This window comes from Epinephelus lanceolatus, chromosome 21, assembly GCF_041903045.1.
Source record: "Epinephelus lanceolatus isolate andai-2023 chromosome 21, ASM4190304v1, whole genome shotgun sequence".
Lineage (NCBI taxonomy): Eukaryota > Metazoa > Chordata > Actinopteri > Perciformes > Serranidae > Epinephelus > Epinephelus lanceolatus.
In genome coordinates, this window is record NC_135754.1 from 14,677,704 (window position 1) to 14,730,283 (window position 52,580).

Below are 52,580 nucleotides of genomic sequence, written 5' to 3' on the forward strand. Positions count from 1 at the left end.
TACTTTGCAAATCAGAAAAACTACAACTATGTTGCTGATATGTATCAAACTGCAATGGCGCGGTCCCAGGGAATTGTAGTTTTTTAAAAATCTAAGTGTTTTCCCAGATTTGGAAGTTGTAAATATTGAATTGAGAGTACACTGTGGACTTTAAGGGGATGGTAAACACATTTGTGAAATCAGATTTTAAATATCTAATTTCTAAATGGGTGAAAATTAATTTTATCCATATTTTATCCATATCTGACAGCACCCACAGTTGTTGACTACACTCACATGATAGCTGAGGTCAAGAGCTCTCTATAACAGTTGTCCATGTCTGTACCCCCTTTAGTTGCTGAGTTATAAGCCCTCAAACATGCACTGAGGTCAAGGTTCAAAGGTCAATGGCTGAAAGCAGGAGCCATGTAGAATCTTCATACTGACATACAGTACAGGCCAAAAGTTTGGACACACCTTCTCATTCAATGCGTTTTCTTTATTTTCATGACTATTTACATTGTAGATTCTCACTGAAGGCATCAAAACTATGAATGAACACATGTGGAGTTATGTACTTAACAAAAAAAGGTGAAATAACTGAAAACATGTTTTATATTCTAGTTTCTTCAAAATAGCCACCCTTTGCTCTGATTACTGCTTTGCACACTCTTGGCATTCTCTCCATGAGCTTCAAGAGGTAGTCACCTGAAATGGTTTTCCAACAGTCTTGAAGGAGTTCCCAGAGGTGTTTAGCACTTGTTGGCCCCTTTGCCTTCACTCTGCGGTCCAGCTCACCCCAAACCATCTGGATTGGGTTCAGGTCCGGTGACTGTGGAGGCCAGGTCATCTGCCGCAGCACTCCATCACTCTCCTTCTTGGTCAAATAGCCCTTACACAGCCTGGAGGTGTGTTTGGGGTCATTGTCCTGTTGAAAAATAAATGATCGTCCAACTAAACGCAAACCGGATGGGATGGCATGTCGCTGCAGGATGCTGTGGTAGCCATGCTGGTTCAGTGTGCCTTCAATTTTGAATAAATCCTCAACAGTGTCACCAGCAAAACACCCCCACACCATCACACCTCCTCCTCCATGCTTCACAGTGGGAACCAGGCATGTGGAATCCATCCGTTCACCTTTTCTGCGTCTCACAAAGACACGGCGGTTGGAACCAAAGATCTCAAATTTGGACTCATCAGACCAAAGCACAGATTTCCACTGGTCTAATGTCCATTCCTTGTGTTTCTTGGCCCAAACAAATCTCTTCTGCTTGTTGCCTCTCCTTAGCAGTGGTTTCCTAGCAGCTATTTGACCATGAAGGCCTGATTCACGCAGTCTCCTCTTAACAGTTGTTCTAGAGATGGGTCTGCTGCTAGAAATCTGTGTGCCATTCATCTGGTCTCTGATCTGAGCTGCTGTTAACTTGCGATTTCTGAGGCTGGTGACTCGGATGAACTTATCCTCAGAAGCAGAGGTGACTCTTGGTCTTCCTTTTCTGGGTCGGTCCTCATGTGTGCCAGTTTCGTTGTAGCGCTTGATGGTTTTTGCGACTCCACTTGGGGACACATCTAAAGTTTTTGCAATTTTCCGGACTGACTGACCTTCATTTCTTAAAGTAATGATGGCCACTGGTTTTTCTTTAGTTAGCTGATTGGTTCTTGCCATAATATGAATTTTAACAGTTGTCCAATAGGGCTGTCGGCTGTGTATTAACCTGACTTCTGCACAACACAACTGATGGTCCCAACCCCATTGATAAAGCAAGAAATTCCACTAATTAACCCTGATAAGGCACACCTGTGAAGTGGAAACCATTTCAGGTGACTACCTCTTGAAGCTCATGGAGAGAATGCCAAGAGTGTGCAAAGCAGTAATCAGAGCAAAGGGTGGCTATTTTGAAGAAACTAGAATATAAAACATGTTTTCAGTTATTTCACCTTTTTTTGTTAAGTACATAACTCCACATGTGTTCATTCATAGTTTTGATGCCTTCAGTGAGAATCTACAATGTAAATAGTCATGAAAATAAAGAAAACGCATTGAATGAGAAGGTGTGTCCAAACTTTTGGCCTGTACTGTATGTTACTCTCCAGGTTGAGACCTTTCCAACGATGTATTTGGTTTAGCTCTACGACAAAGTTTAGATTTTTTCATTTTTTGGACACAAGCCATGCCAGGTGTAGTTTCAGAGAGCACTTTGAAGGCCCAGTGTATAAAATGAGTTTTGTTTGTTTCTTTGCTTGTTTTTATCTTTTTTACTGTAGATAGTTACTAACATGAGTCATCCTCAGACAATACAATACTACTAAAAAGTAAAGCCAATAATAACAATAATGAAATAAGCAAAAATAATATTAAAATCATATTGAAATGTTAAAATCTATTTACAGAGTGGAACGGTAGCCTAATAGATAACTTAGATAATATTTATTATTGTTTAGACACTTTATTATTGCTTAGATACTATTTAGCCTATTATTGTATTTACTTTTAGTATGTTCTACTTTTGAGTAATTTCCGAGAAGTTATGATAAAAAAAATAAAAAATTACAGACTATAGGAGACAACCTCTTCAGTGTCTCACGTCAATTAATTAACACTATTTGTCGGCTTTTTATAATGCCTTTTTTTTTTTGCTGCTGTCTCCAGTTGAGAGTGGTGATTTGCTAAATACATTCTACAATAATAATTAGATTAACATTTGGTCTATAATATTGTTGGCTATATTACGCATTTTAATTAAAAAAAAACGGAAGAATAAAAGAAATAAACACCGAAATAATGACTTTGTTTTATTGATACTCCTCTCTGACACACACACACACTCACACACACACATTGAACACGCGATTGAATGAATGAATGAATGAATGAATGAACATTGGAAGTGGTTCAGCCGCAGTCCCGCTGGCTGGCTCACATTGAGATTACATTTGTTTTTTATTACTAACATAATGTTTTATATTGACCGTATGAATGGTTTCGTTTTCAAATAAATATTTGGAAACGAAAATATGCTTTGGTGTACTTTTACAGAGTTTTGCAATATGTATATAGCCTACCTGTATCAAAATGTATAATTTTCAGCAGCGGTTTGTGTGACAGCTGCCACGGTCAGACGTATAACCAGCGGGGCAGCCGTTCTGTGGCGGTGGCTTGGGGTCCACTCTCCCCTGGTGGAGTGGAGGGTGGCCGGGTTGCCAGGGGCAGACGGCTCCATGTGATGGTGTTTCCTCTCTGGTTCTTCCGTGCTCAGCCTTATTTTTATCTTCTTATTTATTTATTTATTACTGGCGTTTGGATTCAGTTACGGCAGACGGATGGCAATCTGAAATGGAATGAAGCCCACAGACGGCGGACAGCAGCTACAAAACAGTAGTGGAACGCGCCCCATCCGCCCACAGCACAATGCTCTTAAAGCCCCACGCTATCAAAAGCTGGCAAAATACATTTATTTTATTTTATGGCCTTGACATTAACCTGTCATATTGTTGAGTTATCAAGGACACTTCCACGTTTTTGTGTGTATACAGGAATGTTAAAGATATCATTGAGGAAAACGAGGTTGACGTGACGTGATTGAATCAGGGAATCCGTGTGTCCACCACGGGAGAGGACCCTAATTGACTTTACATTGGCATTGTTTTCGTGGTGGCAGCACGTAATTTCAACCCATTACGTGCTGCCACCACGGAATGCGGTGTTAATAGGTCGTGGTCATTTCACGTATTTCTGTGAGATCAGGTTGTTTTTATGTGTACTATTGCCACTGCAATCATTGTAGTGAGCTGACTTCTGTAAATGTCCATATTTACTTCTAACTCTGTGAATTAGGGGATTATTTCGACCAAACCAGAGCTGGTGAACCTTAGAACAGTCGAGTGAGTAATGTTAATGATGAGTTTTGCTTCTGTTGAGTCTGAGTGTGTTTTATGGAGAGTGAACAAGGTAATTAAGCTAATGTTAGTCTAGTGCTGTGTCTCAAATCACATGCTTCCGTTAGTACACTTCCATGTCATATACTATGTGCACTACTTGGCGTAGTGCACGAATTTCAACAGGATAGTGTTGTCTCAAACTAAACACGGCCGTTGTGCACTTACCGGAAATGATGGCCGCATATTAGCTAGTTAGCAAACTAGCATTTGCGTTATTGTTCACAGTACCAAATCATTACAGACTGCTAAATTAACCCAATAAACATACTGCTGGCTTATATCCGACAACAGTGGTGCTTAGTGCAAAAAACACATGCGCAGTGACGTTCATGGTCGCACAGTTCTTGGCCGCCATTTTCAGTTTGAAAAGTGGTCCCTCCCCTTCCGCTACGTAGCCAAGATGGTGACCGTTGAGGGCAAGAAGTGATAGTTCCACACTCAACTTCTTGACTGTTTTGGTGTACAGCTTTATTTTTCTGTATCATAACAAAACTGGTTTAAGAATAGGCCAAATCTGAGTTCTCAAACTATTAAGCGTGATGCTTTATGGCTCCACTCTGTTGTCACCCTAAAGCCCAGTTCAAACCAAAGCTTCACGACAAGAAAAAACTGCTTTGGAATGTTGCAGAGAAAAGTTGCAGCGGTGTGAACTGGCTGGTCTGAGCTTGACTCAAGTTGGCAGATGGTGTCACCTGCAAGTCAGCTGGTTAAATTGCCAGCAGCTGGTTTTAGAAAATCAAGTTTCAACAGCCAATTGGCTTGTAGTAAAGTCAAGTCAAAATCACTGCAGACGGCATGTTTGCTTATTGTGGCAGGTGTTCCATCCCCACCGAGCCCTCTGTTTCCACCCTAACAGTGTGCTGGTGTCAGACAGTGGGTCGCTATTTATTTATATTATTGTGGCGTATTGATTATGAATACAGGCCATCTGATGCATGTTTTGTTAGTTTTTTGCCTTTTCATCACTTCACCAAATGCAACTGTAGCCAGTATCTCACTATTGTCATTCGTATTTTAAGAAGCTACAAATTATATTCAGTCACAAAATGAGCCTGAAAAGCTGGAAATCTGAACAGAAGTACAGATTGCATAGAGATGATACACCATCTCATCTAGTTGCATTGGTGTGAACTGGCAGGTTTTTAGAACGTTGCAGAATGGTGCTTTGCAAGTAGTTGCCTGTTTCAACTTGTCTCATCAAGTGAAAACCTACAGTCGCCATTTTCTTTGGACTACTCAAATTACAATGTCAAACAGTTCAATGTCCTTTCTGTTCTGTGTCTGTGGTTTGAACACCTTAATAACGTTGGTCATCCCTTACTTTTCATCTATCACCACTAGTTTAATTTGTACAATACTTTTGTTCATTTATGACCAATCGTATGTGTACTGCTCATTAGACAATGTTAGCATTCATGCTAGATAGTTACAAAATTTGACATGTTTTTAGTTCAAAGCAAGCACAGCCTCACAGAGCTGCCAGCATGGTTTAAGTCTTTTTCAACAAGTATTCTCCTTCTAAGCCGCTGAGGAAAAACTCAAAATAAGAAGAAAAAATGAAACTGAAGAATAGGACACAAGGGAAAGCTAATGTGGGAGGCAAAGCTGAAGTAACCTAACATAAATGACAGGCTAAAGTATTGTGAGTAGCTACATCAAAAAGGTAAATTACAGCTGGAATGCACCAAACCTCAGACTGATGGAATAACAACAGGAGATGATCCAAGGGTTGTTTTTCAGCTTTAATTAGAGTTCACCTCACTTATCTGACACTGCAATCACATTCTCATCTCTGTGTATTCTGCTTTATGCTTATCTGGCATAGCCACTCCTGTACAGTTAGACGGGCAGAGCGTAACACAACCACTGCCAAGGCTGTGGGTTTGATTACTAGCGGGACCACCTATGCTAAAAATGCACGCACTCACAGCACAGTGAAGGCAGCTTGGGTAAAAAACATCCACCATATGGACTACGCTGTGTAAAAAGAATAAACTGCTGAGCATTTGCCTGCCAAGACAACACAAGAGGAAATTTACTCAGCCATAACAACCTCAATGCAAGGTCAGGCTTCTCCACCACACTGAGGGCTGAAATTCATTTGAATACCTTTGGCAGTGTGCAGAAGTGCAGTTGGATGGATGTGGAGTGGTGCTCCAGAATATTCAAATTGTTGATGCTGAGAGTTCAATGACATCTCCCAATGTTATGATGACCTCCCGTAATTGCACACTACAAGAAGTGATGTTATGAAAGAAAATATGCTTCAAACTTAACTTGTCTGTGGTGAGACCAATAAAAGTGGAGTACAGTGTGTGTGTCTTTGTGTGTGTGAACGCTGTATGTAAAGGTGGTGTGTAAGACATTAATGCATGCAATAACATGAGGTGAAAAAAGACATGAGTCCAAGAGGAGCATGGCAGCGTGATGATTGGCACACATGTTTTTCTGGGATAGTGTGTGTGCATGTGTGTATACTTCCTTTGTAATGATAGCTCTCAGTCTCTCACCAGGCGGCCAGGCTACTCCTCTAAACCTCATGGTCTTTGCCAACCCCCAGAGCCCAGAGAATATGGCCTGCAGCTGGGCCACAGAGAGAGCCTGAGCCCCCTGTTACTTACTGAAACAACCAACAGTCATAATTAATCCAAGAAAGCAAACACATGCAGTTTCTTTTCATGTAAATCAAGCTTCCACTGGTTCAGATAGTGCACCACAATAACAGATAGTATCACATTGTTTACATCAGACTGTACGAGGAGGAGTGAATGTGATTGAGCAGGATGATGGCTCCCTCTAGAGGTCAATTTGGGGAGCAAATCCTCTACTTGCCTAAAACTTCAAGACTTCATAAATAAACAGTATTATAAGTACAAGTCCTGCATTGAAAATTCTTTTTAAATAAGAGTATGTCTTACCCGCAGTGGTGGGACGAAGTCATTGTTTTGCAAGTCTCAAGTTTTTGCACTCAAGTACCAAGTTCTTAACTTTGAGTTTCCGGTCTCAAACTATGGACATATATTTGTGTCTTTATTACATGTGAGAAAATAAATGATATGAGAGGGGGAAAAAATGTTTGAGAGGAAAAAAAATATTTGAGAGAAAAAGTTTTCACACTGATAGCAAAAAGTAATAATATTTGAGACTAAAAAAAGTTTTGAGGGAAAGTATTTTGTCATAGAAAATAAAATAAAAAAAAATAATTTGAGATTTAAAAAATGATTTCCAAGAAAAAAACTTTTTTTTACTTTCAAATATTATTTTTTTGCTATCAGTGTGAAAACATTTTCTCTCTCTCTCAAAAAAAAAATTGTTTCTCTCAAAACATTTTTCTTCTCTCTCTCAAAACCTAAGTCTTTGCTCTCATGTCAGGATTTTGCTCTCACTGTGAAAATAATGTCATGGGCGGGGCCACGTTCCTATTGGCCAGTCTCAATTGACAGCTAGGTGAGGATCGTCTTGGGAGTTGAATTCAACTGAATCATTCATCCACCATGGTGGATTCACAGGCATAGATGTGCTGCGTTATTTGGGAGCGGAGACTCCAATATTTGGATAAGATGGTGACACACACAATTGATGGGTAGCTAGCTGAGCAAGTTGGTTATCAAAATCGTTCCTATAATTAATCCCTTTTCTCACCTAACGTTATTTTACTGAGGTTGTGTTATTAAAGGGCCAGTGTGTAATATTTGGCATAGTTTATTGTCAATCTGAATCTGAATCTGAATATTCTACCCATTAATATGTTTATACAAGTGTATGATTGCTATAAAATAAAATTCGTTTGGTTTTCGTAGCCTTATAATTTTGCTTTTACATATATATATATACAGTACAGGCCAAAAGTTTGGACACACGTTCTCATTCAATGTGTTTTCTTTATTTTCATGACTATTTACATTGTAGATTCTCACTGAAGGCATCAAAACTATGAATGAACACATGTGGAGTTATGTACTTAACAAAAAAAGGTGAAATAACTGAAAACATGTTTTATATTCTAGTTTCTTCAAAATAGCCACCCTTTGCTCTGATTACTGCTTTGCACACTCTTGGCATTCTCTCCATGAGCTTCAAGAGGTAGTCACCTGAAATGGTTTTCCAACAGTCTTGAAGGAGTTCCCAGAGGTGTTTAGCACTTGTTGGCCCCTTTGCCTTCACTCTGCGGTCCAGCTCACCCCAAACCATCTCGACTGGGTTCAGGTCCGGTGACTGTGGAGGCCAGGTCATCTGCCGCAGCACTCCATCACTCTCCTTCTTGGTCAAATAGCCCTTACACAGCCTGGAGGTGTGTTTGGGGTCATTGTCCTGTTGAAAAATAAATGATCGTCCAACTAAACGCAAACCGGATGGGATGGCATGTCGCTGCAGGATGCTGTGGTAGCCATGCTGGTTCAGTGTGCTGGTTTGAATAAATCCCCAACAGTGTCACCAGCAAAACACCCCCACACCATCACACCTCCTCCTCCATGCTTCACAGTGGGAACCAGGCATGTGGAATCCATCCGTTCACCTTTTCTGCGTCTCACAAAGACACGGCGGTTGGAACCAAAGATCTCAAATTTGGACTCATCAGACCAAAGCACAGATTTCCACTGGTCTAATGTCCATTCCTTGTGTTTCTTGGCCCAAACAAATCTCTTCTGCTTGTTGCCTCTCCTTAGCAGTGGTTTCCTAGCAGCTATTTGACCATGAAGGCCTGATTCGCGCAGTCTCCTCTTAACAGTTGTTCTAGAGATGGGTGTGCTGCTAGAACTCTGTGTGGCATTCATCTGGTCTCTGATCTGAGCTGCTGTTAACTTGCCATTTCTGAGGCTGGTGACTCGGATGAAGCAGAGGTGACTCTTGGTCTTCCTTTCCTGGGTCGGTCCTCATGTGTGCCAGTTTCGTTGTAGCGCTTGATGGTTTTTGCGACTCCACTTGGGGACACATTTAAAGTTTTTGCAATTTTCCGGACTGACTGACCTTCATTTCTTAAAGTAATGATGGCCACTGGTTTTTCTTTAGTTAGCTGATTGGTTCTTGCCATAATATGAATTTTAACAGTTGTCCAATAGGGCTGTCGGCTGTGTATTAACCTGACTTCTGCACAACACAACTGATGGTCCCAACCCCATTGATAAAGCAAGAAATTCCACTAATTAACCCTGATAAGGCACACCTGTGAAGTGGAAACCATTTCAGGTGACTACCTCTTGAAGCTCATGGAGAGAATGCCAAGAGTGTGCAAAGCAGTAATCAGAGCAAAGGGTGGCTATTTTGAAGAAACTAGAATATAAAACATGTTTTCAGTTATTTCACCTTTTTTTGTTAAGTACATAACTCCACATGTGTTCATTCATAGTTTTGATGCCTTCAGTGAGAATCTACAATGTAAATAGTCATGAAAATAAAGAAAACACATTGAATGAGAAGGTGTGTCCAAACTTTTGGCCTGTACTGTATATCAAGGGCCTTGCTTTAGAGAGGTCGCCATCTTGCACCGCCATGTATGTAAGGCAGCCTGAGCGGACAATCCAGCCAGCCAGAGAACGCGTTTCGCGTGTATAAATAAACCAACGAAGACAGCGGAAGGAAGGAAGAAGGAGGAGGAAACAGCAGAGAGTGTTAGTAGTTTGTCGATAGAGAGTAGTGAAAAGTTTTTTTAGTTATAAAGTTTGCGAATGGACCACACTTACCATGCAACAGGAGAGAATGAACCCGAACCGTCATCTGCGAGGAAAAGAAGACGCAACTTCACTCCTTGTGATGCACTCTCTGCGGCGCTTTTCCTCCTGGTGATATATCTCCCAACGATGGCAGCAGTAGCACCGAATCCCATTCTGTGCATTCAGCCTCTCTTCTCACCCGCTCAGCATCAATCACATGGAGTTCCTCATCTGTGTGCTCCGGCTCAAAGAGGTATGGCTCTGGATCTGTGTCCACTACAAGAAACTCTTCAAAATCACGTTCAAAGTTGTCCATTGCAGCTACTATATTCCGGAGATATTGCTAGGCTAAATAAACAGCTGAGCTCTGTTACCGGCTACGCTGTCAGTCAGTGTGCGGGCTGGAGATTGGCGGAGCAGAGTGGGGAGGGGGGTCCCCACTCAGCATGGTAAACAAGTATGTGTGTAAAGTTATGACGTGTGTGTGTTACGCTAGAAGAGTCAGAGTTTGGGACGGAGTGGAGTGTTACCTGAGTTTCTGGAGTGCTCAAATAAACGGGCCTTTTTCCCGAACGCTCCTCTGGTCTCCTGCTCGTGAGGGATTCATTACAATATCGTAACATGGTTTAGATTTCTAAATAAACATTCACCTTGTCGCTAGATAGACCTACTCCTGAAAAAGTCGTGCGCAAGGCTTTTTGTCCCTACGAGGCCACCGTCATTTACCCGACGGGAGGGGTGAGCGAGTGAGCCCTGCAAACTAGAATTTGACCACTGATGTCACTGTTTTCAACCCATTTTACACACTGGCCCTTTAACTGCACTAGCCAGCTAGTGTTCACTTTACATCTAGCTAGGTTATCCCATTAACGTTACTTTACTACGGTGCTTTTCTTTTCCAACATTCCATGTGTGGCAGGGTGAGCGCTGCTACACCTCCGCCCTTAATTGGCATCAGCTGGGTCTAATTTCCAGTTGTCGGAGCCTAATTGCGCAGTGGTGGCACCTGCGTTATTTGGTCTTCCCCTCACGGGCGCGCTCACTTCTACCTGGCGAGGGTTGTGTGTGACGTGCTCCGGTTTCTGTACCCAAACTTGGAACTCATAAGGTAGGCATAGGTGCTGCAATGTTTGTGTACTGTTAAAGCGTATTATGGTGTCACAGCTGCCGTGACTCTTCACTTTACAGCGGTGTTGGCCGTTCCTGTTGTGTGCAGCTTCGGAGAGGACTTTGAAAAGCGCGGTGTCTGCTCTTCCTCACTGCGAGACGGTGACTGGGTTTGAGCTGTGCGCTGTGCTTAAGCTCCCTTCGCTCCGGTAAGCTCGCTTTGTTTTTTTATTTCTACTTCTGCCAGTTCTATTAACTTTATGTTAACAGGTTGTCCTGCTCTCTGTCCTGCTGTAGCTGAGGCCACAGCTTGTGGCTTCTTCTCCTCCTCTGCGCACTGTGTGGGGCTGCACGGTGATGTGGGCCGTCAGCTGGGCATCCTGAAGGACGGCTATCCATGGCCTGCAGCCCCGGTGCGGCCGCTCCGTTTTCCACTACGGATTAAAGCACACTGTAACGCGGCTGTGCATTCATGCAGCTTTGGACCTCTGTGTTATATTTGGAAGTCCATCTCCTGTCCCCATATTTACCAGTGTACCAATCTGTGTGACCTTCTGTTGAGAGTAGTCTACAGGTTTGAGTGTATTCCCTGGGGTGCAGTTCCACAGGTGGTGTTGTGGGTTCATTTCCCTCTCCTCTCCATTTGGTCACACATGCATAACATATATACATATCCGCTCCCAAATAACGCAGCACATCTATGCCGGTGAATCCACCATGGTGGATGAATGATTCAGTTGAATTCGACTCCCAAGATGATTCTCACCCAGCTGTCAATTCGATTGAGACTGGCCAATAGGAACGTGGCCCCGCCCATGACATTATTTTCACAGTGAGAGCAAAATCCTGACACGAGAGCAAAGACTTAGGTTTTGAGAGAGAGAAGAAAAATGTTTTGAGAGAAACATTTTTTTTTGTTTGTTTGTTTTTTGAGAGAAAATGTTTTCACACTGATGGCAAAAAAAATAATATTTGAGAGTAAAAAAACAAGGTTTGAGAGTTTTTTTTTTTCTTGGAAATCATTTTTTAAATCTCAATTTTTTTTTTTTTTAGATTCTATGACAAAATACTTTCTCTCAAAACTTTTTTTAGTCTCAAATATTATTTTTTGCTATCAGTGTGAAAACTTTTTCTCTCAAACATTTTTTTCCCTCTCATTTATTTTCTCGCATGTAATAAAGACACAAATATATCTCCATAAACACCCCGCATCCCGGGGTAGGACACAGACCAGGTTGGAGGCACACAAGCAAACTTTTTATGCTGTTGGCTGGACATAACCTGCACATCCCAAGGAATGTCTTACAACACCTCCAGAGACCACATGGCCAGACAGGCCGGACCACACTGGAGGCCGGAGCATCACAGCAGCAGCAGCTGGACTCAGGTGGGACGCTCACACACGGGTGGTACAATGGTGGGGGTTGACAGACACCAGTATGGGCGAGGCCAAGGAGAGTGGAGTAGGCCCACAGCTGAACACCATAGGCCTCCTCATAATCCTCCTAGACGAGGCAGAAGCAGGGACAGAATTATACACAGGCCTACCAGAACTGATAAAACACACATACACTACAAGAACACTACACAGCCACCATCACCACACTCACCAACATGCAGGGTAACCAACTCGCTCTTAGCGAAGTGGCTAACTGGGCCCAAAAACAATAATGAGCCAGATTGGACCCTGAAACCATAAACAGAACCCGCTCACTTCTCTTCCACACTTTCAGTCAATCATCATCTTCCACTTCATCACCACAATGTTCTCGCTCTTCCTCTCCCTCCTCTGAACATTCCATGTACTCACCTTCACGTTCCTTTTCACAGCCAGTGGACCCTGAAGTACTCAGCAACAGACTTCAGGGCCACACAGGGGGAGAGAAATTGAACCTGGGGGACCATGCACAGTTTCCTGCCCTGCCCAACAGGGGGCATCCCCAACTGGCCCCTGAGTGCAACAGACCTACAACAGAACAAAGTGGGATGCTCACAGGGACAAGGCAGGAAATGGAAGCTCTCCCACCCCGGGACAGAGATCGGAGAAGCAGAGTACGGAGACTCTCTTCCTCTGTCCCCCCTCCCCTGGCTCCTCTCTATGGGCATAAATAAAAGAGACCAGGACCCACATAACACATCCATTAAACAATTAAGAGCAGTCTATAGGAAAGCCACATTCACCTTTCCTAATGCTGAAATCAAATTTCCCATCATCAATTTTTCAACACACCTTCCTCCCAGAACAACGTCAGAATTTAACAACCATTAATGATTACATCCTTTCACACTTACCTCATCAACCACTTCCACAGCATCTTTTCAGGACCACCCAGGACAATATCCACTGGACCCCGGAAACTGCTGGCGAGGTCTTAAATTTATAATCCCTGTACAGCATCAGGAAGGGTGAATCTGAGACCCCTTTGGTTCAGCATTTCCAAATACATCCGATTCCACATCTAATCATCTTTGGTGTGGAAAGCAACCCCAACTGGACTCCTGGTCAAAGGAGGAGAGCGGAGGGAACCTGGATCAGGTAACTCAATAGCAGACAACCTTATGGTCTTAACGAACGCCTCCTCACACATAACTAACAGTTCTTTCTCTTTCACAGCCAAGTTCCTGATACAATATACAGTACATTCAATACACAATTGTCAACAAAGATTAAATACATGAAAAGCTCATCTCCATCTCCTTTTTTCTCGGTTGTATACAAAGTTCAATACATACTGGATCATATTGCTGGTCTGATTCATCATGGCATCCTGTATATACATCCTGAGCTGCACCTCTGTTCATTTGGTTTATAATTGAAAGACAGCACTCCAAAATACCAAATAACAACTTAAATCAATTCGATTAAATACAAATTTCTTTCTTTTTTTGGTGTGTGTGTGTTTTTTTAATGTATTTTGACTTCGGTTTGCATCTTTTTGTCTAACTTTTTTTTAATAAGTGGTATAGGGCCCCATTTTATTTGTCTGTTTGAAGTTCTGGCTGCACTAGTTACCTGTCAGGGGCTGGTGACATCAGATGGTGAGGTGAATAATCTAATAACCTACTTTTATGATAACATAACATTCTTTGGTACATATAAATGCAATTTTGGGGTGATTGGCTTATTTACATTAATCATGGCAAACACATATATACATGCCTTTTGGATTTTTCATTCCTTATTCCATGTCCGCCTATAATTCATGTGTGTTTAGGTGTATACATTTTTTAAAAGGAGCAAGGTGCTGATGAAATCTTTGCTGCATTGTGTGCAGCAACTGTCTGTGAACATTCAGTCCAAATTTAGTGACATTCTGATAATTATTTCCAGAGATTCATGTGATAAGGCAGACACCGTCCCTTTTGGAGAAGTCTCAGTTTTGACTATTTTCAATTTTGGGGAGGACCCAAAGACCATCCAATTTTTTTTTATTAAGCTACTAGATAGGCAGGTCTATCATACCAAAATGTAAACTAGAGACATAGAGGAAGTCAAAAATACCAAAATTGTTTGGTCCCTTTAAACGATACCAATTTGTGAAAATTAGCCCCTTGGCCCCTGGACTATTTTTTAAACAAGATTATTACATGACTTTTTTTGCCTTTATTAGATGGGACAGGATGAGTGTGAAAGGGGAAGAGAGTGGTGACCACATGCAGCAAAGGGCCACAGGTTGAACTTGAACCTACGGCCACTGCAGCAAGGACACAGCCTTTGTACATGGGGCACCTGCTCTACCAGGTGATGCTGGGTGGCCCATTCACCAGCTAACTTTAATGTTAAAATACACAAGTATCATAACAACAACAGTACTCATTATGCCACATGATCTCTTTCATAGCAATTTATACTGCAGTATATTAAAGGATTATTATCATCATCACCACAAACTGGATGGCTGCATCGGCAAAATGAAAAAAGTATTTTTCAGTTTTTAAAAAAATGCAAAATATAATTTAAAAAAATATTTTTTTTTTCTTCATTAGGAGATGTGTTTTACTTTTTATATATAATGAAGCTGAAGGACTAAATTCTAAACCCAAATGACTTGATTTGAGGGACTATCACTAAACTGACATCTCATAAGCAGATCGCTTTATTTTTCTTTTCTTTTTTTTTTTTATAGTTAAATAACCTCAATAATAAGAATAATTAGCAGAATATTTATAAGTAAGTTACATAAAATGTAAATAAATGTATTAAGATAGGTCCCACCACTGCATTTTGGGTGAATGTAAACTCACAGAGTGCCAAATGTGTGATAATCAAAAGCAGTGCACACTTTACAGAGACATCTTCCCACTGTCTAATTAAAGTGATCCCTGAAAATGACAAAAAATAAAAAGTAAAATCACAATACAGAACACATAAGTTCAGACTACCAAATAAAAAACACAATTTCTCCAGTGGTGCTGGTTTTCAAAGTGGTGTCTGTGGTAAAGAAGGAGCGGCGCCCTCTGCTGGTGAGTGTTGATAATGAAAAGCTTACAGCACCGGGTATTCCCAGGCGGTCTCCCATCCAAGTACTGACCCGGCCCGACCCTGCTTAGCTTCCGAGATCGGACGAGATCGGGCGTATTCAGGGTGGTATGGCCGTAAGCGAGAAAAACTGATGCACACAAACTATTTAAAGATGGTAAAGCAACACTTATGGTTCGAAAAGCTGTTAAATATGGCTAACAATAATCTAATTTAATAAAGTCAACAAATCTCATGAAAACACCAAAACCACCCATGAATTAAAACACACGAACACACACACTGTAGTTCATTTGAAGTAAATGTAATCTTACTAGAGGGCGTGTTTTTCACTGAATGTGTTCTGTATTGTGATTTTACTTTTTATATTTTCGTCATTTTCAGTAATCACTTTAATTAGACAGTGGGAAGATGTCTTTGACATAAATATGTTAGTTAAGCACATATTTCACACATCTAGAATAAAATGCAGTGGTGGGACCTATCTTAATACATTTATTTATAAACACGCCCTCTAGTAAGATTACATTTACTTCAAATGAACTACAGTGTGTGTGTTCGTGTGTTTTAATTCATGGGTGGTTTTGGTGTTTTCATGAGATTTGTTGACTTAATTAAATTAGATTATTGTTAGCCATATTTAACAGCTTTTCAAACCATAAGTGTTGCTTTACCATCTTTAAATAGTTTGTGTGCATCAGTTTTTCTCGCTTACGGCCATACCACCCTGAATACGCCCGATCTCGTCCGATCTCGGAAGCTAAGCAGGGTCGGGCCGGGTCAGTACTTGGATGGGAGACCGCCTGGGAATACCCGGTGCTGTAAGCTTTTCATTATCAACACTCACCAGCAGAGGCCGCTGCTCCTTCTTTACCACAGACACCACTTTGAAAACCAGCACCACTGGAGAAATTCTACATGTCTTTTACTTGGCCGTCTGAACTTTATGTGTTCTGTATTGTGATTTTACTTTTTATTTTTTGTCATTTTCAGGGATCACTTTAATTAGACAGTGGGAAGATGTCTCTGTAAAGTGTGCACTGCTTTTGATTATCACACATTTGGCACTCTGTGAGTTTACATTCACCCAAAATGCAGTGGTGGGACCTATCTTAATACATTTATTTACATTTTATGTAACTTACTTATAAATATTCTGCTAATTATTCTTATTATTGAGGTTATTTAACTATAAAAAAAAGAAAAGAAAAATAAAGCGATCTGCTTATGAGATGTCAGTTTAGTGATAGTCCCTCAAATCAAGCCATTTGGGTTTAGAATTTAGTCCTTCAGCTTTATTATATATAAAAAGTAAAACACATCTCCTAATGAAGAAAAAAATATATTTTTTAAATTATATTTTGCATTTTTTTAAAAACTGAAAAATACTTTTTTCATTTTGCCGATGCAGCCATCCAGTTTGTGGTGATGATGATAATAATCCTTTAATATACTGCAGTATAAATTGCTATGAAAGAGATCATGTGGCATAATGAGTACTGTTGTTGTTATGATACTTATGTTGTTCCACACACTCCCAGTCATATTTAGCCATGCACATACTGGAGTTTTGTTTTTAAGGCCTCTGCCACTTTGTTGCTCTAACTACAGAGGAATGGAGAGGAATGGAATTTCATTTGTGCTTTGTGCACCAATGATTGTAACACCCCCCCTCTTATTTTACGTGAAAGAACCCCAATAATAAGAATAATCAGCAGAATATTTATAGCAAGTTACATGAAACTTAAATAAAGGTATTAAGATAGGTCCCACCACTGCAGTTTATTCTGTATGTGTGAAATATGTGCTTAACTAACATATTTATGTCAAAGACATCTTCCCACTGTCTAATTAAAGTGATTACTGAAAATGACGAAAATATAAAAAGTAAAATCACAATACAGAACACATAAAGTTCAGACGGCCAAGTAAAAGACATGTAGAATTTCTCCAGTGGTGCTGCTTTTCAAGGTCGTGTCTGTAGTAAAGGAGGAAGAGCGGCCTCTGCTGGTGAGTGTTGATAATGAAAAGCTTACAGCACCGGGTATTCCCAGGCGGTCTCCCATCCAAGTACTGACCCGGCCCGACCCTGCTTAGCTTCCGAGATCGGACGAGATCGGGCGTATTCAGGGTGGTATGGCCGTAAGCGAGAAAAACAGATGCACACAAACTATTTAAAGATGGTAAAGCAACACTTATGGTTCGAAAAGCTGTTAAATATGGCTAACAATAATCTAATTTAATTAAGTCAACAAATCTCATGAAAACACTAAAACCACCCATGAATTAAAACACACGAACACACACACTGTAGTTCATTTGAGGTAAATGTAAACTTACTAGAGGGCATGTTTTTCACTTAGTTCACCATTTATTAACACACTGATGGTAACAAAGAGGGTAGTTAAATCTGCTCATCATATGTTTTAAATGTAAAATCCCAATTGGTAAACTGACTTTAGCTGTCAGAGAAATGTAATAAAGCAAAACAGCATCATATTTCCCTCTGAATTGTTTTGAATTGGAAGTATAAAGTAGCCTAACATAAAGTAGAAACAGTCAAGCAATGTACAAAATTGTACTTCAGTAGCCTGCTGTACTCAAGGTGCCACCACTGCAAAGAAATCATGAAAGGCAAAAGTCTATTAAACTATAATTTATTGTTTGTATCTGTTCAAGTAAACCTGCTTACAGTACATGAAAAATATGAAAAAAATGTAGCTGATAAATGCAGTTAGTTTCATTGCTGTTGAATAATCTTGAAATAAACATACAAAGAGCCACAGAGAGTGCAGACTGACGAGGAAGGTGGACTTCTTCGGTGCATAGATATTATGGTTCTATTTACCTTAAGGAGGTGAATGGGAGTAAATGATACCAGCAGTAATGTGAAATTTAAGTGACAGTGAAAAAGATGATGTTGTTGCATCTTTCTGTGTCCGAAAAAACTGAATTGTTGCTAAAGTGCCATCTGCTGACACACTGTATTAGAAGTGACATAATAATAAGTTAATGTGTGTTTAAATATGAGGTATTGAAGGAATGTAAGATATTGCAGAGGTGTGGTCTTGTCACTGTGTCACAGGCTGGTCAAAGATTCTTCAGTGGACAGGACGTCCTTCTCAGGCCTTTCTCCCGTTCACGTCACCCACTGACCCGACCTGATCACAGTTCCTGGACCGAGCAGCAGATACAGCAGCTGGAGTGGAAAGTCATAGCTCGCTCTTTACTGCTTGTCCTTACCTGGGATGGAGACAAAAGAGAAATACATATATGAAGTCAGAAAAATGTAGATTCACAATTACACAAAAACTAACAGCTTTTCGAACCATAAGTGTTGCTTTACCATCCTTAAATAGTTTGTGTGCATCTGTTTTTCTCGCTTACGGCCATACCACCCTGAATACGCCCGATCTCGTCCGATCTCGGAAGCTAAGCAGGGTCGGGCCGGGTCAGTACTTGGATGGGAGACCGCCTGGGAATACCCGGTGCTGTAAGCTTTTCATTATCAACACTCACCAGCAGAGGCCGCTGCTCCTTCTTTACCAGAGACACCAAAGAAAAGCAGCACAAGTGGAGAAATTCTGTGTTTTATATTTGGTCGTCTGAACTTATGTGTTCTGTATTGTGATTTTACTTTTTATTTTTTGGTCATTTTCAGTCATCACTTCAATTAGACAGTGGGAAGATGTCTCTGTAAAGTGTGCACTGCTTTTGATTATCACACATTTGGCACTCTGTGAGTTTACATTAGCTTGAAATGAACTACAGTGTGACTCACTTTGGAGGGTTCTCCTTATTTTCTACTTTTGTCTAAAAATACTACCCTGGGTATTAAAGGAATATTTCCCGAATGACCATTTGTATATCAATTACTCATCTCATGTTATGTTGAATTCACAGAGGACAGGCAACCCTTTCTGACAGGTAACTGAATTTGAAGTAAAACTTGTCGATGCTCTCTTCAGAGACAGTAGTGCTTAAACACCTCTGGCCTGCACACCTGCCGATGCCTCACCCATGCCTGTGTTCCTCTTACCTTTGTTGGGGACAAACTTGAGCGAGTGACTGAATATTCAAAACCGTGACACTCCTTCCTCTGGGCCGTCATTTACAAACTCGTGGCCTAGCCCGTTGCCACACTTGCCACACAGAACCTGCGTACATGAAGCACAGTCACATCAACTTCCTGGGTCACATCCTGATGGAACAGGTGCCAATTAAAACCATGTGACCGATGCAGCAGCAGTGAAACAATCAGGGTTCAGAAGACCCTGACCTTGTAGGCAGTGAGAGTCTCCATCATCTTGGTGACACTGTCCTCTCTGATGGTCTCTGTGAAAGCCGGCCAGGGAGACGAGTGGGCGAACTTGGACCGACTGGCGAACAGTGGATGGTTACAGTTGGAGCACACATATATACCTGCAGGAACAGTTAGTTTTAACAGTTGTTGCATTTTTTTCATATCATACCTGAGACACAGAGGGGAGACTGGGGCATGCTTTTCACTCTCCATATTCCTCTGGCATAAATTGTGATAGAATATTTTAACCAGCAGCAAATGGAAGGTAAAGGTCTAGGCTATATAAATGTATATATATATATATATATATATATATATATATATATACATATATATATATGTATATATATATAATGTGTGTTTAATGTACAGAAAAGCTTTATAAAATTAGATGATTCGTCATTAAAGTCACATTGTGCCAACCAGCCAAATCACAGGGTTGCTTGACACTGTTAAAAATTAATCGAACAAGATCCAGAAAACATGAACATTTAATAGAATATCTCCTCATTTAAAAAAACAGCAACAAATATTTTCAAGCAATTCATGGGTAGGAATATTTAAATAATAATTATAGATTTTATTTAATAATAATTAATATAATATATACATATAACAATATAATAAAAATATATTTATATCGTTTTTTATTTTTATTATTATTCAAAATAATAATAAAAAATAAAAAACAATATAAACAATCTAAAATATAAAAAAACAATATAAATGTATTTTTTAAAATCTTTTAATGTAGTCTTAATATCTTAAAATACAGTTACAGTTGCAGCTGTTACTGTTAAAATTTGATAGCACATGTGCCAACCATAGAAATAAAAATAAAATAAAATTCTCATTCTATTTCTTTGGTGCCAACCAACAGTGCACACATCTCATCCAACTTAATGATAAAATTATGTTAGCCAGCTCCCCTCACTGATCACACACTTATAAACTTAGATCAAACTGTAGCTGATTCCTATGACTATTAACTGAGAGTAACACATTTTCAATATCTCTATGTGACACAGTTTTACAATACAAAAGGTTTACAGTCTACCCTCACCAAAAAAGTTTATTTTATGCTACAGTCTCTGTGACCTTTGAAGGACCAGAAAATAGCTGTGTCCCACATTTACTAATAAAAATTTAATAGGCCAATTAGGTCCAATTTTTCTTAAATATGCTTTTCTTTCTTTGTAATACTCAATACATTTATCTCTACTGAATGATTGCTGACTGAATAAGTGAATAATAACAATACTAAATTACTGAATTTCCCCTTTAGGATTAATAAAGTATATAAAAATAAAATAAAATTAAAATTAAACTTCAATTCCCCCCTGAGGAGGGGAAAATCAGTCTTTGGTTGAAGAGCTGAAAACTTGTCAACACAAAGGCCATAACATGTGATGATGGGGTCCAAAATGGTTTATCATAAGAGGTCACAGGCCAAAAAATAAAATAAAAAAGGTTAGAAACACTGTAATAGGGTCATTTTACTTAAATATACCACAAGACTATGGCTAGTTGGTTTTAAATATGAAACAAAATTATATTACTGTTGTATTTTTACAGTAATCATGACTAACAGCTTTATTATTATTATTATTACTACTATTTCTGTTTTACAGCTCACTTAAATCTTACAAACCTTAATTATTATGATGTAAAAAAGAGAAATATTCTCACATACTGTATTGTCACACCACGTGCCCCTCCTCTCTACTCATCACCATGATATTGCACAATAATTGAACAACAATTCTTCATTAAAGAATCTCATGTGAAGCCAACATAATAAACGAAATGTAGCTAAATGTTGTCCTATATAATCCAGACTAAAGGCAGGTTACATCACTTCACTGCTGACCGAACAGCAGCCACAGCCCGCCCACCTGGTTTGAAATGATCCTTGTAGACCTCACCGCCAAAGAATTTACAGAAAGACATGTTGTGGTGTGTGCACGGAGCAGCTGAAGGTAAAATAAACCGTTATCTGTTTCAGTCTGTCTTCAAACGGCCGGACGCTCTCCTGTTTTTCCTCCTCTCGTGTGAAGTGATCCTGGCTGGAGATTTACCGGGAGCTCCGCCCACTGCTGTTACCTGTATTTACCACCAGATGTCAGTGTCTGACCACAGGAGCTGCAGGTGGATGGATGGTACTCCAAGGAGGTATTTACTAGCCCTGTATTCACTGAAAGGAAAGTTCAGCCTAAAACAGACAAATTATTAGCTCCATGATTTGTTTCTGAACAAACATTCACGAGTCTGTCTAATCTAGATTTAAGAGAAAATTGGTTCAAATTGAGACATTAAATAAATCTAAAGATCACAAAAACAAGGGCGCAGGTTTCACTTAAACACGGATGGACACATGAAATGATGGGTTGGGGGTCCTCTCCCAGAAAATTTTTGACAATCAAACACTTAATTTTCCTTTTCTGGTGAATTTTTATGGACCAATTTGTGACTTTTTTCACTATTTTATGGTGTAAATTTCTTTAATTTTGTCAGAATGAAAGTCCTCCACTATTTTTATGTTTTCATTCAGGGAGACAAATCCAGTGTTCTCAAAACCTACACCTATGCGCAAAGAAATACAACACTGACAGTCAGGTCCGCCTGTTTTTACTCTTAGCCATGTTTTCATATCATATTCTGATAACCAGGACTTAAGTTATTTACTAGTTAAATGGCACTGATCATTTGAAATCACAAAAAGATACAATAGACAAGACATGCTTCACTTTTTGTGAACTAGGGTTGATTATATTAAAATCAATGTAACTTTTCACAATCATGTAACTTGTTAGTAATGTGACTCTGTTCTTGTGGGAGAGGAAGTAGTGATGAGTCATAGTGCAGTTATTCCTGACGCTGACACTGTGAGGAGAAATTAGATGCAGAATGACACAGAGAGCCAAACTAACAAATACCGTGAATTTATTTTAGATAGCAGTTGTCATTACAGACAAATGATGTCAGCGCTATCAGTGTCTGGCAGGTTAAAAACTGGAAGAGAGTTCAGATATTGTGTTTCTGTCCATGGCAGGGCTGTATCCTTTATTCATACTTGCAGTAGTGCTTAAGTGCCTCTGGCAGCTCCAGCCAATCGATCGCCATCCTGTGGACAATGTGCTTCTGGATGGCCTTCCTACATAACGTCTGCAACGACGAGACTGAAGGCACATGGAAAGAGAACAAGAAACAAAAAGACAGTGGATGAGCAGAATAAAAGTAGAGAAAAGAAATTATGAAGAAATCATGAAGAAATATCTATTAAAAGCATGAATAGATTACTGAATGGGTTCTTGAGCCTGAGCCTATTAATGTATATAGTGACAGTTTTAGTTCTTGCGGGAAAGTTGATGAAATGACCACAAAAAGACACAAGACGACCACAAAGAGTCATACAACCACTGGAGAGACATAAAGCAACCACAAAAAGATACAAAAGGACTGAAGAAAGACTCAAAATGACCTCAAAGAGACCCAAAATAACTACAAAGACATTCAATACAACTTCAAAAAGACAAAAAACAACGTCAAAAGACACAAAATGACATCAAATAGACGCAAAGTGATCAAAAGAGGACTGTAAACAACTGCAAAGAGATGTAAAACAACCACATAAACACTCAAAACAAGTTCAAAGAAAGGCAGAACAACTTCAAAGAGACACAAAATGACATCAAAGAGATGCAAAATGACCACAAGATGACGTGAAACAACTACAAAAAGATGCAAAAAAACACAGAGATACAAAACAACTTCAAAGAGACATAAAGTGACATCAACGAGAAGCAAAATGACCACAAAGAAATGCAAAACGACAATAGAAAGATGAAAGGCGACAACAAAAAACAACTACAAAGAGATGCAAAACAACAACGAAGACACACAAATCAACTTCAAAAGACACAAAGTAACGTCAGAGAGATGCAACATGACGACAAAGAATTGCAAAATGACTACAAAGGATGAAAAGTGACAACAAAGAGACTCGAAATGACCACAAACAGACAAAAACAACCACAAAGACACGCAAAGCAACTTCAGAGAGAAAGAAAGCAACATCAAACAGATGCAAGATGACCACAGAAGTGCACAAATGATACATATAACATCTCTGAGTCATTTTCGTGTCTCTGAGAGTCTGCGAGTTCTGGATTATCTGCCCAGGGGCCCTTTGTTTTACAATCCATCCATGATTAAATACATCACTGTGACACTCACATCCATACTCCACCTGGACAATCTGGACACACTTAGTAGCAGCAAAGACGTCCACCACAGCGTGCAGAGGCTGGATGGAGGGGATCCCCTTTGCAGACGCTCCCATGTCCTCACCATTGATGATAATGTGCATGTCAGCCAGGCCTCGCCCTTTAGGCACATACAGTACTCCGATGCGGCTGCGTCTGGCTGTGGGAGGCAGAGCGTTGGTCTTATACAAGTCGTCCAATATGTGGCTGTAGCGTCCGGGCCTGCTCCGACCGACCAGCTTGTCTCTGGGGATGCGAACATCCCCAATGTGCAAGTGAGAGTCAGTGAAAAAAGTCTTTGGTTTGCTTATGTTGCCTCCTCCTTCATCTCTCTCACCACCTCCAACTCCATCTTCAACCTCCCCTCGTCCAAGCCTCTGACCCCCACCCAGTCCTCCATCTCCAGCCTCTTGAGCCTCCGCTTCAGGATCCTCTATGATCTTGTTGTGGTTGCGAGTGATGGCAAATACCCAGCTGTCCCCTGAGTCTGTCAGGTCCGGGATGGAGTATTCAGGTACCACGTCTAAGCTCCCGGGGTCCCTGGCGGTCAAGCCGACCCGCAGGTGGCCACACCAGCCCAGCTCCTTATCCTCGATCTCTATGAGAAAAATCTCCCCAGGCCTCAGAGGGTGTTTGCTGAAACACACTCCGTTTGCAAAGCTCTCCACCCTGGTGGCCTTAGTCCCTGAGTGGTCCAGTCTGACATTGGTACCATGGATCGGGTGGAACTCCGTGAACTGGTCAGGAAAGGGCTCCATTTCCAGTTGGACAGCTGTCAACAAACACAACAAACAGAGGCAGACTTACTGAAACTTTCCAATCAGTCTTGCAACGGTTTCAGGCTTTTCCGGCACACGTGGTCACAGCAGAGACACAACAACTTCCACTGACACAAGCAAAGACCCCTGCTCTACTTATCTGTCAGCCACTCAGGGAAGCTTCTGGTGGAGGGCTATTTTTGAAGCTGCATGTCAACAGATGGCAAGGTATGGGTGTGCGCGCACATGTGCATGTGTGTTGAGGGGGGGTGGCTAACACGCACTTGCCCACAGTCACTCACTCACACCAGACATGCACAGAGGTGAGGTTAGTGGGAGCAACAAAGCCCTCCCGGCCACGGTGCTCGTTCAATTTCATGATCCCATGTACTGAAGTAATAGTGTGCGTAATTATTATAATACCATATGCCAGGGAGATATCTTACACAGAAGGCCTCTCATATCTGCACTCTAAATATAGTCATGCTATGCAAATACAGTGTGGATTTCATTCTTATGTAAAGCAGCAATTAAAGTAATAAACCAGGACAGAGGGGGCAGTGGAGATTTAATATGATAATGGAATTACAGCACGAGAATGTGAGGAAGAATTTAAAAAAAAATTTTTTTTAGATACATTATATATAACTGAGAGTAAAGGATCCTGCACACTGTCACTGCTGATTTACAGTAGCTCATATCATTTCAGTCTAAAGGTATCAGATATTTTTATTAGGTCATATTAATTATACAGTATGGTAATTAGGAGCCATGGTATAGCCCTCATTAGTTACATAACAGGTCTAATTTTAACAGTGCTGGACTTATATTCAGAGCCCCAGGACACACCCAATGCCACCATTTCCATTACACTCAATTTTTTGAATATCAGTTGTAGTTGTGTTCCTGCGATGTCTGACAACTCTCTCCGGTCTGGCAGTGTGATACAAGGCAGGCTGCCAGCTGACGTCTGCCTCAGCCTCCTCAGTGTCCACTATCACTATGTAGGTTTTCAGGGTAGGACCTCTGAGCGAGGCTGTGAGAAAAGTGTGTGATACCCTGGTCTGCATCCAGCTGCAGCATCCTCTTGACCAGATCTATTAACAGATGCTGGTCTCTCTGGTGTCCACTCATCTTCATCACCTGCTCAATGCCATCGAGACATCTGAGAATGATGCTCTAGGGTCTTAAATCTCTGACCCAGAGTTTCGACGATGAAGCTGAGTACATTGTAGTTCATCTCCCCAGGGTAGAGCGGGTACCCTGAGGACAGCTGTGCAGCTACATATTGATGACCTCATTAAATGAAATACGCAGCATGACCTCGGGTGCTCTTTACCAGGTGGTCTGCACACAGACACCGGGCTGAACAGCACACAGGACATGCCAGGCCAAAGACAATGAGTTTGACCTTTTCAGTGACTGCTGCAGGCGGTCCAACTATAGCATCGTCCGCTTTGAGAACTGCATGTTCAGTTCCATTTTCGTTCTGAACTCGTCAAATATTATGTCAGTTTGTAACACTGCCAGTGACAAGGTAATATAAGGAGCCCTATAGGCTGGGCAGGAGGGAAGGTGGATGGGTCAAACAAACCCTGGACTTTCACCCAGGAGCCTGCTGTTTCGTCTATACTTCATCTAAACTGCACCTCCACATTTAGTGTTTCTTAGTAACCAATTTACATGTAAAAAAGTCCGTCAATAAGACATTTGTACATTTTAGTGGTGCAGACCTATGAAATTAAGCTCGCTCTCATACCCAGCTTATCAGATACCACTGCTTTGTCAGTGATCTGGGCATTGCCAGTGTTATGGTATAAAATGCACTGGCCGGTGGAAGTCGTTGACACAGCGGCCACCAACCTAAGTCATCAAACATCACCGCTATGGATGTCTGCGGGGCCTCCCTAGTGTAGTGGTTAGAGCACCAGTCGTCCATGCGGAAGGTCAAGGATTCGTATCCTGCTGAGGTCAACGTCAGCAATGGTATGCAGTCACAAGAAGTTCCCACCGCCGAATAAAACGGGATCAGATTCCTTAAGGAGGCTTCAAGACAAAAAAATAATTCTGGATGAAGTCATCAACGAGGCAGTGTCTGAGGCCCATCGTAGACCATCGTAGATGGGAAGGTCCAGATGTAAAACCGAATTCACGTCAGTGGATCTCTGTGTAAATGCCCCGACACACAAAGGCACCTTTCACGGTATTATGAAACGCACTCTGCCAGTAAGGGTGTGATATAAGGAACTTGAAGAAGCCAGTCTTTCACCCTGGAATTTTACCTGAATGTAGAGCCAAATTATGTTTTTTTCTAAACCTTACCTTGTGCTTTTGTTGCTGTTATACCCTGAAGTCCCTATCAAGATCATGTTTCCTTGTTTTCAGTTTTGTTAGTATTTCCTGTTTTATTTTGACATTCACTCTTGTCTCTCATTTCAGGCACTTCACTTCCTGCCCCTGTGTGTTTCCCTGGCGATTACCTGCCCCGCCCTGATTGGTTTCACCTGTCCCTCATTACCCCTCCTCCCCTTGTGCATTTAGTCCACCTGCTGCCCTTTGTCTGTGCCAGTTTGGCTCTGTAGTTTGGAGCACATGTTCATGCTGTTTGTTCCCAGTGTTTTCCAGTTTTTGATCTGATATCTTGCATTTTTTATGCATTCTGCGTAAGCCCTAAGCTTTTGGAAACGTCAAAGTCCTTGTGTTTTTGAGTCCTCTCTTTTGTTGGTACCAGTCTGATAGTTGCAGGAGGAAATAAATGTAAAAATGAGGTGGTTGACCTTCATCCTACATATATTTCGCAAACGACTATATGCATCTAAGGAACAGAAACTGTACATTTTCTATGACAATGGAAGTGTTTTTTGACAAGACACAATGCATGTAACAAGCGTAAATTGACACGCTGTCCCAGAAAATCAACAGCAGATGCAGGAGGGTACCTAGTGTGTCATATTTAGATGTGAAAGTCCACTGATAAAGCCCAATATTTGTCAAGGATGAGGATGAGAACGCTTTGACAATTCCCATCAACCTTAGGTGGGGTAGGGCTGTGACCCACTGGTGTCTGATCAGTTGCAGCTCTGTCATGGGAAGACACTGGTTGTTTCTGTCCTCCATTTTATCGCAGATTCTAGTGCTGTCACAATACTGGAATTTCTAACTCTAAATAATACCTTGAAAAAAATTGACATTCGATACTCTGGGGAAAATTTTGCGGAGGTCATGAACTTTTAAGTTTTTATTAAAAGATAAATATAGAAAAGGCTATAGCAGAATGACTGTCGTAACCATTAACAATAAGAGAGAGCAAGAAAGCACAGTTGTATCAATACTCTGAACAATGAGTATTGAAACCTTTTTGAACATCCAGAATCAATATATATTGATAAATCAATATTTTTGACAACACAGGCATTGATCCTGGAGTTTGAGGCAATTACGATATTTGATAAAGAAAAAGACACTTCACCTAATGATTCTGCTGCCTGGATCCAGACCACGCAGTCATCAGTCAGTGAGAAATCTTTTCATATTATAGTCCTCTTTTCTTAACAACTCTATGAAACTTTCATTATGAGGATGTAGAACAATATAGACAGTATTACATGTTGAAAATAACTTGTCCAACACTGTTAACAACACTTCAAAATTGCAGATTAAAAGGTACTTTTGACTCCAGGGTCCTCCTCATGTTGTGGCCCTGGGGACTTGGATCCCTTATTCCCGTGCTTAAACACAAAGAAACTGATATAAATCTGCGAACTATAAGACAACAGATAATGAGAGTAAGAAAGTGTGTTGTGTACTAATGTGGTCTGGAGGGTGATATTGTCAGTCATGCATCCAGAGAGCCGGGCTATTCAGGAGCATCTCCTCCAGTCAGTGATGGATGGAGGTTATTGTCTCTCACCCCAGCTGCAGCCTGCACACCACTCAGCCCTGTTCTTCATATTGTCATTTCTAGGGCTTCCGGTGTGTTTTATGTAGGCCAAGATGGAGGGAGGGAAGGAGGGCGAGAAAAGGAAATTCATCCTTTTATCCTGTTCTTCCTTTTTTCACTGTCACGAAAATACTTATCTTTGCCGGTGGACACATTAATCAAGTCAGTAGGAAAACAACTGGAGCCCAATTAGTAGTTATTTGGACACTGCTGCACTTGATTATAAAGTGAGTGCCTCAGTTTTGCATGTGTGCTCACCAGATTAGAAAATAACACTATTTAACCCTCGGGCTGAACTTTAGCTGTCACCATGTTTTGTGCAATTACACAGCATTTACACTCTGGATGGAGACTTTGTGTGGGTGAGTTTTGTGTGTGCGTCTGTTGGGGCTGCTGCAGGACTCTTAATCTGGATTATCATGCAGCGCGGCCATGCTTTTCATAATCAGTTTGGTGAGCTGTGATTCTCGGCAGCGCCTGACACATCTGGATGCAGGCAGTCGGTGAAGGGGAGGTGTGTGTGTGTGTGTGTGACTGTGTGTGTGTGAGAGAGAGAGAGGGAGAGAGGGAGAGGGAGAAGGGGAGAGAGAGGGAGAGGGAGAAGGGCAGAGAGAGGGAGCGTTGAGACTCACTCCGCGGTCCTCGCGCACACAGATGGAGAGGGAACCAGCAGAAGACATCCCTGACTGGTGGGTTTAGTCACATTTCCATGCACAGAATAATTTCTCATGTAAGTACTGCATTCCTTATCTTCATTTATGTTTTTTTTTCCTTATCAGCACTGCACACATTTGCATTGCAAAAGTAAGACCATATTACTGTCCAGGGTGTGCACTGACTGCAACAGTCACTGTAACTTCTGCTGTCATGTCTGCATGTCACTCTTGTCTTGTGTATGGGAATCGTCCAGAAAGAGAAAGAATGCAGCTCTGGATGTGAAGGTGGAGGCGCTACACTGATGTCTGTGACCTATAATAACATACTGTAAATACTGCATAAATTAGGTGCCACATGCTGTTTTGTGTGCATTTATAATTTTGGCCATATTGTTTTTTTTTTATTAGGTCACATATTTTCTAGTTGTGACAGCAGCATTTGTTTTTACTTGCTTAAGGATCTGCCTGTCTGCCCAAAGTTTACCTATTCTGGTGTAACTATGGCTGCAACTATCAATTTGTTTATTATTTTCTAGGTTGATCAAATTATTTGTATTATTTATTCTATGAAATGTCAGAAAGTAGAGAAAATTGTCATTATAACTTCCCAGAGCTCATATGCCATATTTGAGATGCATGTTTTATTCGACTAATCTCAGCTCACTCAGAAAAGAAAAGCAGTAAATCCATCACATTTGAGAAACTGGAGCCAGCAAATGTTTGATTGATCAGGCCTTTATTCATTTCTGTGACTGAATAATTAACCTGCTAATGATGATATGAAGGTCAGCGTTTACATAAAATGATATACAGTGCTACAAGAAATCATTTATAATGGAGAAATACTTAATCATATTGTTCCCAAGCAAAATATAGGTCTATGTAATTTGGATTTAGCTAACTTCAGGACCGAACATAATGGAGTAAAAAGGGGGATGCTTTCTGGGTCCCAGCTGTTATAGGTGGGTCCATGGGGGTCCAGCAATAATCATGTTCATCCTAAATTTCAGCTATGATAACCCAAATTTTATTTTGAACCAAAATATTCCCCATTCACCATTATTCCAACAAAAAAACATTGTTTCTATTGCTTTAGTAAATTGTTGCCTGTTTCATAATAACAACCCCCTCTCCTGGCAATCATATGAGTCCCTTTTTTCTGTACGCAACCGTTGAGGGAAAAAAAAGAAAAAAAAACATGGGCAATGAGCCTGTGCAGTCTTTCACTGAGTTAGTCTCTTTTAGTTTGCATATGTTTGTTTAGTAGGAAGTAAAGCAGGTTTGGGGAGGGCCCATTCACTGGACCTTTTCAGATGCCCTGCCAGGCTACGTCTGGTGTGTGCTTTGATTTGCATTTAGGGGCGTGTACTTTTAAAGTGACCTGATACAAATTAAGTAATTACAGGGTACATACAGGGGGCCACTGAGATTGTTACGTAAGCGTATTGCATTCACTTTGCAAAAAAAAAAAAAAAACAGTTTTATTGAGTAATTTTTTCTGTTTTTCTGTTTTTCGGTGTAATTTTTTCTGTTTTTCATGGTATTTTTTTTGTTTTTCAGGGTAAATTTTTCTATTTTTTGGAGTATTTTTTCTGAGTTAAGAGAGCAATAGAACAGACGCTTTCATTCCTTTCTTGAGAGCTCGATATAATGGAAGCAAAAATGACCTGCTTGTTTAGTTTAATCCAGTTTTACTTTGTTTTGGGTTTGAGACACTGGGAGATACTCTTGTCTTTAAGTCATATAGATGGTGTTATCATTACTTTGTCGACTACCACGAAAAACAGAAAAAAATACTCAAAAAACAGAAAAAATTACTCAATAAAACAGATTTTTTTCTATTTGTCAAGTGAATGCAATACGCTTCCGTAGCTTGTCTTATATGTCGTTTCACAATAGGTGCATTATGTAATCAAAAAGGAGCCAAAAGCTGTAACACTCTCACTTAGTTGAAAAACTAAGTGAAGACTTTCTTTAAATTATGATATCTTGACTCTCACTACATGCATGAAAGGGGGATAACTTTCTGTAGTAGGCCTGTTTATCATGAGACTATGCCACAGTCAGTGAGAATAAGGGTTGCTTTCCATTTCATTTCAGTGTTTGTTTTCATTGGTGAAATGTGTTGTAAACTCATTAAACCATCCAGTGACCCCCTGCACCCTGGACAGGAATATCTGACCTTAAGCATATGTGTGAGAGCGCTGACCGCAAGCAACTCTGAAGGATTGTGATGTTACTAATAACTACAATCAACACCGGGTCACGAAGATGAGCTAGCTTGGAAACACATCCCACCAAATGTTTGGTTTAGCCCATAATCCGGCTGTGTGGTTTGTCAGATTTCACAGTAAAACCCTGCATTAATGTTAATCTGAGATTGTTACTGTTCGTGTCTGATCAGAGGGTGGCACAGAAACACACACAGACCCTAGCACACACACACACACACACACACACACACACACACACACACACACTGAGTCACAGTCACAGATATGCTGTCAGGCTGATGCTTAACTGATTGAGAATGTAAAAGATTCATCAAACATGTTACAGAGCACTCAGAGCAGATGTGTGTTTCGTGCTGCAGTTGTCACATGATCACTCTGTGTTTCACACGCAGCCTCATGGAGACATTAACAGCTCTCTTATATTACAGTTCACCATTATAAGCATGACATGCCGCTGTTGAGGGACCTAAAATGACTCCTCGCAAACAGAAGCTCAGGTGACGGGAAAAAATCAAGCAGACATTGAAAAAAAAACCTGCACGTAATAGGCGATATATATACAGAACAACATTCACCCCACTCTTCCTTCTGTTCTTTTCTTTAGTTGTCCTCAGCTTTCTGTGGCCTCTGGGGTTGTCACAGCTGGATACTTCCAACGACACAGTTAAAACAAAAACCCAAAGGACAGTCGCAGGAATCACACAAACACTTTACAATATATTGGGGAATTTTGGGCAGAAACCTTTGAGATAGTATATCTGCTAAATGTACACTATTGGGTCAGTATACGCATCAGCTACTATCACTGCAGATATATGACACATTTATCACTTTCAAACCTTAAATTGGATCATATTTTTAGCCATGATTGTGACTATACGAGCAGCGTGACTCTATGGATCAATTCATCTGGCACACACACACACTCATGGTCCCCAGAAGATTAACCCTACTGACTTTGTTTATCCAATGAGTTTTTCTCTAGCGTAAACATGAGGTTTGTGATTTTGAGTGAAATTACTCAACAACTGTTGAATGGATTACCATGAAATTTGGCACACACATTAATGTCCCCAGTGGATGAATTGTAGGCTAATTGCATTAGTAATCCCACAATTTTCCATCTAGCTTCACCATCTTGTTGAAAGTTTGTTGATTAGCCACTTCAGCTTATTGGCAACAGCTAATGATTTTCTCATTAGCTTCAGTTTCACTTCATGTTAAGTGTTAATTAGCAAATGTTAGCATGCTAACACACAAAACTAATGCTGTGTTCATACTACGAGCGACACAACAACAGGCTACAAGTCATTTTTAATGGAGGCCGGAGGCCAGCGTCACAGGCGTGATACGTTACAAATCAAAGTTGTGCTGGTCTCAACTTTTTTCACTTTTCTATGACATGGTGAAGCATCAGCCAATCAGATGTTTTTGTTTCGAGCTGTAATACTGTGTTATTTAGCTGAGTTTGCTGATGTTATGCTAATTTTATGTGCACTGTGGTGCACAGTGGGATGCAATAGGATGGCGAAATGTGATGTGCAAATGAGGCTCAGACATTTTTTTGATCAATACAAACTTTAGTTGACATTCAGTCAAGGTGTTTTGTGGCAAGAAGCAGATACACCCAAACCCTTCATGACATAACTATATAAATGAGTGCTTGAGCAACACTTCAACAGTACCATGGCGATAATGTAGTTAGTCACGTTATTGAGTTGTCGCTCGTAGTGTGAACACGACATAAGACGATAAACATGGTAAACATTATATCTATTAAACGTCAGCACGTTTACATTGTTCTTTTGAGCCAGGCCCACAGGAAAGTTGCTCGGCCCAGAAAGCATTTTTCCCATAGGCCATCATTGTGAAAGAGACATTTGTGAAAGTATTGACAAGACACCTCTGACTGCAAACAAGGTCAGTTATGAATCTTTCTATCCTGAATTTTTGAGCCATGGTGGTTTTATGTTTGTAAAATTTTCCCCAAGCTGAGAAAAGTGATTTAAAAATCTGTAACATCATCATAATGTAAAGTCTATGAGCTAAGCGGGAACTCGCGGGTTGGGCCAACGGGAGAAACAGTACTGCACATATTGAGTGGGCTGCATACTGTGGAAGTAAACCCAGAAGCTAGAAACTTTTTGGGGGTATGCACCAGGTGAGCAAATCCATTGGAATGAATAGGCGCCATCTTGGCGTCTTGTAGAGTATCATCTAGTATGTAGTTATTATTAAAATCTATGTTTTGAGCATGTTAGCATGCTGATGTTAGCATTTAGCTAAGCTAGCATGGCTGCAGACTCTTAAAACAACAATTTTCAGTTAAATACTCTCGGCACAGTGGGTGTTGTAATACTCAAGGCCAAAAGCTGTATATTAACTTGTTGATTTGGTCCGTCCGCCATGAGAAAGGTTTATTTCATACCCAGTTGCCATGAGATTATGTACAAAAACTGACTTGTAGCTTCAGTGATTTGATAAATTAACTTTTGGATTAGTGGAAAAAGTATAGCAGCATCTGGAGTCCCTATACAGAACTCTCCACACTAGCAATGACAATATGGCAGCACTGGTCTGTCCCGATTGTGTTCTACAATTAGCTTGGACAAAACACTGTTAGCTTAAGAGTGGTTTAGCCCTCCTGATGTGTGTGTGAATGCATGCGTGTGTTTTCTGGCACTTTGCAGGCCCTGGTCCCTCACTCACCCTGTGAAAAGCTATGAGGAAAGTCTAATGCCGCCTGGCTCGTGTGTGTCTGTGAGGTTTATCTCCCCACCGTCCATTTTGGGTGAGAGGAGATTAGTCAGAATCCACCAGCTGCTGTGGAATTGGTTGAAATTGTGCCACACAGCGCTGTAATACAGTTACGTAAACGCCACCAGTCAGAGGTAGGGTTTAACTTGCATGAAGAGCAGGGCACTTGACCCAGAGAGACAGTGAATGAAAGGGTCCCTACTGGGGCTTTGTGCTGTTTCCCAGCTTGTGTCCAGTGATGCAGAGCTGCTCTTTTCTCCCACTAAGTGACGGCTGATAGCACACATCGCCTCTCTGTTCTGTGTTGGGCTTTGCTTACTATCATTTTTGACAAGTCAGTAGGTGGTGGCTCGATAATGCGTTAATGCCGCTGACACACAACAGGCACATGTGGGGAATGACAGAGCATATCTGAACTCCCCTCACTTTTCATTTCAGGGTTACATAAGTAATTCGTGAGAGGACACCAGAGGGAGGGTTGTGACTCGGCTGACGGTTAGCTCTGTAGGGGTTTGAGCTGTAGCCGTTTCCTTGGGGGGATAGCGTGCTGACTACTACTTCAGAGATTACAGTTTTAACAGGCCAAAAATATACCCTTTTTGTTTTACAGAATGGATGCATTTTACTCAAACTATGCTTTTTAATGTGGACAGAAAACACATAAATCTAATAAATTCTGTACAGAAATTCAATCAGCCCCAACAGACATTAGATCAAAGCCTGAGCTGTCCTAGTTTGTGCAACATTTGGGGGAGACAGAATGTCTATTTTTGCATGCCTCTAAAGCCCATTCACTATGTGGAGCGACAGCTATGGGAGAGGTAGGCTGCTTACTTGGATCTGATTCAGTCGCTTGTCTTCAGATTAATGTAGGTTCCCACAACTCTTCAGAGCTAAACTACGTGACATTCACACATTAATGCGGAGCTGGCACCGGTAAGCAGTTTCTCTGGAAATGAGGCACAAGCGTAGAAAAGATGCCCTTCCTCTCCCTCTGTGGCTCATTCCCCCACTGCTTTTATTTGTTCTGCCTCTGAGGCTTAATAATGTAGCTGACCATGGTCTTTATTTATTCACTATCACTGACTTTTAGGTGCCTTGGCTGTGCGATGTAAAGTCAAGAAATGGCAGAAAGTGGAAGCAATGGGGAAAGAAGAAGCGAGGATGAAGGAAGAGGAGGCGGGAAACCTCTCCAGGAGCCTCGCAGCTCGCCTCTTGGCCTCTCCCCAGGTGGTGGGAACAAGAGGCACCTCCCTCGAGGGATCGTGATTCAGCTGACTGGGACAGAGGGAGAATGGGACAGTCTGGATGACAGTGAGCTCATCTTCTCCCTGGACCACGATGAAGATTACCCATCTATATCTCTGTCCAGGGAGAGGCAGCTTTCTGTTGAAGATGACAGACGGTTACAGTCCCAAGCTTTCCATGTCCCTCTTTCCCCTTCGTCCCCTGGCTCTCTGGGCAACTGCTCTACCACTGGCCCCAGCTTCCTCTCCCCAGGCCCTTCTTCACCCACCCACCGACCCCTTTCAAGCCTGGTCAAGTCTCTCTCCACAGAGCTGGAGCTCAAAGAAAGCTCCACCCTCAGACCCAAGCCCCTTCTCAGCCTCGTAAAGTCCATCTCCACGGAAATCTCCCGCTCAGAGCCAGAGGTGTCTCAGTCGAAATCAGACTCCCGCCTTAACCTCCACCTGTGGAAGCAACTCACCCAAACAAAGACCCGCAGCAATGGGGACTCTCGCACCGCACCCCCTTCTCCTAGCTCGCTCTCGCCCAGCGGAGAGGGTCTGAGAGGGGGCTTCTTCAAAATGGAGTTAGAGGACACCAAGAGGAAGCTGTCGGAGGCCATGCACGAGCCTCTGAGCAGCATGTTCAGTAAGATCATGAGGGAGGAGAATGCAGGCAGCCCCAAACACCAGAGTAAGAGCCAGGGGCCTCATCAGGGTAGCTCCAGAGGTTTGGGACGTGAAGGTAGCATGGACACAGTTCTTTCTGAGTCTCCTGTGAGGAACACTAGAAAAACAGATGCTGATGTTTTACCAGTGTTTGACTGGCCGTCTGTTAGACATCCTGGGAGAAGCCACCGTAGCTCCTGCCCTGTGCATCACCACAGACAACACTACAGGGAAGAGGAGCTGGAAATATGTACAGACGGTGATGTGATGCAAGTACTGGCTACGGAGACTCACAGGCAGGAGAGGAGATCACCTATACTTGCAGCACCCCTCATTAGGACTTCTCCTCTCTCTCAGCACCCTCGCCCTCTGCCACGCATGAGTTTATTCTGCGTGGGAGTGCTGTCCTATGGCTATTTCATCCTACCTCTCAGTCCATACTTCTCTGGCCTGGCACTGGGATTAGCACTGGGCTTCTTGTTAGGACTGTTGCTCATTAGGATGGGTTCGCCCAGGTCTCGCTGCTCAGCTCCTCCACACAGACCAGAACATACTCTGTTGGGAGAGGCGATTCTGACAGGTGGCACCATCAGCGCTGAGCCTGACACCCTCAAGGTAAATCCGATGAATCATTAAGGTGGCAAGTGTCACATTTTTATTCTCACCTTATTTTCAGCCACCTCAGTCTCAATCCAACACTGACACATTTCTCAACATGTTATCCAATATAGGTTTAAATAACACCTGAGAAAGAATAAGAATCATTAAGCATTGAATTTAAATTCCTTTGTTCCAGCCAACCCTTGTGTCTTAAAGCAATAGTTGGCATTTTGGGAGATATATTTATTTGCTTTCTTGCTGAGATCCAGAGATTAATACCATACCATCAATAGCATAATGAATGGGAACAAGAGGACATATCTAGAAACTTAGTGAAAATGACCAGGCTGTTCTCATGCACTGTTCGTAGGTATACCCACAAAAAAAATGGCCAAAGCGCATGGGGGTGCGGTGTTCTTTGATATACCTACCTTGACTCTGTGACGTCTATGGTTGTTGCTCGTTCATTGTTTGTTTATCTTCCGGCTTTGCTCTAGTCACAGTGAAGATGGCAGCCGAGAGAGCAAGACTGTTGCTGGAGCTCGAAATGATCGACATCAAACAACAAATGCTCTTATTAGATTATTACATCCATCTTTTAATCAAAACTTAAAACACAACCGATCACAATGGAGACTTTTGAAAATGGCGGTGTTGTGGTACTGCAGCAAGAAGTGAAACTTTGCGAAATGCCGGAAATTATGTAGTTTGAAGGACCAGTCATAGCTCTTGGGGTCTGCGTTGGGTCTGCGTTGCCTCGACGCATGGTTACAATTTTTTGGAGGTGCATGTCGTGTCTCTGCGTCGGTAGCATAGGGATGCAACGCCTCCGCGAAGCCCTCTGCAGCGTAGGCGCGCAGAAGCATAAACCTTGCTACGAAATGCAAATTCACATACAGGACCATGTGAAACTAGGTGATCTTCTAGTTAGTTTATGGTACGTCGTCACAATGTTTCTTTTCCTAAACCTACCCTACGTAACTTTACTTCCATAAATCTAATCCTGTGTAACTGTACATTAACTACATAACATGAAGACACCCAATCATGATTGTTTTTGTAAACATAACCCTGTAGCTTTACATTTCAAACCTCAAGACGTCCAACCATGTTTCTTTTTCTAAACATAAGATTTACTTGCCTAAATCTAAGCAACATAAATTCACATTAAATACACAACTTCATTTGTGGGGCGCTAATTCGTTAGCCATTGAAAGATTCATAAGATATCATACAAACTGTTGTATGAGGATAAAGTCACTGAGTGAAGAGACTGATATCTGAATGCACTTTAAAAGGCATGTTTACACCAAACACAGAATTAGTTTTCACATTAGTTTTCACCCGTGTTAATTTTTTCTCAAAGAACAGTGACAAGTCGGCGAGTCGCTTCATCACCTCCGCTGACTGTTTCCTTCACAGATGAAAGCTTCCCAAAGTGGCATGCAACTACATAAGATGCCCAGAATGCAATTAAAACCTTCAATAATAAAATCTGCCTGAGCCGCAGTGGTAATTACTGTTCTCCTCCTGGCTGAGCTCGACACAGGGCAACTGGAGAGGACAGCTACCATCCAGACACTGTCAGTTCCACAGGCAATTAGTGTGGGATACAGGCAGGAGGAAGCTGTAATTTGTCAGGGCACGAAGCAGGAATGGGGTAGAGAGTGGTGGTGATGGTTGGAAATGGGGGGTTTACTGTCTTAGTGTTGAGATAATTCCCCTGTTCAGTCATTAGCAGTTTGGTTTCAGTCTTTCGGCTGTTGAAATGTGAAAGTCAGAGCCGCAAGTTTTGCGAAGTGCCGGGTAATCAGATGACACACAGTCACTTCTGAGATGAGGGCAGAGGCTGACACTGCTATGAATAAAGTACAAATAAAATTTCAGTATGAATAATACATTATTTATTAGTGAACTGCAACATTAAGAAGAAGCTTCAAACTCCTAAAGGGAACTGTATGACAGAATTCAGCTGACATGCAGCCGCTCTAATGAACACTTAAGCATATATTTCCGACTGAGCTAAGTTTTATACTAAAGCTTCTTCATTCATTTACTTTAAAACCAGCAAATTTAAACTCATTATAATTTATATGTCTCTTAAAATTAGGGAGTTTTATTCAAGCATCTGAATTTACGTAGACCTATGTAAGTACAGATTAAAGACATAGACTTGAAAAGTTTGCTATCATGCTGAGGTTTAGATGAAAGGATCGATATCACTCTGGTGTTAGTGAGCTAATTATGTAGCTAGAATTAGGAGACAGTTAGCTTAGCTTTGTATTCAGACTGGAAACAGTGGGTCTGGCCCTGTCTGAAGATAAAAAAATCACCTATTAGCAAGTCTAAAACTCATTATTTCGTCTTTTTGTTTAATTAAGACATGCAGGTGAAAGTATTTCCATTCTTCCCTGTGAGACTTGCAGTAGTGTAGCGAAGACAGGACATATTGAATTGCAAACAAGAACAATTATTACTCTTTTTATTGTAAATATTTGATCCAGGGAGGTTTTATATTTGTAAAACTTTCCTCGAGCGTCGAAAAGCGATTTTTAAATCTAAGACATCATCACAATGTTAAGTTCATGGGAGAAACACTGCATATTTAGTGGGCTACATACCCTGGAAGTAAAACAGGAAGCTAGAAACTTTGTGGTGTATGCTCCCGGTGAGCAATTCCCATTGGTCTGAACAGGCTCCATCTTAAGGTCCAGAATTCAGATCTGATAACTCATCTATGGTTATTCCTCACCAATAGTTCCAATATGTAACTTTGCACATAACTTGATTCGCTTAACCAAGGCAATTAGCTTAGCCAAGCTACGCAAGTTAAGCAAATAAGCAAAAAAGTGAATGACCATATTTTCCTAAATAACTAGAACTAGGCTGCATCCAAATATCTGGACGTCACCGCACTTGCAGACTCATTGCGACTTTGCGGGTGCGATCCCAGGAAGTCTGGGAGTGCTAAAGTCTGTCCAAATCCACAACCCAACCAGTCCACAAGGGGCCTCTAGCAGACTTACTGCAGATTTTCAGAGTCCACTTGGGGTGCAGACTTCAGCAGACTTCAATGATTTAATTGCCTACAATTCATTGCAAAGAGGATGTGACGTGGGTTGTTTTTTTTTTCAATAGCCAACTTTAAAAACAATACTTAGGTAAATGTGAAACGGTTGCTGTCGCCTAAAACAATACTTGAATCATGTAGGCCAGAAAGAATATTCAGCAACATCATGATACATCTCTGTATTATCTTGTTATCTGCAGGGACAGATGGGCAGACAGAGTATAACAGCAATTTCAATGATTTCAATGATTCAGTGTAATTCTAGCTAGAACGTTTCCATGGCAACGAGTAAAACAGTCAAATCAGACTTTACGTGATAATAGTGAACTGGTCACAGTACGTACGACTGTCCACGAGGGCAGAGGGTGGACATTTTGATTCAGCCATAGAATTTCTCAGCCACTTAAGTGAGATTGAATGTGTAGTGCAGTAGGTACAGGGTTTGATTTGTTCTGATTGGCTTACTCCAACCTTTACCATCTATACTCTAAAGTCTCTGATTGGTAGAGACTGTTGCCAGGGCAGGCCACATCCAGGGCACAATGCCCCTTAAAATAAAAGCTATTTTCTGGTTATATTCCATGCATATTCTCTAGTGCTTACATTACTATAGATGACTAATCCTCTAAATCTTCAGCTTGCAGACTTGCCTTCTGTACTGAATTTGTTCCACGACTAATTTGCCGATGTTAGAAATCATATGTTGAAATACACAGTGGAAAACTGACCAAAGGCATATTTACCTTCTGTCGTACATTAAATTTTTAGACTGATTACAATCATAACAACATGACTGTGTACAGTATTGATTGAAATTAACACTTAGCGTCTGCTGTTTCAGGGCTGGATGAATGAAGTACACAATTACGACCCAGAATCCTACCATCCAGCTCTGACTCACTCCGTGTTTGCCACCCTGGAGGGCTCCTGTCTCCGTCTGGACTCCCCGCGTAACAACATCAGCCGCAGGGCCACGTACGATGAGAGACTCCACGAGGCCACCTTCGTCAAGTCACGCTCCTTTCATCTCGCAGAGAGCAAAGTATGATGACTAAGTTCCTGTTGTATGGGAATATTTGTTCTTTATCTGAGGCTGCTGTATTTGTTTATGGGATATACTAAGGATAGAGAAGACGTGATATATTCTGTTATTCTGGTGATGTTCTGATACTGTTTCAGTGCAGAGCTGCTGTAAACTTAGTCCAACTTATATAGCATTTACTATCCAATTAATGAATGCATAGGATTTTGACTAATTACTGCATGGATCTTGGAGTCACATTTACAGCTAGTACAGTACCTGAAAATGTAAGTAATGCCCAAGAGACAAAAGGGAGTGGAAAGCATACTTGACTGTTGACTTGAATGTTAATTGGTAAGAAATGTTAGAAGAGATCTATTATGCTTTTACTTATCTTCTGTTGTATATAAAAATGTTACAGTGACAGATGTTCATATTAAATGTGGCCAAAGTTTCAAATAATGAGGTAAAAAAATAATCACTGAGCCAAAACCTCAGGCTTCAGACCGCTCAGAATATTCTGTTTTCAACATTTCATGTCATCAACATGTGACGTATTTCTTTAAATGGTCATCTGCTCCAGGCACAGTACGGCAAGTGTTTACATTACATACACTGCTACATGTAGCTACATACTAACATCAGGGAAACGTACGTAAATATGGTTGCCAATGTTGCTAACCCTTTGATACTGGAGCAAATTGGCTTGATTTCTTTTAAAAACATGTGAAGAACGCAACAAGTGATGAGAGAAGAAATGACACAAAAAATTAGCAAAAAAATTGTAAAAAAAGAAAAAAAGAAAATTAAAAACAAGAAAATTAATTTAAAAAAATCATTTAAATGACCTGGAAAGAGTGCTTAAAAATATAATAATTCTGTAAAATGTATAATAATAATAATAATAAGTATAAATATAGTTTTCCCCAAGCTTTTTTCTTTTTTCCCTAGTTATTTTTATTTATATTTATATATATTTTATATTTATTATTATTATCATTATTTATTTTTATAATTTTTGAATTTATTTTTTTTTAAGCCATGTTTTATATGTGTTTTAGGTGTTTTAGTTGATTCAATCAGAAATGTAACACAGTGTTATAGAAACAACACCTCCAACTAGCGTTTTGGAGGTGTGAATGCAGAGTGACGCACACACACCACCACACATGAACCCTATAAATGCTCACAACAGCCTAGATCATTTGTGTAGGCTACAGCAGAGCTTATGCACAACTTTTAATCAGCCTTTAAAGAGACAGGCTCTAAAACAACGTTCTTGACACAGGTTAAATACAGTTGTTCCAGCACAAACAGTATAAGACAAATTAAGAGGTTTAACATTAAGGAATGTAAACATTTCTGGTGGAAACCCAAGTATTACCCTGAAAATGAGTCTTCTGCATTGACTCAACAAAACTCTGCCACTGTTCCCCAAAGGTATTCCTGCTGCCATCTGTGCTGGCTCGGAAGAGGACGTGGAACCCAAAGTATCCCATCTGCATCCAACTGGCCAGGGGAGCGACCTCCCTGGAGGATGAGGGAGGAAGGCCGGAGGAGAGTCGAGGAGAGGAGCCAGGAGCTGAACCAGCAAGTCCGCGTTCAAGCTCTGCCAAACACGTCCATGACTTTCCCACCACTCTTTACCTCTTTGGCCGCACAGGGAGAGAGAAAGAAGAGTGGTTTCGTCACTTCCTGTTTGCATCCATGCACACAGAGAGGGAGAAGGAGAGGGACAGACAGAGGCCTGGCAGATGTGTATCCAGATCGGGTACGAGAAACGTTATTAATGCATTAGAGAAGAGAGGGCTTCCAGATAAGGCATCTATACAAATGCTATATGTGTGGATTATGGATTACATGCTCCAATTCTTTGCATTTCAAAGCCAATCCCTCTCGAGGGAACACACAGATCTCTCAGTTGTTTGGTGACATGGCAGGTCAAAGGAAAAAAATAAAACAGCTTTGTTTTTAATCTGTTTTGAAGAAAATATTTGAGTGGGGATACATAACACTCTTATTTTTTTAAAACACATCTGTCATTTGATCTGTCATCTTTCACACCTCCTTTTTACATTGCCACCCTCTTGTTTCATGCATTACTTAGGAGCAGTAAAAGCGGTTGGGAATTGCTGGCGAGTAAAAGAAGTGATTTGAGGATTTAAACGAAGAGTCTGAGTTTCTGCAGGGAGTCAGTTGAGAATATTTGTACCACTCTCGTGTCTATGCTTTAAAGTGGAAACAGACTACTTTTTAACTCCGCTGACGCAGAAAACTGTATCGTTTTCTGTTTTTCTCAGAATTTAGCATCATCTAATATCTGGGATTCAATTAGAAATACCAACACACTCAACTTTAAGCATTTATGCACAACAATAAACAAATGTAGTATACGTGAATGGTGAAAAAACTGGAGAAGCAGAGAGGCACACTTATCACACAACAGCGTGGGCTTTCCAACATACATTGATACTCTTTGGTAATTGTGGATGGCTAGTTAGTGGGCTGCGTAATGGTTGCCGCACTTCCTTTGAACTGTAAATCAAGACTTAATTTTCTTGCCTCAAATGTTTTCAAAGACATATTTTAACTCACAGTTTAACTGTAATTCGAGACTGTTTGTTACCAGCTAGCCGCCATATTGTTTCCTTGTCAAAACGGACAGGCTCGCACTACGTTTCCCACCAGAGGGAGCATTTATAGGTGCAGTGTGAGGCAGTGCATTCTGGTAGTTGTAGGTTTTCCATCCATTGAGCAAATTAAGCAAATGCCAAAGTCCTTTTCCTCAGTTTTCTCTGGTCATGCAGTACCACTCTCAAAAGTATTTGCGTCTTTTTACTGCATAGGCAGCCAAGTTTTATGACAATACCATCTTTCCAGCAGTGAAGTACTTTTTTAATTTTGAATGACATGTCTCTTGCTGTGCCAGTGTAATGAGGGCTGTGGAAATGGATATCCCAATTCCAAATGATTCTTTTTGCCAGTGAGAATTTAGGGTGAATACTGTCCCATTCAAATAATTTTCTCATTGCACCCCCTAAAAGTTTGCAACCTCTTGTGCTCTCAAAAATCACAGTAGTTCGTTTTCTGTGAATGATCCTCATCACCAAACTGTATTGATTTCTAGTGTACTGAGAACAAAAAAGAAACAAAATCTTTTCTGACATTAACATGATCTCAACCAACTCCAAATGCTGCATGTTTTTCTTCTCAGGTGATCCAGTATTAGCACAGAGCGTTACTAACCAAGGTAACATCCCAAGCAGCAGAGGCTCCAGCAGAGTGGGCAGTAGTGACGATGACGCCCCCTTTACCCCCCCAATCCCCTGCATCCCTGCAGCTCCCATCGGTCAGACCTCCAGTAGCACCAGGGGCCTTTCTCTGCTAGACTACCCCAGATACATGGCTCGTCTCCTGTCCACAGAGGAGCTGACACCGCTCTCCAGTCCTGGAGCCTGCAGCACAGAGACAAGCCCCACCATCAAAGGACATGTAAGCCATGCTTACAGATACACTTAAGTGAAGAAAATGAAGTGAGACTGTAGGAACATTCCAGAGGTGGACAGTTTACATCTTATATTGCATGTGCAGAGAGCGAAGTGACACATCTATGAAATTATTCTACTTTTCTTTCTCTGTTTTTCTTGTCCTTGCTCAGTTCTAATCAGGTGTCTTCTTTACAGTGTACCTGTGATATAGCAGAGCACCCTCGAACGAGCCAGACGGACTGGGCTAATGCTCTAATTGGTCGAATCTTCTGGGACTTCCTGCGAGAGAAGCACTGGGCTGATGTGGTTTCCCACAAGATCCAGAAGAAGCTGAGCAAAATCAGAGTGCGTGCAGTTTAATTTCAATTCACTGTCTCAGTTTAAAGTCAAAAGAAACTACGGCCCAATCCCAATATAGCCTTTGCCCCTACGACTTAGCCCTTACCCCTCCTCTTTGTGCAGACACGTCTAGCGGTAGGGATTCTTGATTCATGTTTGGATGGAGGTTTAGGGTGATGTGTTGGGGCTTCATGGCCCTCTAAACTGAGGTTTTCAGAGGCACTCTCAACACCAGTGTTTATTATAAGTCACTGGCAAGATGGCTGCTCAAGCACCAACAAAAACCACAGCTGTATTTTATTTGTTAATAAAGATTTAAAAATCACAATAGTCATTGTATTTTCTTAGTTTAATGTCTTTGAAGTGTATTATGGTCCTTTTTTACTAACAAGCATAATGAAAGAAATCCCTAGTATGCTGATGCCTTGGTAACTCAGTTAACTAGCTAGCTAGCTAGCTAATATTACGTCGTTATTTGTGTATGACAATCCCGCATTTTGACATATTCCCATGTTGCCCCACACCCGATGGCATATGATGCCCCAAATTTAAGTCAAGTCCAGAAGTGAGGGATCTGCACTTATTATTGCTCCTTGAATATCAGTGCAGATTGGCAGCGTAGGAGCACAGGTTGCTAATGTTAGCTTACACGGCATCGCTTGTTGCATGTTAACGAAGCAATGTTGATTGATGGCGTGAAACATACATTGTGAACAAATCGTGAGCATCCTGACAACCACAAGACGGCATATTTACAATGTCTGACAACACTAGTCGGCACTGTTTACGTTAGCATCTACGACTACTGCTGACGTATCAGGGTCTTGAAGGGTTGTGCCATTTCACAGGGGAAGATCTCAACTACCACCCCTTGAAACTCTGTTCCCAGGGACAAGGTAGCGCCCGAAAAGGACAGGAAGGGGTAAAAATAACAAATGAGATTGGGCTTTTAAGTGTTATGCTTTTAACATCAATTTGAATATGGTATGTTCTTTACAGTTGCCTTACTTTATGAATGAGCTGACTTTGACTGAGTTGGATATGGGCTGCTCCATGCCACAAATCACCACTACCTCCAGACCAGAGGTCAACTACAGAGGTGAGGACAGACTGGAGATCAAACAAAAAACACACACACACATCCAGTGTAACACTCATGTAAGAGATGAGTGAGGAGATGACCTGTTGCTCGTGTGATTACAGCTGAGCACTGCAGAGCTTCAGATCAGACGTTGTTATCCTGTTGTAATCTCATGGAGCAGAAGAGCCATTACGCCACAGCCTTTAAAATTTAGAGCATATTGGCTTGTGTGTGTGTGTGTGTGTGTGTGTGTTATAAAAACAGGCAATCTGGCAGACAACACAGGAATTAAAGTGTGTCAGCATTCGTCTACGTGTGTGAACTCATAATTTTTCCGTTTCTCCGCCCAATTCGCTGTTACACAACCACCCCTCAGCAAATTATCCCATTTTCAGCTCCTAAAGGCGGATTTAAAATCCCTCGTAATTTGTTATAAAAATTTAATTTCAAGGCTCGATAATCACTGTAAAAGCTGTTTAATCTGCCCACTAAGCAGTGTGTGTGTCCAGATTGAGCTGTGTGTGTGAGTTTTGTCTTCATTTTGGCGGTCTAGTGTTGACCTCTTCCTGCTGCCCCCTGCAGGCCTGTGGGTGGAGCTGCAGCTGGTCTACACTGGTGCCCTGCAGATGACCCTGCAGACAAAGTTCAACCTGTCCAAGCTGGGGAAAGAGGGCGGTCAGGACACGGACTGTACAAATGAAACTGGTAGCCCTCGGTGTGTACTACACACACACACACACACACACACACACACACACACACACACACACACACATATCCATAAAACTGGTTTGGCATTTGTGAAGTGCGTGCTGTCAGTCTAACCAGAAGGCATCTTTTCCGATCAGCAGGAAGTTTATGACCAATTACTCACCTCATACTTCCTTGTCATTCTCTATAAACACAATAAATCCTTTCTTTGTGATAACAACTGTCCTCACCCTAGCACATTCCTATGTTTTTTAAACAGTTTCAACACCTATTTGTAGCACTTTGTGTCTAAATCTCCTCTTGTGTATGAAATAATGTAAATGTGATGCTGTAATTTGTGGTAGTAATAGCAGCAGCCACTATTAGTATCAGCACCATTTACGAGTAAGGGTGAGTGCTATGGATAAAGTTTCTGTCACAATATATGACATTTTATATTGGTAATACTGTGATATTTTAAATTTGCTGGGAATTCATTTGAGAAGTACTTCACGGTCAAAACAACCTCATGAGAATGGCTGTTTTCAGATAAATAATCTGTTTCCAGTGAACTAAATACCTGATGAATCAAGACACCTAGATATATCAAAGGGGTACTTGAGCTGGGTGAAATGTTAAATACAAAAAGACAGGAAATATTCTTATATTTATTACTCATTAAACAGAAAAACTGCTGTACACTTTCTGAATTAGTTTCTTTCTTTCACTAAATGAGATCAGCAAACAAAATAAAACTGTCTTAGTTAGTTTTTCCATTGTTCCAACAACAATCTTCATCTTTGGTTTGGTCAAAATAAACTCTTAATTTACTAAGTTTAGATGTTAAAATATGTTGCTTCTGTACGCTGTTTTTACCCGCTCTCTGTCATTGCTAGCCTCTTTGTGCTATTGGGTTAGCTCGCTGAACAAGAGTATGTCGCTGAGTAGTCTCGCAGAGCCAGACCTATATCCACGCTTTGTTGTTGAGCAAGTGGCTTTTAAGGCCCAGAGACACCAAACCGACATCAAAAAACAAAGACTGACTGTTGCAATACCTCATGTCCCCTGTGTCTTGGCCAAAAAGTTGCACTTGAACACACCACAAATGCTATAACCAACAGCTAACTAGCGTGTATGATCACAGGAGGAAATTACTCTCCATATCAGTAGGCGACAGTAGTCTGTAATCGTCATTCAAAAAGGGAAACCAGCAGACCAACAGGAGGGATTCAAGACACTAGTTAGCCAATTAGCACAACCCTGTGTTGAAAGAATAAAGCATATTTACCCTGTGCTAGTGAACAATAACACAAACAATTACGAAGCGTTTCTGCTATAGAGCTCAATGGCTAAAAAACATAATCTTACCTAATACAACAAGTTTGTTTCTCGCTCCCTCTAGACCTAAGCCTTTTGTTTACTTTCCCCATTTAAGTCTCTTCTTGTGCACTGAGCTGAACTACCAATCAGAGGGATGTCATTCACTGACCAGTTCAGGTCACATTGCAACAATTAGGGCAACCTCCAACCAAATCCTGTTGGAGCCATGCACAAACGTAGAAAAATCGTCCAGCTGCGCAAAAATAGAGTTGAGCAGTGCAGTGTCCACGTGTCCTTCTGTGTTCAGTGTAGCAGCTTCAGATAATTAAAATGATCACAGTCTCCTGCGGGCCATGTCTGACGTTTTGTGTCGTGCCCATGTATTTTGGCCGTGAGTCAGACTCCTTGTGATGAGTAAGCTGCCCTTTATGTGAAAAATCTGTGGTTGCCCTTTAAAGAAAATCAATACCTCAATATTTCTGTCATCCTAAGGTGTATTTCATCATATCACCCAGGCCAAGTAGCAGCAGTAATAGCCCACATAGCAGTAAACCCTGTATTTGCATTTTTATCATAGCACGCATACACACCTACGCACCTCTCTTTCTATCCCTTTATCCCTCTAGTGTCAGATCTACAGAGCAGAGCTCCACATTACATTGATTAGCGTAGACCTGTCTGTCACAGACCTGCAGCTGTGGGCATTACAGTTCAGGCAAAGCTTTATATTAGCTGTCTGTGCTGCATCTGGAGCTTTACACAGAGACAAACAACTTGATCTTAAACATGCATCTGTCTCTATTTCACTTTTCTAAAATGATGAAAGTTCTGTATAATTGATGCTTCCATGCATACTATCATTTTGTCATCCATCCGCCCGTTCCTAACTTGTTTACCGTGCAACTGCAGCTGCAGGCCCATCTTCAGCGTGTTGGCGGACAGCGATGAGGAGTCCTCCAGCGCTGGGTCTTCTGATGAGGAGGAGCTGCCTCTCTCCGAGCCTCAGGGCCCAGTGGGGGAGAAAGGATCCACACCAGCCACTGATGGGTAAATACTGAGATATTAAGTAGTGTAGTATCAAACAAAAACACTGCCTACATGTAGATGTGTACTAAAGTATGTTGCTAAATATGAGACAGAAGTATCATATGACTCATTCAAAGCTAAAAGTTGTCCAGAGTAGGTTACGTTAATTCAGGAATATTACCCATGAGCCACCAACTGCTGCTTTTGTGTGATAATGAAGTCAAAAGATAGGCCTGTTTACAGCTACGTAAAAGGAGTGAACGTGTAACTTTGAGTAAGCAACACCTCTAAGTGTTACCTCTGCCCTTCTGTGTTGTGAATGCTCATTTTTCTAAATCAGAAAATGAATTGCGTCACACTCCAGATGGCTCTCATTCTCCTTTTCATTTACATTTCAGACTCTTAATACTGGAACTTCTTTCTTTTCCTTTCCTTTCCTTTCCTTTCCTTTCCTCCTCTAATCCTCTCTTATAGGACAGGGGGCGGAAAGACTGGAAGGAAGATTTTGAGATTTGTGGACAAAATCGCTAAATCCAAGTACTTCCAGAAGGCGGCAGAGAACGAGTTCATTAAGAAGAAGTTTGAGGAGATGTCCAACACGCCCCTTCTGCTCACTGTGGAGGTTCAAGAGCTGTCAGGATCTCTGGTCGTCAACATCCCACCGCCTCCTACAGACAGGATATGGTAAATACTGAGGCATTAGAGCAGCTTCTTGCCACTGTTCATGATTTGGAACATAGAGGTTATGATAAAGATGAATGATATGACAACTCCCTGTAAGTGAAGCCAAAACATCTCAATCGCCCCCTGGTGGCTGGCTGCAGTATAGGTCATAAACTCTGCCCCCTCCATGTTAGCAGATGGGCCATGGGCCAAACTAAAGAAATAAAGTATACATAATAAAAAAAAAATTCTAACAGATGGTTTCTGTTTTTCATGTAGTTCTTATCACACTGATGCAGGTTTGAGTGTTTGAATTTTCTGATAAATTTGGTGCTATAAAAAAGGGGGTTTAACGTCCAGGTGATTCACTCGTGATGGAGTTCAGTGAGTGTATGGGTGGGATCTTGATATACCATGGCTTCACCCTCTGATAGCTACTGGGCAGATTCTTGTGACGTCACAAGGTAGCATCGCCCTTTCTTGGATATTTTGGCATCATTGCTGTACAATGGGAGGAATTAGAGATGAGTAATCCATCTCTATATAGGCTACCGTCTATGATTTGACATATACACTACGGGTTGTAGCTTTAAACCTACAGTTGGTAGCTTCTATGAAAATAACTGTGTCAGATTTGCTGAAACTGTTGGTATATTCTGAAAGATGTACATGAGACAGATAGATAAACAATCATGTCCAACTGCTTCTAACGGCACTGGCTAAAATCTGACCATTCTGCAGTCGGCAACAAATGTCAATGATGACATCACTGGTTGTTTTCCCTGCAGTAAGGCCGTTAGAAATGCTACAAGGCAATACAGTAGGCAGAAGAGATTATCTATCTAATTTAGTGCTGTGCAAATGTAGTGACAGTTTCAGCAAATATAAAAAACGTTATTTATTATTATTTTTTACAAAAAATTACCCAATTGTTGCTTAAACTGGGAGAAGGAAATAAGTTTTTACTGTTTTTGACAATTGTAATTAACATTTTTCTAGTTAGGACTGCAGTTTTCATATATTGTCTCGCTTTACTTGTGTTTTTTTTTTTTAAGATAATGTGTAAAAAATGTGCAAAAGTGCAGGTGCAGGCGAATTAAGTTATTTTAGAAGTTTTTCAAATGATTTCAGAATTTGTCCATCAATAATAGCTCTTTGTTTATCCATGTTTTAAAACCCAAACTCAATATAAGAATTTCAGATTTGTTGTTTGTCGTTAGTGGCTCTGGATTATTGGCGACCGAGATTTATTACCCATATTTATTTATTTTTTGACATAAACACATAACTTTTTTTTTTTTTTAAATTGCGACCAAGAGACATACTTAGTGGGACATTTTACAGTGTAAAAATCAACTTGTGATCTCTGGTGGACAAACTACATAATAGTCATGACACAGTTTTTAAACTACCTGAATTTCTCTACTACCTCTTGCTAGTTATCGGCCGATATATACATTACAGATTTATCTGCAATAAGCTAATAAAAGCAAATATTGATTGAGCTCTACTCTGGTTATAGACAGAACTATCTTAAGACTATATACGTTTATACGTCTTTAAAAAACAAAATCACTCAGGAAGAGACTCACAACAACCACAAAGAAACACAAAAAGACTACAAGAGAGATGCAAAGGAACTACAAAGAGACATAAAAACTACAACAGCTGGCAAGAGACACAAAACCACAAAAAGATGCAAAACAGCTGCAAAGAGGCATATCATAAATGCACTGCTGCTTTAGAAACAATGTTAATTCAGAAACAAATCAGTTCATCTTCAGCAACATGTTGTGTTTGTGAATGTTTGTGGTGTGACTCACTCTTCACACCTCATCTCCTGCCAAGAGAACATTTATTTATTGAACTATTTTAGTTGAGTACTGAGCCTGTTTCAAGCAACAACATGAGGCTGAAATGTGGCTGAAAAAACATTATTTAATAAAGATATGATTTGATTCTGTTTGGATCTCCTCTGCAGGTACAGCTTCTGCGTGCCCCCCAAGCTGGATCTGCACGTCCGTCCCAAACTCGGGGAGAGGGAGGTGACTTTTTGTCATGTGACGGAGTGGATAGAAAAGAAACTACAGGATGAGTTCCAGGTAAGATGAAATAAAATAAGAGAACCTGCTATGTGCAGTGCTGCCATTTTCTTAGCTTTCCTACCAGTCATGTTCCCTCTTCCTCCAGAAAGTGTTTGTACTGCCAAACATGGACGACATCTACTTACCCCTGATGCGCTCCAGTGTGGACAGCCCTAAAGCCTCCCAGCATCTGTCCTCGCAGTCCCACCGGTCCCAGAGCTCCTCCACAGAGTCCATAGAGAGGATCCCACCTGAGATCTCTGGGGCAGAGTCTGACTAGTGCCTCGCTGTTGACCCTGCAAGATTCATTACATTAATACTCACAGTGAGAAAAGGGGGAGGAAGAAGAGGAATGAGAACTCAAAGTGACATTTGCCTCCACAGACTTCGTAGCTCTTAGGCAGACTCACTAACCCTCATGTTTATGTCTGAACCAGGAGTTTCTACAGGTCTGATGTTCAGTGTTGTAGGTGCTCAGGTGGGGTTTGTTTGTAACAGATTACTGCACAAGTACAAGTGATACCTTCTGCAAATGTTTACATGTGAATGACCCCTATGAGATTATATACGTGACGTTTACAGCTCAGTGTCACTTTGGATATACGATGATTAAAAGCACCTGCTACCACGGAGTAAATGTGAAACTGTCATGACACACCAGAAACACATTTCCTCTACAAATTTGAACCTTTTTATAAATACCGCAAAGATGCTCATGAATCTTTTATGAGACCTCCTGCACATACTTGAACTTATTCTCCTGCAGCATTTTCATGGATCATGAAGAATCTATTACACATAATACTGCTCTGTATTAAAAACCATCATCAATACTTTTCTTTGGTGTAGCTCTTATTAATCTGCTGCTTATGATTTCCTTTGTTGGTTATTATTTATTCATATAGCAAACCTTCAAAATGCTTAAAGGTCCAGTGTGTAGGATTTAGGGGCATCTCTTTTTTCAGAAAAAGTGTATAATATTCATAAGTATGTTTACATTAGTTTATAATCACCTGAAAAAAAAAATCGTTCTGTTTTCGTTAACTTAGAGTGAGACGTTTATATGTACATCATGGATGTATAAAGCTAAGTGGATACACTGTTGGAGGCAGGGCCGTAAATATAGACAGCGCAGGTGATGCATTTCCATTAGGGCCCTTGGGGTGCAGGGGCCCGTAGAGAGAGTGGGCCCTTGCAAGTGATTCAGACTGCCGAAACCGAATTATATGCTTTT

General features: G+C 41.0%; 3 protein-coding genes, 1 long non-coding RNA gene and 4 other non-coding genes across 9 annotated transcripts; 4 read left to right on the forward strand and 4 right to left on the reverse strand.

The window, feature by feature from the left end:
• The first annotated feature begins 9,962 nt into the window (after nt 1–9,962).
• On the forward strand, nt 9,963–13,680 carry LOC117247620 (uncharacterized). 2 transcript variants are annotated; one of them, XR_004500839.2, is made up of 5 exons: nt 9,963–10,677; nt 10,758–10,885; nt 11,858–12,063; nt 12,507–13,212; nt 13,291–13,680. It is a non-coding gene; the product is annotated as an uncharacterized LOC117247620 (long non-coding RNA). The 2 variants fall into 2 exon arrangements; XR_004500838.2 differs by having other exon boundaries at nt 9,963–10,885.
• Nucleotides 13,681–15,159: 1,479 nt separating this feature from the next.
• LOC117247736 (5S ribosomal RNA) lies at nt 15,160–15,278 on the reverse strand. The gene has a single exon (XR_004500845.1). It is a non-coding gene; the product is annotated as a 5S ribosomal RNA (ribosomal RNA).
• A 587-nt stretch (nt 15,279–15,865) lies between these two features.
• LOC117247743 (5S ribosomal RNA) lies at nt 15,866–15,984 on the forward strand. Its single transcript, XR_004500851.1, has one exon. It is a non-coding gene; the product is annotated as a 5S ribosomal RNA (ribosomal RNA).
• Nucleotides 15,985–17,185: 1,201 nt separating this feature from the next.
• On the reverse strand, nt 17,186–17,304 carry LOC117247744 (5S ribosomal RNA). Its single transcript, XR_004500852.1, has one exon. It is a non-coding gene; the product is annotated as a 5S ribosomal RNA (ribosomal RNA).
• Nucleotides 17,305–17,797: 493 nt separating this feature from the next.
• Nucleotides 17,798–22,262, reverse strand: msrb1b (methionine sulfoxide reductase B1b). Its single transcript, XM_033610946.2, has 4 exons — nt 21,355–22,262; nt 19,436–19,578; nt 19,196–19,313; nt 17,798–18,399 (listed from the first exon to the last, which is right to left on the reverse strand). Exons 1-4 carry the CDS (start codon nt 21,407–21,409, stop codon nt 18,383–18,385), a joined length of 333 nt encoding a protein of 110 aa, XP_033466837.1. The 5' UTR covers nt 21,410–22,262; the 3' UTR covers nt 17,798–18,382.
• On the forward strand, nt 18,538–18,656 carry LOC117247746 (5S ribosomal RNA). Its single transcript, XR_004500853.1, has one exon. It is a non-coding gene; the product is annotated as a 5S ribosomal RNA (ribosomal RNA).
• A 123-nt stretch (nt 22,263–22,385) lies between the features above and the next one.
• On the reverse strand, nt 22,386–24,673 carry neurl2 (neuralized E3 ubiquitin protein ligase 2). The gene is made up of 2 exons (XM_033611066.2): nt 23,696–24,673; nt 22,386–22,638 (listed from the first exon to the last, which is right to left on the reverse strand). The coding sequence occupies exons 1-2, from the start codon at nt 24,480–24,482 to the stop codon at nt 22,523–22,525; spliced, it is 903 nt and encodes a 300-aa protein (XP_033466957.1). The 5' UTR covers nt 24,483–24,673; the 3' UTR covers nt 22,386–22,522.
• Nucleotides 24,674–28,813: 4,140 nt separating this feature from the next.
• On the forward strand, nt 28,814–52,177 carry tex2l (testis expressed 2, like). The gene is made up of 12 exons (XM_033610765.2): nt 28,814–29,152; nt 35,163–36,579; nt 40,476–40,676; nt 42,096–42,426; nt 43,870–44,147; nt 44,339–44,488; nt 45,482–45,581; nt 46,146–46,278; nt 48,483–48,620; nt 49,074–49,283; nt 51,244–51,364; nt 51,453–52,177. The coding sequence occupies exons 2-12, from the start codon at nt 35,194–35,196 to the stop codon at nt 51,624–51,626; spliced, it is 3,222 nt and encodes a 1,073-aa protein (XP_033466656.1). The 5' UTR covers nt 28,814–29,152; nt 35,163–35,193; the 3' UTR covers nt 51,627–52,177.
• Nucleotides 52,178–52,580: the final 403 nt, after the last annotated feature.

What these genes read in the sequence shown, in the direction of transcription:
- neurl2 (XM_033611066.2), bottom strand. Translation starts at nt 24,482, where the DNA reads ATGGAGCCCTTTCCTGACCAGTTCACGGAGTTCCACCCGATCCATGGT. An exon ending in TGTCCAGGTGGAGTATGGAT is followed by an intron (nt 22,639 to 23,695) that starts GTGAGTGTCACA and finishes ATGTGCCTTCAG; the next exon opens with TCTCGTCGTTGCAGACGTTA.
- tex2l (XM_033610765.2), top strand. Translation starts at nt 35,194, where the DNA reads ATGGCAGAAAGTGGAAGCAATGGGGAAAGAAGAAGCGAGGATGAAGGA. An exon ending in ACCAGAGGTCAACTACAGAG is followed by an intron (nt 45,582 to 46,145) that starts GTGAGGACAGAC and finishes TGCCCCCTGCAG; the next exon opens with GCCTGTGGGTGGAGCTGCAG. An exon ending in TCCACACCAGCCACTGATGG is followed by an intron (nt 48,621 to 49,073) that starts GTAAATACTGAG and finishes CCTCTCTTATAG; the next exon opens with GACAGGGGGCGGAAAGACTG.